Genomic DNA, 61,251 nt, shown 5'->3' on the forward strand with positions numbered 1-61,251 from the left:
TTGCCTCCTGAGAAGCTTGAAGCTTTCCGCAAAGCTTTGGCCTTACTCCCCTTTGTGGACTGATCATGTCCTCAAGGCATGGCACTTCCCTTTACTCATGTGCCAACTCCTTTTCACAAAGGCATTGTCTCCTGAGAAGCTTGAAGCTTTCCGCAAAGCTTTGGCCTTACTCCCCTTTGTGGACTGATCATGTCCTCAAGGCATGGCACTTCCCTTTACTCATGTGCCAACTCTCATTCACCGCATCACTCCAGGGGGGATTTGTTACCATATACATGTGGTAGTGATGTGTGTGAACACACTAGGACCGCCGGGGCATTTTTTCCCTCTTTAGGAGGTTTTTTCCTCCAAGCATTGTATATACGCCCATCACTCTAGGGCTATCTATCTTTCCATTGCACACTAAGTAACACACTCTCTATTGTGTGCCTTGAGCTTCCTTCGTCTTCTCCAAGCTGTGTACGTTTCTGTGCAACCCTAATTCCAACATGAAATCCGTTGTGATTTTGGTCATAAGCTTAATAAGAAGAAGCTGGATAGCATACTAGTGTATGGAATACTAGTGGAGGTTCCTAAACTTTCAAGCAGTCTCTAATAATCTTGTCAAATGACCTCTGTAATCTTAGAGTTATCTTTCAATTTCTTCTACAAAGTTTTAGAACTTGAAAAGATCTAACTTTTGTAAAAAGAAATTTTGCAATTCTACCTTGGATGAGCTAGTTCTACGTTTTTTTCCCTTTTCAGAAATACTTTGAATTTCTAGGAGGAGGTGAAATAGTTCAAAGTATGAGAGTATGAATGTGGGGATTTGGCCTTCTTTGGTACTTTTGAATAGGCAACTAAATTTTCTAAGCCCCTTTCCATTTACATCCCTTCCAATCACTTTGACTTTTGTTGCGAGTAAGCCGTATTTTTTTGTTTTGAGTATCGTAAAATTCTTGTAAGACTTAAGAAACTTTTCCATGCACTTATAAAGTAGTATCCATATTTTGGCACATCCTTATCCATGATTTCACTTCCTTCCATGCCTCATTGTCCTTTGACATGTGCTTTCTCTCTCCTGTGTAGTCTTTCTGGTCCCATGAAAACGTGTACAGACCCTTACATGATTTCCTGGGCACTTGTAGAGGTAGCATCAACCTTTTGGAACCATAAGGTCCTATGGTGCAACTTTATGCCATAATCTTAACCCTGGCTCTTTTTCTCTATCTGATTTTCTCTTACTAGAATTACAACGCTAGTGAAAGAAAATCATTTAAGTAGACCAAAAGTTAACTTTTGTGACATTTCTTTCCCTTGAAAATCAAAGTTATCCTCGACTATATTTCTTAGTAGTGGAGGATTTCTTAGGCAATTCTTAAGGTGGCATGATGGGTCTTGGCAACCTATAGTCTTGTGATACATGTTTTTTCCATCATTATAACTCTGCCCCTTCTTCTCTTTAAATTTTTCTCAAATAAAAATCATTTAAGTATACAAAGAGCTAAGCATTAACCTACTCAGACAATCATAGGTATCTTTGAGTTATCATAGGCACTTTTAAAGGTATCATGATCCTTGTTGACACCCAATGGTCCTAGAATGCATCCTTTTGCCATCATTATAACCTTGACTCTTTTAAATTTTTTATTTTTTCCATTTAAAATGGCCAATTCTAGAGAAATCATTTAAGTAGGCCAAAATTCATTACCTCACCCTTATAATCATATGAACCTCAAAGAAACTTAACCTTAAAGGTACCCACGTATTGGGGACAAGACACTCAATGACATCCCAACACAAGGCATTTGATCAAAAATTGGCTTTCAATAGAATTTCATGGAACATTCTATCTTGGACGATAAGCAGAAAACTTAAGCTTGTACCTTGAAACTTGGAAGGACTATATTACCTTTTTTCTATCTTCCATAGTACTTCTAATTTGAACCCATGAGTTATCTTAATCAACTTCTTTCCGTAGCATACCTTACATGAGCTTTGGGAATCTAGGATGAGCCCAATCTTTTTTTTTTGAACTAGACATTGCACCTATAACTTGCCATCAACAATATTTTGCTTTTGTTCTGCATCTTTATAGATTTCTTGGTCTTGGGATTTGTATCCATCATATATGACCTTTTGACATCCTATGCATTTCTCTACATAGTCTTGAATGCCATGTTGCATAGTGGGCCAATAGAAATAAGTTTTTATTGCTTGAATTGTGGCTTGCATTCCATGGTAACGTACGTAAGGAGGTGCATGCAATTTGTACATAACCTTCTCATGCAAATTCTTTGTTATACATAGTTGTAAACCATGCAATAGAAATCCATCCATTAGTGAGAAAGATTCACAAGGCTTGTTATTCTCTAGGTCATCCATAATAGCTACAAAGTCTTCTTAGCTCTTGTAAGTTCTTTGGTTGTGGCCACTCATTTATAACTCTAAGTTTTTCAGAATCCAAATGGATTTATTATTTAGAGATACTATGACCCAATTATCATATCTCATTGAGAAAGAATTCACTCTTCTTTTCATTTACCAAGAGTTTGTTAGCATGCAATCCTTCAAAAACCGCCTTTGAATGCTCATTATGCTCTTCCAAAGTCTTCAAGAGTATGTGATAGTATTGACAAAAAATACTCTTGTGTATGCTCTAAGCTTTTGAAAGACTCTTTTCATCAACATATTAGAAGTTTAACAGCTTTAGGTAGGCCAAAAGGCATTACCATGTATTCAGGCAACCCAAATGACACAATAAGGAGGTCCATAAGGAGGAGGAGTTACAAGCACTTCTCAATCATATGGTCCTTATCCCCTCTTGAGGGAGGTAAATTCCTAGGGATAGAGTCAAAGAAGCAATCATTATATGATTCAAGGAAAGACATGTGATTCATTTCATCATTGGAACATGAGTTGATATTGGATTCTATGGTGGTGGGAGAGGAATCAAGAAAAGAGAAGAATTTTTTTTACTTTTGTATAGATACATCTGACACAGTTGAAATTGTACTTCCCTTCCTCTTAGTTCTAAGAATCATAGTTCTACCTCTATGATGAAAATTGATGACTCTATCATGAAATATACGTTAAGTAGCCATGTGATGAAACCATGTTGCTCCTAGAAATACATCCTCCTAAAGCAAAGGAGATCATTAAAGTTCTTCGTGTAACATTAATCAGCTTTAGCTTTCTTTGTGAGCATTTAGGTAACTGAGTTTGGTGATGTAGGTATTTCTCACCCTTCTAGTCCATGCTTGTGTTTAAATATTCACAAGCTCTTTTGGACATGGAAAAAAACCATTAGCCAATATTTTTTCCTTGGTACCATGTAGTATGGTGTGAATTTATATTGAGAATAATATTCAAAAGATCATGCATAGACTCTTTTGCAAAGAGTTATGATCTTGAACTCAAGAGAGTTTCGGTGATTTAGTTGAGAGCTGGATCTTTTACTACAATGTTTTTATGTTAAACTTTATCCCTAGATAATGCCAAAAAATAGTATACAATCATAATCTTAAACTTTATTTTCCAATGTGCAAGCTTGTTACTTACTCTTTTGCTACCATATTGAGATGGTGTCTTTTATCTTTACTACATGAGTCAAAGATAGCACCCACACTTTTTTGCAAACCTTGTTGTACAATGTATCCTCATAAGATAACATTAAATGGAGATTAATGCCACAATTTCCTTTAGAAAGAGAGAAATGGCCTTTAAGCACAATCTTCTTTCTCATCAATTATGTGTGTAGATGGTGGGAATAGGCCTTTGTCGCATGCCAATACAATCATTAGTAATAGATTTACCATAATCTACACGATGTAAAGTCAGTCAGAGCCTAGTTCAGTTACCTATAAATAGAACCCATTACTTCATTTTGTGGGCTAGTCATTCTGACATCTAGAGTTACTCTATTGTATCACTAAGAATTTTCTTTGAGCATCAATTATCTTTTTTGTAACTCTATTTCGTGTCACTTGTATACTTTCCAGTATATGAATACATATCAGTTCCAGTCTCTTGTCTTTATGTTTCCATTTTAGTCTTTGTCTGGTTTGTCTGCTATCTAAAACCCGATTTGATCTAACTAACTCCAAATCTCTAACTTGGAATAGCTATTAGAAGTGACCAACTCATCATAGTGGTGAGATGACACTCTTGACATAGAACCTATCTCCTAGTTGGAGTTTGGGGTTAGCTATAGTTCAACAATGCCACCAAGAAGAGTCGACGTGGAAGGAGATCGACCAAAAAGAGTACAAATTTCATGGAGGAGAAAGATCATATTAGCACAATGGTTGACGAGTCAAAGCAAGTCTCTGTTACTAAACTTGACCTCAAAAATGATACGGATGTGCATCTCAACCATAGGGAAGCTAAGGAAGCTAAGGAACTTGAATCCATGAGACAACATTTAGAGTGAGCCGAGAGGTGCTCTTGATTGCATGAATCTTAGAGGATAGATAACGATAGATAAGTCATTATTGGTTACATGGATCTCAAAGGATAGATAAGGGAAAAGTTATGGATCATATTGAGGGAAGTGACGAGAGTAGATGGAGTCACAGATCAGCACACAAGAACTCGGACAAGAAGCATGAGATAGACACGGCTATTGAAACCAAAAATAAATATAACAATAAGTGGGATGCACACACGGACCATTATAGCAAGCATCAACCCAGAGAGTAGAAGCGTGGGGCTCCCCAAATGCCAAGCCTCGCTATCGTATTGTAGTGATAGTGACAACCATGAACATAAATTTCATATCGTAGGATAGATCGACTTGACTAGTGCATGGAGGCTATGAGAGGTTGTCAGTCTCTTGGAAAAAACACTCAATCCCTATCTACTCAAAGCTACACTCAACTACATGCCAGGCAACAAATGCTAACTACGACACCACAAGTAAATCTCATCGATTCACTAAGCAAGGATGGATAGGAAACATCTAACACATATGCCCATGCCCTCAAATCCCCCTTTTAATCACTTGCCAAAATCCCACTTATTATCTACTTGCAGATTTGACCTAGCCATTTTCAACCTCGAATGCACCCTAGAGCTTAGCAATGATGCCCCAATACCCCTCTAATGCATGAAATGCAGTTTTGTTATGTAAATCCTAAGTTATGAGAAGATTAAGGAGGAGGTTATTTGTAACAAAAACACAATTTTACTGTGAGAGAAGTACAATGTTGCAAAGAGCTCTCACAAGTGAATGCGATGAAGAAGACAACACTTCAAATGAACACTTCAGGAGGGAGTTATGAGCTTGAGAAAGAAGAAGGAGAGTACATAGTGCTCTGTAAAAAACGTCATAATACTTATTATCCAAAGAACTCCCTTAGGTTTTATAAAAATTGGCTTTTAAACCTTAGCCATAGGTTTTGGGTCAAAAATGGGAATAGTCTTTAATTCTATTACACCCAGGAATTTCACAGATACAATATAGAAGCATTTAGCCCCACTTTGTTTGGCTCATAATCACATGATTGCTTACAACTTAAATCCAAAAATCAATAAATTACAAAGGCTTAGGGCTAGAAACGTCCAAATTTCTCAAAAAATATAAGAAATTACATTTGGCTATGTATAGACTCTAATGTTAGCAATAGGGCTATCATTTCCCCCTCCTAGGCCTGGGGCGTTCGTGACATAACTTTATGGGATCTGGTAGTGCTCTGATTTTTGTGCTATTTGTTTCTTCTTCAAGTCTTCAAGAGCTTCATAGTACTTCATAGTACTTTATCCAGAGCTTTTTATGTGCTTCTGAGAGGAACTGTAAGTCTATGGGAGTGTTGAACTCCATAGCAATGTATCCCACAAATTTGGCACGAAGGTTTTCTACCACAGGGCCAAAGATTTTGGATTTGAAAGTGAAGAACCCCATGTAGAAAGCCTCTTCAAATGTCTGCATAAAGTATGAGGGCAAGAACACTACCCTAGAATATATACCATGAAGGACTTCATCACGGGCGGTTGATCTCACAAGCTATAGCAAAGACCTTGATTGCCTTCTAGAAATTCCATCCATGGGGCATGTGTTTGCTTTGCTTGGTATAAAGACTGTATACACATTAGAGAGCAGGAATGGGAAACACACCTAAAACACAACGAGAAAGCCTCTATATAACTCAGGGTATCCATAGCACCCCTATCCTCTCAAAAACACCTTCAAAACGACACACTTCCCAATAGAAAACCTCCGTTTACACACAAACCGACGCACCTACACACTGCAAGATCACCACTCAACACACATGCACCATTGTGGTTCATCTTGATGCTTCCAACACACGCAAAACCTTTATCTCACTCTCTTTACCAACCACCACGGGTTCGGACGGGCACACACGCCCGACATTGCAAAAACACAAGAGAAGGAGAAAGAAATGTGTGAAGGGGAGAGCTGACACAAAAAGTGCCTAGGTAGCACAATCTTCATTCCAAAAGAACATTTACAACACTTCAAAAACCAAATCCATGGCTAAATCCCAAAAAAACCACTCCTCTTGGCTCTGCATGCATACTGTTAGCAGCAAGCTTACTCAGATACCATTTTTTGGAGCTCTCATTGTAAAAACATTTATTATTTTGATGAATCGAGAATGTTGTAACTCCTATTTTCTGAATAAACCTTGTAATTGATGAGCCGGGGCTACAAGCTTCCAGATTGTATCAACTTGTCTTTACCTATCTTTAGTTAGAGCTCTTAGATTATTAGTTTTGACCACCAAAAACCTTGGCTAAGGTTGTAAGTTATTTATAAGTTTTGGATAATGAAAAACACAGCGTGAGCTAAAGGCGCTCACTTCTCTCCTTCTCGCGCTTCCTACTCCCTCCCCGGTTGTCATATTACAGTCGCATCTATTGCGTTGCAACCGCTGGTAAGAGCTCTACACATTGACGTAAGCATTTCACAGTATTTCGTAGCTTTTGGCATCGCCAACGGCCCATCATAAGTAGGAATTTACGCTTCTAAATCAAAAACTAAGCATAGGCGGGGTATTGGCGCATCATTGCTAAGCATTTAGATGCATTCTCGGTCAAAAACAACTAGGTCAAAAATCCACTGCTGTTAATAATCGTGATTTTTGCACTTGACCTAAAGTGGGATTTGAGACCTTAGGTCTTATAATCATGTCCTTAAAGTTTCGTTACGTGTGGATGTCATTTGATGTTGTAATGGGTGTGATTTGTTTGCCGATGAGCTATTGGCTTTTGGTGATTTCAGTCACTTGAATGTAGCTTGAGTTAGATGTGAGTTGTTTGTTGTTTTCCAAGAGATTAACAACCTCTTGTAGCCTCTATGCACTAGTCGAGTCAACTTCGTCCCATGGATTGACAATTTCATTGTGGTTCTCGCTACATCTACAATAAGATAGGAGTGAGGTTAGATACCCGTCCCACACATACACCTTTGCAAAAAGCCCCTAAAATAGGCTATTTAAAGAAGGTGGTCGTCCATTTTTAGTAAGTACTCTCTTAGCCAGACGCTTGTCATCTTTCTTTTATAAACTCTTGCATAGGAACTCGCTTTTGGAGGGCGGTGTCAACTTCTCTCTCACATGAGCTCAACCCTACCCCTAGCACTAGTGGCAGCGCTAGTGGGGGGGTCACTTTACCTTCAAGAACATGGGGAGCCGTGTGGCCCATGGGAACCGGGCCCTAAGGGCTCGGCAAGCCATTACTCAAAACCAGCGATGGCCAGCATGCAATGCCAAAGCCCGCCACCAACTCCACAAAAGTGCCCGACAGCGCCAGCGAGCACTCACACAAGGGGGTGAGGGGAGCACCATCGGAGCTCTCTCTCCCTCTCTTGTGTTACTAAATGCAATACCATACGCATGTGGGATCATGGAAAAGAAAGTTGGCATTTGAGGGTGTTTGAACGGTGGCTAAGGAAGAGCTTTTTCCAAAGTGGAGTTTGAGGTAAGCATGCAGGGAGAATAATAAGAAGGGCCGAAAGAGAGAAAGGAGGTAGCGCTAAGACTACATGAAAAGAAGGAGGCACAGCCATTAGAAGGGACTGGCCGGGAGAAGGTGATGCAAAAAAGAAAATTGGCAGGGGAAGGTTGCGCTACATAAAATTAGAGGAGCACATAAGATTGGGGGGCTGGCTTTGCAAATGCCAAAAAGAGGAGAAGAAGCATCGCTAGCAAATAAAGAAGGGACAACAAAGGCTATTGCAGGAGGGAAAAGCATCACTGCAACTAGAGAGTGCTGCTTTCAAAGGGAATCCAAGCTGCCAAGAATTGACAAGAAGGAGGTGGGCATGCACGTCAAGGCATGAGAGAGGATTGGAGATGGTGCAATATTCAACCTGGCGATAACTAGTTTGACGAGGGTAGCAAATAGAGCAGGAGAGAAGGAGGGCATGGGTTTGTGCACTTAGAGGTGAGGCTAAAGTGGATTGTTAGAGAAGTGGAAGAGGAGGGTCTTGCGATGCACGTGAGGGACTGCACATGACAAAGCATGAGAGAGCGTCTTTCCATGCTCATGAAGGAGCCAAGGTCTAGAGCATGGCTAGAAGGAAGGCTCTCATAGCATAAAGGAAGTGAAGGCATGAGAAGGTGGGAAGAGCAAGAAGGAAAAATTTCAAGGCTCATCATGTTTATAAAGGGCCACCAAGGAGGAGTGAAGCATTAGTACTCCAAGGCACATGTATTACCAACAACATCATTGTAATCGAGTTCTTTTTGTGATGCACATTTTATCTATAGTCTCTTGTCATTATTCAACTTTGATCTTCCTTCCCTTCTTGTCTTGTGTTGTTTGTCCATGGTAGCAGAGGCTACGAACTATGTGTATGTGTGGATGTTGTGTGTGCATAGAGGGTGTCAATTTGTGTGAGAATTTTTATGTATGCCAGAGATTGTGAAAGTACTCATGGATGTCAATTGATTTTGAATTTTCTATCTATGGTAGAGGGTGCTCTTAAGGGGTATAGATTGAAAACCATGATGACATGCTTTGTGTATGGGTGTGTGTAGTCTAGGGTGTTTAGGTATGAGCATATGCAATAGAGGTTGATAGATTGGATTAATTCCTGTGTATGTTGACTAGGGGATAGGTGTTCTGTGAATGCCTTGGGCTATAGAGAGGCATCTATGTGCATTTTGGGTGTGTTACTCACTACCCCTCTCCCAGGTCCATCGAAGTCATTGGCACCCTTACGAAGGACTCAATTCTACAATGGTTCTTGTGACCGTATATACTTTGTCCAAAAACCATCCCATTTTTTACTAGCAAAAAAGTGACAAAACAAGGTTTTGTCATCTGGTAAAGTCTACGAGTTGAGGATTGTTTGGAGCTATCATTTGGTAGCAAAAGAGTGTTGTGATTGAGTGAATTCAAGCATTTATATCATCAATTTTCTCATTGCTTTTAGAGTGTTGTGATTGAGTGAATTCAAGCATTTATATCATCAATTTTCTCATTGCTTTTAGAGTGTTGTGATTGAGTGAATTCAAGCATTTATATCATCAATTTTCTCATTGCTTTTAGAGTGTTGTACACACCACCACCATTAGCTTTTTTTCTCATTCTATTGCACTTTGTCATTTTATATTCATGGGAGTAGGTTAAGTAGTCAAAAAACCATCACTTTGGGCTCCAAAATTCAGAGAAATATGGATGAGACAATATGTGGGCAACGGCAACCATAATTCTCTAAAATTTGAAGAAGTTTTGGTAAACAAGGAAAACATAGATAAAATTGCAAAATATCAAAGGGTTAGTTTCCAAATACCTATAAGGAAAAACTAGAGTATTGCACTGCAAATTAAGAGGGAACACGGATATCATGATCCACATACTTCAAGCCATAACCCAAGATAATTGGTCACACATCGAACCCCTATTGCTTGTTGATATTAAAATCAATCCTTTGACTACAAAAAGACCTTGAAAGCCTCATCAAATTAAAAAATTATAAAGATATTATGAAAACCATCAAACTCTTACAATAGGGTCCAAAATCTAGATATCAAATCATGCAAACCATGAATCGTGATCCATGTAACTTGTGGTGAAGAGTGACCAAAGAGGTCTCATTTACATTGAGTTAGCACAGAGAGTTTAGTTAGGGGCTTGGACATCAAAATAAACCAAAAAGTTAAGAAAAAGTACCAAAATGAAAAAGAAGATCAAAGATCTCATTGCAGACCAAGAAAATTGGGTTTTGCCCAGTAAAAAAGATTCAAATTTGAGAACGCCAATGGGAATAGACTAAAGATAAAGAGAGTAAGCAGCTAACTAGATGCAAAGGTTTAGAAACATGGATTCCAATCCATGGTGCACAACAAATTGATAAACAAGCTACATCATCTGAGTTTACATATGAATTGTACCCACTGGATGAAACTTCAAGTACAATTGCCCAAACTTGGTCCATGCGATCCATCTATTCCATCAAAATGATTCAAGATTGATAACATAGATTGGCCTAGTGCTTTCAAATTTGATTTTCAATTGGTAAAAACGTGTCAACCACTCTCAGAAGTGTATCAAAAGTCTAGAATTGCAAAAAAAATCCATCTATGTTGATTGAATTCAAGGTTGAATACTCAAGAATTTCAACCGGGTTTGCATAACTATGAAGTAGGTAACAATCAAAACCGTTGCATTCAAGCAATAGGTTGGGATTCTACATTATTATTTGGTATATAATTTTCATGTTTCTAAGATCATGACGGTTTTATCAGTCTAGAAATACAATCCAAGAGGATAGGATAAGCACTATCTCCACATATGAGAGTGTAAATCAAGGCATTATAGAGCCATTAGAGAACACTTTGGAAGGAAGTTTGTTAGATATTTCTTCTAACAATCCTACCAAATTTTGTTTGAGATATTAGGCCATGTGAGCTTTAAGAGTAAGGATGAGGGAATTAGAACCTCTAATACCAAACCAAAGAAGAAGTTCATGCAGTTATAACATTTTTTTGACAATGAACAAGGAGCCAAGATCTATAAAGACTTGATGGAGCATTATTATGTCAAGGTGGACAAGAGACCCAGCAAGTGAACAAGGAATTATTGCATGTGGACTATAATGGATATATATTTTTTGATCAAAATGGAATTGAATATCAAGTTTTGTTTGAACAATACATAGTCAATAAGTCAATCATGATAGGTACCATGACCAAGGTAGATGATGAACCAAAAAAAAAAAAAACCTATAATCTGCAAACCAAAAGCTAAGCTCATCTAGACCAATGTGGCCACAAGGTTTAGCGAGATTATTTCTATACAAGCCTTTCTAGGTTTGCAAACAGGGATTAAACAACTTCAAATCAATGTTCCATTGCACAACAAAAAGTACATGATCTAGGATAGAAGGATTGTAATACAACATCACATGAGAGAAGTGAAGTAACCCAAAAACATCCTATGATAGACCTAAGAAAGCCAAGAAAATTAACTTAGCAGAGCCTATGAAGAACCTAACAAGCTTACATTGCAAATGACTTAACTCTTGAATAGGAAGAAATCTTGATTGTAACACTTAAAGATTATAGAGATGTGTTCTCTTGGTCTTGATATCAATCAACACACTATTTTTCTAAAGATCAATGTGAAACCTAGTAGACATCATCCATACACATAAAATGAAATTTTTGCTAGAAAAATCAAGAAAGAAATAGAAAAGTTAAACGAGCAAAATTTATTTACAAAATTGAACACATCAGAGATAATTCTCCTCTTTTTATTACAAATCATGTGGTAAAAAGATAGGTTTGCAATGAGGCTTACAATTTTTTTATGGATTTTCAGGCTGTAACCAATTGGAAATTAAACCTAAAGACCAACATAAGATAGCTTTTTCCATTGAAAAATAATTCTACGCTTGTCAAGTTATGCCATTTGGCCAGACAAATGCTCTAGCTACTTTCCAATGGTTGCTAAGTCGTGCATTCAGATAATATCTACAAATATTCTGATAAATATATAAAAATGACTTGTATGTATATTCATTACTAAGGGAATACCACATCAATCATTCAAAGACAGTACTTCAGAAGGGAAAACCCTACAAGATCCACCTAAACCCAAAAAAAATGTGTCTTCATGGCAGGACAAGGCCAAATTCTTGACCATGTCCATGTCAAATAATGGTATATTTATGGACTTAGAAAAGATTCATGTGATTAAATATTTTTCCATAGCTACTATTGTAAAGGAGTTACAAACCTTTATGGGACATTGTAGATACTATCGGTGATTTATATACATGTACATAATTGTTGTGAAACCTCTTATCAACCAATTACAAACTTTGATTAGATACAAGACTGTGAAATAGCTTCAAAAAGTTGAAAAATTACCTCATATCAGCTCCAATATTGAAAGATTTGGACTAGGGCCAAACTTTTTATGTCCACATTGATGCATCGGCCTATGTTATATGGGGCATACTGGCTCAACTAGGTGAGGATAGCAAGAACTTTTGCATTTATTACGTTAGTAGGCAGCTAAACAATGCTCAAAAAAACTATACAATCACAAAAAAAAGAGTGAGGGATGATCTACATGGCAAAGAAGCTCAAACACTACTCATAGGCATACTAATTTACTTTCTTTGTAGATCATCAAGCATTGTAGTGCTTGGTAAACAAACCGTGCAATACCAGACGTACTGTCAAATAGTTTATCATATTGCTGGAATTTACTTCACTCTCATAGTCAAAAAGGGCATAAACCACCAAAGGGCTAACCATCAATCTAGGATAATGCATGGCAAAGCACCTAAAGGAGTGGATGATGACTTGCTTGGTTCATTTCTTTTCAAAATAGAAATGATGCTTAGATGAAGCGAAAAGCTAATTCCTTGTCTCACACTAGGGAGGAGTGTTTGTATGGAGCAAGATCCAAACTTCACTCAGTGTTTGTATGGAGCAAGATCCAAAGTTCACTGAGAAATCCAAATCTCTCTTTCTATTGGTTGGACGTCTCTATAAGGAAGTAAATCAACCAAATATTGAGACTATGTGTTGAGCTAAGGAAAAAACAACCTACCTAGTTCAAGCATATATGAAAAATATTAGGTTCCACAATGTGAAAGAACAAACCTATGAGCGCTTGATGATACTAGGGGTCTGTTGGTCCACTATTCATGAGTATGTCAAGGAGTGTAAAACATGCAATGCAAAACCATCCCAGCTTCCTACATCCCTATTCCAAGTTATGGTAGCACCCCCGTATGGAGAAAATGTATCATTAACTACCTAAAAACTTGAAATTTTCCATAAAGATTGAGCAAAATTTGAATAAGGCACATTGAAGCAAAGGCTTATTATTATGAGATAATTTCCAATTATCTCTATAAAAGAGGTAGATATGGACATTCAAGAATGTGAGCAATAGAAAGTGATTATATACCCATCCTTGAGTAAACGCATGCAAGTCAGGCCAAAGGGCATTTCTTAGCTGAAAAAATGGACAAACCAATATTGGTTGCAGGAACTTGGTGGCCCACACAACTAATATATGTTGAAGCTTACATCAAATGATGTGATGAACGCCAACGTACTAAGGTATCTACTGCTAAAAGGGACAAAATGACTTTGAACAATGATGGGGGAAAGATCTTTTTCCAAGTGGAAAATTAACTTTGTAGGTTCCATACCTCCACCTATCTATAGGAGCATGTGCAAAGTACATTATTATGGCAACAGATTATCTTACTAAGGTGACATAGAAAACCGATACAATAATTACATTGTAGTTCTTATACAAGATGCTATAGTTCTTGTACAAGAATTCCTTTATGAGGTATGGCTTACCAATCAAGATAATGAGTGATCCAAAGATGCATTTTCTAAACAATGTAATTGAAAAACTCTTGGATGAATTTTTGGTTATTCACCAAAAATCAACACCTTACCATCCTCAAGCCAACGGAAAGGTAGAGAATACCAACAAAATCTTGTGCATAGTGCTCACCAAAATTGTAAATGAATCAAGATCAAAATCTACATTTAGGTCTATGGGGCTTATCATGTAGCATTTGATTGACTCAATGCAATGTTACCCCTGGAATTTTTAATTCCTACCCTACATATGACAAGAGGACCGGTCACAAGTTATCTAATAGATTAAGAGGAGTTGCAGGTATTTATGTGTAGAAATGATTCATAAAGGAATTTCATGACCACATCAAAAGCAAGCAATTTTTTGAGGGTGATTATGTCTTTGTATAAATCATGAAACAACATGCTAAGAGATTGAAAAGGAAAGGTACTAAATTGATGCCATCAAACTTACTACATTAGAGAGAGAAGGAATGTCTAGCTGGATTAGTGGCCAAAAGCTTAGAAAGTACAACCTTCCTCTCATGTCAAAGATGCATGAACAAGGTCGTTGTGCAAAAGGGAGAAATGAGGAACAACAATAGATAATTTGGAAAGAACAGGAAGAAGAAAAACTTTGAATCCTCAAGCACAAAGCTAGAACACAATCATGTGAAGAAGTACCAAAACAAACTATGTCACCACCAACATCCATTGATGCTATTCAATCATCACAAGAATGGATTGGAGTCACAAATATACAAAATAATATTCAATTCCCATATAATACTTTGAAAAGAGTGTTAGTGGATACATGGTAAATTTCATGAACTGCACACTGACAACATCACCACTTCCCTGTCACCAACTCAAGCTCAAAGTTACAATTAAATACATCGCGGCTAGTCTAATCTATGCCAATTTCAAGTTCAGTATTAAACAATAGTGCCCACATCAATTCCATACAATGGCTAACCATGACATCAACAAAGAAATTATTCTCGAAGTGCCATGGATGCCTACCTACCAACCTACACCATAGTGGTCAACAAATACTCTATAGGTTATAGCAATGGCCAAACCCTAGCAGCTTTATTAACCACGATGAATTATGAATGGCTTGTACATCAAGTTAGAGATCCAACAGACACAAACCAATTGATAATTCCAAAAACTTCAAGTACGTGGGAAACAAAGCAAGTTTGGCTACTCAAGTTGATGCTTCAGAAGTCCCTTACTTCTATTTGGGTTCCCAAACACCAACTTTTGTCTAACTCCATAGCTAGACCTAGGGAAACAATCAAATATAGCCATTTGACTTCAACCAAGGCAACAATCATCAAAATTACCCATCTCATGAAGTCCTCTAAAGTGTAACCATCAACCACCAAAAACAAGATGGGTTTGGCTACCAACAGAACCAAGCCCACCCTCAACCAATAACCATATGGTTTGTAAACTCAAAGAGGAATACAATGCAACCCCAAAAGCTATCAAACAGGTATGGTGGATTGAATGTCGTTGTCACACACCCAATCATCTTTCCATCAAGGAATGAGATTTCAAATGTTACAATATGCTCTTTAAAAGGTTACCACTATAGCAATCTTCACCCATGGATAGATCTGAGTATAATGCTCAAGACCCACTTCTTGCATAGCAAATTGTTCCCCAATGCATTGACCTCACTAGCATAATAGGGCCAAGTTACACAGTCATGCATAGGTACTTCTTTTTTACCCATGCATTGCACTTTGCTCTTGCAATCATATCGTCTAGGAGGACTCCACTTTAGAGGGGTGGGAGGCACACATACAAAGCAAAGCAACATTAAACTAAGTATTTGATGTGTATATATTGTTAAAAGAATGCTTCTATGAGTTTTTGCTAGTTTTCCTCTTATTTTTTGCATAATAGATGAGTCAAACAAGCTAAATCTCTAATATCAAAAGGTCTAATGAGATTTCTAGTTATTAGAGAGTGAGATTATAATTTTCGCTAAAATTTGGCCCTAAATAATACTTTTTAGCTTAATTTTCTCCCTAATAATAATAAATAGCAATCAAAATTCAATAAATCTCAGTAGGAAAGTCAAAATCAAAATCTAAAAGCAAATGTTGAATCCTCAAAGCAAATACTTTGGGCATATCCAATATGAGGATATCCAAAGCAAGTACTTTGGGCATATCCAATATGGGAAAACTATGAGGATGTCAAGTTTTGGGCTTATCCAAATCTGGCATGAATGGTCCATATTATAGTATGCAACCATCATTCATCGGAAGTGTGAGCCATTTGAGTCATAGGTAATGTGAACAGAATAATGAAGCCAATAGAACAGAGAACATGAGTCGACATCCAGGTCAGTGAGCTAGAGATAGGATAAAGAGAAATAGTTTACACTCATTTGTCACTTGCACTTTGTGTGTGTGTGTGTGTGTTTGTTGCTATATTAAACTATTACATATACACAAAAGAACATAATATTCAAAAGACAACTAGCTTTAGATAATTGGACAGAGATTTGTACCAAAACGACTCAGTCTTAGATTCATTTTTGCACAATATAAATAATAAGGGGGCATCATTCCAATGATCTTATACAAAAAACTATTGTGTTGTGGAGGTCCACCAGGCAGAGGAAGTCTGGTTCTTCAATGTCGGATAGCAGCTAAGCCAAAAAAATCCTAAGTAAAGATAGAATTATCACCTGCATTTATATCAACAAGACAATAGATTTGTTAGCCTTGAATATGTATTAAAGGTGTCAATGAAACTATCAGTTGTTATCCATGTCCTACTGAAATACTTTTTAACTTAAACCTACTATGCTTGTTAGAGTATCAAATAGTGCAAAGTACTTAGGAAATAAATAACCCATCAAAGAGTAAGCATATAAACCAAAAGAAGTGTATTTCCACATGTTTTTATTGTGATAAGAAGGCCACCACCCCTTCTGCTCCAAGTGTCAAAAAGATCCCTTAAAAAAATTTATGTATTCAAAACATTATGTAACTTTTTGAATTACAAACCAGATAAGTTATGCATCTTTCTTACAAAAAGAAATATTTTTTATTGTTATGTGGATCAAAATGCCATCACCCCCTTTTGTTTCAAGTGGCATAACCACTATCAATTAAATTAAGTCTACTAAAGTTTGTGTTGAGTAGTCATTCATTATGGGCTTAGACTATCCAGATTATCTACCACTTCTACTTAAATCCAATATTCTTACCAAAAAAAAAAAAAAATTGTTATGTGGATCAGAAGGCCATCACCCCCCTTTGTTTCAAGTGGCATAACCACTATCAATTAAATTAAGTCTACTAAAGTTTGTGTTGAGTAGTCATTCCATTATGGGCTTAGACTATCCAGATTATCTACCACCTCTACTGAAATCCAATATGTTACAATGTCCAAATGTCAATTTCTTCAAGGTAAATTCTTGACAACAGTATACAGAATCATAGCCAAGATCACTAAAGTCAAATTTGAGCTTCAGTCATAGAAATAATAGAGTTAAAACATGCCTTTTAGTAACTACAAGCCATGATAGTAAGAGGTAGTGTGTACAATTAGAAAAGCAACCATAATATAAGCAAGAGTAGCAACCATATTGAAAAATCAGAGTAGCAACCTTGATGGTGAACCCACAGTTCTTATGAAGTAACGAATTTCAAAACTAGTTTCAATCTTTGAAGATCAAAGTTATCAATATATACATCCGGGTTTTAGGTCAAAAAAACAAATCAAACACAAGCTATGAGCTTTAAGAAAGGCCAATAAAGCTTCTTCAAAATCAAAAAAGCTCCAACCACCAGTAATAACTAAAGGCCCTTGATTGAATCAAAGAAAGTGAGGTTGTCTTCCTTATCAAAACAAATAAGCCTATGTCACAGTAATGTAAGTATGTACATCATCAAAAACGTGTCTTTTAGAGTCTTAAATAGGTTTCAAATTCTACTGTTGACGTTGAAGGAGTCTAAAATCATCATCACATATCCTTGATATTAGTAGGTAATATATCCTTTAAACATCTGTTCTACCAAGATATCATAAAAGTTTAAGCTTCTATGACTCAATTCCTAGGCTAAGAATTCAGCAGATAGTGAAGCCCCATCATTAAGTGGGTTGTATCTTTATGTTACCACATCATTTATAACAATATATCATCCTAGTATCTTAAATCTTGAAAAAACCATCAATGCCTTAGCTACAGTTATAACAAAGATAAGCATAAATGTTGATGAGCATAAAACCATATCACCCAGTGGATATGCAAACCACTAATCCATTTACTGCATACGAGCAGAAAACCGTATCAACCAAACGGTATGCCAACCTCTACCCAAAAATTTAGGCAACTGTTTAGGCCAAGCAACAACACATTTGAGATAGAAATTTCCCATTAAAGTTAGTAAAACTATATGCTTACAACCAACAGGAATTCAACCATAAGTTATAGCCTAAGAGTTTAAAAATATGCCATTAGGTATACATTTCAAAAAAATTGAGAAGTAGAAAAAGAAGTTCAGACGTGGTTTTTGAGGCCATAAGGTTTTTGAGAAAAAAGTTAACAGGTTTCAGCCGCATTATCAAAATGAATAGATTACTCATACAATATAGGCAAAGCACCGGTAGTTTATCAGTTAGAGCACCTCAGAAAGAGCAAGTATTTCTACAACGACCATGGAAGCATAGTTTTTCATCCACACATCCCGCACTCCAACCCTCAATCAACATATCATCACACTCATTCACTCAAGCATATCAGATTCCATTCATAGTATTGTAGAGTGCAAGAAGTATTGCAAGGCCAAGTGAGCGTAAGAATCCTCACCTGTTTATGTAGGTTGCATGTTTGCAGGTGGATTTTGACCTCTACCATTGATTTTTGCATGAAAATAGCCATGCACAGCTACAAAATCTTGGCATGTATGCATTAAGGGTACACAGTCAACCCAGGTATGCACACAAGGCAAGGCATCACATCAATATATAGGTGCAAGATGTTCACTAGGCTCGGCCTCATGTTGGTACAGGAGAGAGAGAGAGAGAGAGAGAGAGAGAGAGAGAGAGAGAGAGAGATGACACGGTAGAGAGGGATCAATAAACAAAGGCAAGGGTGTAGAGGGAAATATCTTAGAGAGTCGGGGATGGCAGAATGAGGATGACCCCGCATGGGCTATGCCAAGAAACCAACCCAAAAGAATGAGAATGAGTGAGGACGGCCCATTGAAGTATGCAGGGAAGAACATAACAAATGAGAAAAAAAAATTTGGGGGGGAAAGGTAAATAAATATGGTAGGTAAGCAGCAAGGGCTAAGTCCCATAGCAACCAAACCTCAACACCCATCAATAGACTTAACCAAGGCTAGTTTCCTACCCAAGGATTATGAAATTAGCAAGGCACATTGTCATAAGAGAGTGTGTGTATGTGTATATATGATAGGAGTTCCAAAAATCATCCACCAGAGAATGTAACCATCAACCCCAATAGGCATAGCATGACCTTGAGGAAACCTCAATAGTATAACCCTCTAGTAGATACCCTAAAAGGGGGAGGTATCACGTGAATACTCAACAAAGTAACCCTCCAATACCACAAACCCTTCCAAGGTTGTGATATAAAGCCATATACTCATCCAGCTCCATCATGCCCTAAAAGATCCAAATTCTTCTATTGAGACCAAAGCAAGGAGAATATACCAGGTAATTATCACAGGACAATAGAACCATCAACCGCTACATTTCAAAACACTATCTATGAGTGTCACAAAAGTATCTAGAGCATTGGTAAACCAAGAGGCATAACCAAAATCTGATAATGTTCTAATCCTATTTGAAAATCAATTTTTGGTATATTGACAAGTCTAATTCTTACTTGATGACTCCCTTCACTCCAAATCTATTTTTGTAAAAATACGTGTATGGGTGAGTTTATTAATACAGTTCATCTACCCTTGGCAATGGTGGATACTTATTCTTAATAGTAATCGCTTAATGTCACATGCATATACACTAATGTCTTTTTTCTTCAACAACAAAATGGGAGAAGCCTATGGTGAAGAGCTAGGTTGAATAAACACACGATTGAGGTAGTCAGCAAGCTGACATTCCACCTCAATAGACTTAGAATGACTCAATTGTGAAGGCAATTCACTAATAGGATTACTTCTTGAAACCACATCTATGTCGTGTTGCATAGAACATGTTGATGGTATTCAGCCAATATCTATACATGTTGTTTACTCACAAAACCAAAGGATATCCATGCCATCCATCTACTCAAACACTATGTGTAGTTATATACAGGCAAGGCACTAGGTTAGACCGGCTAGGAAATGAGTCCAAGTTTACCAGACGTAAAACAAAATAGTGTGTATGTGTCTCAGGGATGAAGCAAGCATAGCCAAGTATGGTGACCAAGTGTGTGTGTGTGTGTGTGTGTGTGTGTGTGTGTGTGTGTGTGTGTGTGTGTGTGTGTGTGTGTGTGTGTGTGTGTGTGTGTGTGTGTGTCGGTGAGAGAGAGAGAGGTTGCTACATGCATTTCCACATTGTACAAGCTACTTGGCCGCCACCACTCATTGGATCAAACAGGTATAAACCTCTTATTGTACTTGAGGCTTATGTATAGTCAATCATCAACAAATGCATAGGCAATAGGAGGCACATCAAAGCTGTGTGTTGCATGGAGGGGCTAGAAATGCAAAATTGCAAAATGATTGCAAATGTAGATAGCCTTCATAATCTATTATAGGTCTATGTATTCCGATTCTACATGCAACTAGATGGATCACTATCCATGTACCTCACCTTAAGTGGGTGTCTACAGGAGGATGCTAGCAGCAAGAGTAAAGGATGTCCAAAGCAATGCTAGGAGTTGTCTACAAGAAAATCAACCAACCTAGCAAAAAACGTTACATCTAGAGAGGTGACCACCAAAAAATGGGCTAAGGTCCAACCCCAAAAACTAGCAACAATGACTATCAAAGGAGAAATCAAGAGCACCTAAGCAATGCAAGCTCCGGGAACATGGGCTGCAACCCATTTATCTTCAAGAGATGTAAATTGAAAGGTCGACAATGACCACATAGTGCTAAACCAGGCTTGAGGGTACTAAAGCACGAAAGTGATCTTACTAACACTAACTTATGCTAACAATTCCTAGAATATGGACTAAATTTTGATGCTCTATATGGAAAATAGGAGGTCAAAAGGTTATCAAATCACTAATAAAAGGAAGTCAAGTCACTACTAGAAGGAAGTCAAAAAAGGCGATAATGACAAAAACACAAAGTCATCGCCAAAAACACTAAAAAGTGACTAGCATGTGACTTTGAGTCCAAGTTTGCATTGAACTTCTATCTAGATGCAAGTGCATGAACCTCGTCTTCATAGTCTAAAAATGACGGATCACAATCTATGTTTCCTCATTTATGCTAACCTTGACCACACAGTTTTGACCCAGAGTGCAAAAGCATGCAAATTCCATCTTTTTATCTCATTTGGAACTCAAAAACTTGTCAAAATCCAAATATATGTTCATGTTACCATATATATAGTAGTGATGTGTGTGAACATACTTAGGAACACCGAGGAACTTTTCTCTCACTAGGAGGTTTTTTTCCTCTTGCTTTGTATATACACTCCATCACTCTAGGATTGTCTTATCATTTTACTTGTGCACTAAGCAATATACTCTTTGTTGTGTGCCTTGAACTTCTTCATCTTCTCCAAGTAGTGTGTGCATCCCTGCAACCCTAATTCCAAAAATTGGTATAAGAGCAAGCAATGTCCTCTTGGTACTATCACCAACACCCCTTCACTCACGTTCTCAAACTTTTGTGAGCTTTGGTAGAGCAATAGGTCACTAATACTACAGATCTTTCATTTGGGCTCAGTCTGGCCTCCATTTCCACTACCAATAGTTTTGTAGAGAAATTTTATCCTTTTGTGCAAAATTTCTATCATTGCACTTTTTTTGCAAAACATCTTCCTTACATCCCTCTTTGGGTTGTGTTATATAGCATGTATTAGACCTACTCCATTTTTCCTCTTTTGGGGCAGTCTTTAAATCAGGTTTAGTCACTCACCATGGCTGACAACAACACATATGTTTTCAAAATGTTTGGTATTTAGGATAAATTGGATGGGGATAACTAGTTAATGTGGGATTATATGATGACGCATGCTCTTGTTTCAAAGGGTTCCTAGAATGTGTTGTACGAGGCATTGATGTACATCCACCTTTTGTAAATATAGGATCCATTGAGGATGTTGTGAGTTCTAGGCAGATCTTCTACTGTTATAGTTGTTTTTCCCACATGTGAGCAATTTTGTAGAGAAGTTGGAGATGTGCAGGGTCATGCATTGATTTCATTATCTATGAAGTGAACCATTACTCCCCACATTCACTCAGCAAAATTAGTAAAATAGGCTTGGGATACTCTAAAAGGATTTTATGCAAGTTGCGATGAGGAAAAAATTGTAGGGGTGGTCACTCATCAAAGGGTCCGTGTATCACATGCATTCAAGACATTATTGATAATACCCCAATATACATGTTATATTTACATTGTAGAACTATTTGAAAAATTTCCAACCCCCTATAATGTATACATAAAAGTATACATTTTAGACTAATTATAATCCTCTTTATTAACTCACGTGATATGATACACATCCTGAAAAGTGACCGCCCCATGAAAAAATTGGATCGCTTTGTAAAGAGGTGGAGTCTAAGATCATAAGATGACATGGATATTCTTCTTTTTGGTATCAAGGATATCAATGAATAACTCATTTCTACAGGTGAAGTCATTCACTTGTACAAATTGTACTAGATGCATTGCAAGACTTTTGCTAGTACTTGGAGACTTATGACCCAATGAAACCCTCAATCTATCAAGTTTGATACATTATGTACATTGCCATTATAAAATTCACTTTCAACAAAGTACAGGGCTAAACAGTATGTAGTTGAATAGGTTTTTGTTGGTATTTAAAGAGGAGGTGGTAATAGCAATGCAGCCACTTCTCATGGTTCTTCTATGAGTAGAAAATCACCTATGTCTAGTGCTTTTGTTGGCAGCAACTCATCTAGGAATTATGGTGAAAAAGGCAAGAAAAAGATGCATTTCTAGTATTGCAAGGCTAATGATCACTTTATGAATCAATATCCTAAGTTCAAGAAAAAAGAATCCAAGAAGAAAGAGGCTAGATCTTATACCATTGCAGCCATTGTAGAATCTTCTATGAATTGGGGTTGTGATGATGATGTAGATGTAGAATGGGCACTCCATGTAGTGTGTACTTATGATCCTTTTGTCCATGATGCATGTACGTTAATTTGGTGCAAAGTCACATGCTTAGTCTTTGATAGCAGTGCTACAAAGCACATTACTACACATCATGACTTATTTACATCTCTTGAGGTTGTCCCTCATGGGAATAGAGTCACTTGTGCCAACAATTCCTCTAATCTAGTTAAGGGAATTGGAAAGATTGTGCTAATTCCTACAAATGGCAATTATTCACACTTGTTGATGCACTTTATGCACCAAGGATCAAAAAGAACCTTTTGTCTATATTTTCACTTGCAAGACTTGGTCTTGTTGTCAAATTTGTGAATAGATCATGAAACACTCAAGATGAATGAGTTGCGTAACATCAACATTGACACTTATTATTCCTAGATCATCAAGCTCAAGAAATATGCACCTCACATGACTATTGAGCAATCTATTAGCCACTTTGTATAAGGTTATATTCTCCCTTGAACCATTGGCTGGAATCATAAGACACTCAACTCTTTAGGATACAATGTTTAGGACCAGACCAATGGAAGATTAATTAAGGGGAAAACTTAATGCAAGGAGAATATGCCTTGATTCCTACCAAAACTAGCCTCAAGGTACTTCAAGAGAACCATCTCCACATCCACAGCAGCAGCAACCACCTCTGTTATCTAGACCTCAACTTAGCAATGCCATCCATGATTTAGCTTGTCAAAATGGGATATTCTATAATATCTTTCAACCAAGCCATAGGAGGGAAAAATCCCCCAAACCACTACGAACCTTGGCTCCTACTCAAGGACCACCCACGGGTCAACCTTGTAATGTTGGACCTCAAGGATGTGTAGACAATCGTCTCTCATCAAGGCTTTCCAAAAATCCAAGGTACAAGAGGAGAGGAATTTTTAAAGTTTATGGTCACGGAATAGTGGCAACGATTCATGGTGAAGAAGATACTCTTGAAGAATGGAGGAAGAATGAGCCAAAATTCATGCTACTTTCAGATACGAGGAGGAAACTGGTAATTCTTTGCATTATAGAAGCTTTAGCTAGTTACCAAGGTAAGCATTCTAGGTTACTCGTTGATTCTAGAAGCACTCGCTCATTCCTTTCCCCAAGGTGTCTACGATATCTAAGTTTAAGTTAGAAACCTTTTAGGAAAATGATAGTCCAACTAGCCAGTGGCAAGGAAATTGTAACCAAAGCAATAGTTAGTGAAATCAACTTTGAAATTGATGGTAACCCAGCAAAATGCATTTTTGTACCCTTGGGTATCCATGATGGAATCCTAGGCATGGATTGTCTTAGGGTCAATAAAACCATCATCCAATGTGGAATTGATACTATCACGTTCTCCCCTGAGCAAGGACAGTTGTTCACAATAGTGGGTAACACTAGGAAACCCAAGTTATAGCTTGTGAAAGATAAAATTCTTCTTAAGGATCTTAGAAGAAAAAAATGATATATGTAGAAAAGCTTAACAAGGTAGAACAAGAACCCAAGGATAATGACTCGGCGGGGTTTTTACAAGAATACCAAGACCTATTTGTAGAGGAATTGACCCAAATCCCCCCAAGAAGAGAAGTAGCCAACAAAAAAAGCTCATGCATGGGGCCAACCCGCCCCTACAAAATATCACTCCCAGAAACTGCAGTACTCAAAGAAAAACTTTGATTTTTTTTGGAACAAGGGTTCATCAAGCCCGGTGTTTCACCATGGGGTACCCAATGCTCTTCCAAAAGAAAAAAGATTTCACTCTTAGGTTGTGCATTGATTTTACTAAGGGTTGAATCAACTGACAATAAAGAACAAATACCCATCCCAAGGATAAACGACCTACTAGACCATCTACATGGCTCAAGAATCTTCACACAAAGATTGAAAATAAGGGTAAGGGAAGAATATATAACCAAAATAGCATTCAACTCTAGGTATGGACATTACAAGTTAACAATAATGTCTTTTGGCTCGATAAATGCTCATGTTGTCTTTAATCCATTAATGTATGATATTTTTAGAAAGTAGCATGATATTTTTAGAAAGTAGCTTGACAAATATGTTTTGGTGCATCCTTATCTATTGCAAGGATGAATTATAGCTTGAGCACCATGCCAAAGAAATCTTAGAGCTTCTACGTGCAAGAGCACCAGCTCTTGCAGAAGCTCTATGCCAGCTCTTTGCCAAGAGGAGAAAATGTACCTTCTTTGTTCAGAAAATCAACTATCTTGGAGTCATTGTGTCCAACGAGGGAATATATGTTGACCCAACTAAAGTCGAGAACATAGTGTAGTGGCCTCAACCAAAGAATGTCAGAGAGATTTATGAACTCCTTGGAATCATCGAGTCGTATAGGATATTTATCAAAGATTATGCTAAGCTTCTTTCACCCTTAACTAAGCTCCTTAAAAAAGAATAGCAAGGTGACTTGGGTAAAGAACAAATCCAAAGCTTTGAGAGGCTCAAATTAGCTCTAAATATTGCACCAAGTCTCGCATTACCTCACTTTGAGTCGAAATTTGAGGTAGTCATAGATGCAAGTGGGTTGGCCATTTGAGGAGTGCGAAAAATGTTGGAACTAGGGTTGCAAAGAAGCACACACAACTTCGAAGATGAAGAAGCTCAAGGCACACAATAGAGAGTATTGCTTAGAGCACAAATATAAAGATAAGTTAACCCTAGAGTGATGGGCGTATATACAATGCAATGGCGGAAAAACCCCCTAGAGTAAGGGGAAAAGTGCCCCAGTAGTCCTAAGTCTATGCACACACATCACTATCACATATATGGTAACAAATCCCCTTGAAAGTGATGCGGTGAACAAGAGCTAGCACATAGTGTATAGGGAAGTGCCATGCCTTGAAGACATGATCAATCCACAAAGGGAAACAAGCCCAAAGCTTTACGGAAAGCTTCAAACTTTTCACTAGACAATGCCTTTGTGAATAGATATGCAAGGTTGTCCTGTGTTGGCATAAAAGACGAGATGATCTCTCCTCCTAAAAGTCTCTCCCTGACATAGTGATAATGCATGTTGGGGTGTGAGACACATCCACACCACAAACTAGTGGAAACCCCCTTTAGTTTGGAAGCCTACACTTTGACATCACTGCTTATATATAATTAGATGCTCTCTCCCTTCTCTATAAAAGAAGTCCAAGCTACAATCAATCATTTGCCCCATCAATTTGAACATACTTTGTATCCACCATTTGCCTCTAGTTTATTATTAATCAAATCTATGTTTTACTACTTATATTAGCGTTAATCTCTCTCTCTAATCTTGTGTGATTAACTCACTAATACACCATGAATGGCTCACTTGTGTTTCCATCATAACCAATCCATTTCATGTGATATCAGAGCTGATGGATCACACCTAGGCCTATTAATCCCTATTGAATTAGCATCCTAAATAATCTCACTCCCTAATCACCACTTGGGCATGATCACGCTCCACTTCCCTTTGGTGATTAGAACATGAGAAGGTTGCATTCAGTGTTGATTTCTTGCATAATCTTCAATTTCAATTAGTCTTTGCATTTAGTGTCTTTTTTGCGTAGCTTGTCTTCAATAAATATTTCCAGTAGCATGATTTTGTAGCATCACTCGTGTGTGTGGGAGAAGGCTTTGTCTAGAGAAATTTGTTGATTGTCCACTTGCTTTAATCAAACTCCAAAAGTGCAATTAATTGATTGAATAATTTTGCAAGCTTGATGTCTTTGCTCTCTAGGATTCCTTCAGTGCATCAACTCAAGAAACTTGTGTGTGTATGTGCTTGAAGGCATTTAATGCCCACAGTATCTTTTTGGTGGAAAGGGATTCCAAATTAGTCTTCAAACTCGATTGGCTACTAGTGTTGACCCTATTAATTTTGGTGGGAACCCCCAAAGAATAGGAGCCAAAGACCAAATTGGGTGCTCACCTACTCATACAGGGAATTTATAATAGGCACTCAATCATATTGAAGGGTACTTTTGGTCCGTGAACGGTCAATGCTGATTGGTGGTTCCTCAACTCACCCCGTTCGGCGATTCTACAATCCATGTGACCATGACCGCTCAACATGCTCTTCTCTTCTTGGTCGACCAAAACCTTCACGCTTAGCTAGTTCTAAAAGCGGGTCTGCCCCAAAGGGGGTCCCCCCTTCCTATAGGCATGTTGCCCCACTTGGCGTTTTGCCTTGAGCCCTTGCCTTGAGCCCACCAACTGCTAGGGTAATTTCCATGACTCCAAAGCACACTTTTCCTCAAAGTCTCGGCTTGGGGATCATTTCCACCCACAATAGACTCTTTGGCCACCAACCTTGGCCATCAAGCACACACACACAAAAAAAACCCTTCTACATGCACACAGCATCAAGTGCACAACTTGATGTGTATGCCCTTTCCAATTTCAAGAGTATCACTAGCTTCACACCATGCAAAAAATTGTCTCTACATTTTAACACACCACTTGCATTCACATTTTCATTGGATCAAAGCATGAACATTTGGCTTTGCGAAGATCATATTTGTACAAGGATTAGACACTACCCTACAATGGGTAAGACCATCCTCATTTGCACACATTTGCACAAAATTTTGATGCCTCTATCGGGATTCAGTTACTTTGATGACTTTGGACACTTTGAGGGGAGGAGAAGGATCGACAACAACTACTTTGATAACACAAAAACTTTGCAGCAGCTGACATCGACAACAAAACAACAACAACAAAATGTTTGAAGATTTGCAGTAGGCATTCACCTTTGTCCTCCATCATTGGCTTCAAGCCCCATTTGTATTTGAACTACCACCTAGTTGCCTACCATTCTTTAGGGAAGGTGTATTAGGCCTATACCCTACTCTGAAACTCTCTAGGGAAAGGCGTTTGATCCTATAACTAGTTGCCTACCATTCTTTAGGGAAGGTGTATTAGGCCTATACCCTACTCTGAAACTCTCTAGGGAAAGGCGTTTGATCCTACACCCTACTACTGAATTCTCCAAGGGAGGATACCTTTGTACTATTTGGGTGCTACTATGACATGCATAGGGGTGTGTGACACATCCACATCACCAACTAGTGGAAACCCATTTAGTTTGGAAGCCTACACTTTGACATCACTACTAATATTATCAAATGCTCTCTCCCTACTCTACAAAAGAAGCCCAAGCAACAAACTTTGGATCAAGCATTTGCCCCATCATTTTGAGCCTACTTTGTATCCACCATTTGCATCTAGCTTACCATTAATCAAATCTATGTTTTACTACTTGTATTAGCATTAATCTCTCTCTCTAGTCTTGTATGGTTAACTCACTAATTATACCATGAATAGCTCCCTTGTGTTTCCACCATAACCGATCCCTTTCAATGCATCTCAATGCGCTTTGTGTGAGAATGGAAAATTGGGTTCCTCACGCAACTGCCAATGCGCTCTGATTGTCAGTGTAGATCATGTTGGCAGGGTCATGTCCAACACCCCAATCATCCATACGGTGTCTAATCCTTACACACTTGACCGTAGCTATGGAGACTACATTGTACTTAGCTTCACAATTAGAAGTGGCCATAGTAGGTTGCTTCTTGCTCAACCATGATATGAATGAGCTACCGATCATGAAACAAAAACCACTTGTTGACACTCGTGTGTCATAACAACCACCCAATCTAAGTCGACAAAAGCATGCAGATATGGAGGCAATGATCCCCCCTTGGCATAAAACAACCCAAGATGTGCAATGCAACTCAAGAAGCAAAAGATCCTTATAACATCCTACCAATGCCTAGATCGTGGGCTATACACATAAATGAGTGATTTAACATCAATATGATAAAGAGTGACATCAACGAGATCTCTAGAATCATGAAGACTCAATTTAAAACCTACTTCCATTGGAGTAGTAATAGGTTTGAAGTCCTCAAGTCCAAACTTACATAGTAATTTTTCTATGTATCTTGTTTGACACAAAGAAATCCCTCCATCACACTGCTTAAAATGTATGCCCAAGTAATGATGCAAATGCCCTAAGTCTTTCAGCTTAAAATTTGCATTCAATTTAGCCTTGAATTCAACAATGTGTATCTCATTCGGACCATTAAATCAAAAAATCATCTACATACAAAACAACAATGATAAATACATCACCCTCACGTTTGACATACAAAGTTTTCTCAGTTGGATTGTTACAAAAGCCTTGTTTAACCAAATGAGTTTCATCTTTCTCATACCAAGCACGAGGAGATTGCTTTAACCCATACAAATCTTTCTTACATTTGCACACTTTATTTTCTTGTCCTTTCTTGACAAAAGCATGAGGTTGTGCTACATATACTTCCTCGAATATATCATCGTTCAAGAAAAAAGTAACGATGTCTGACTGATGTACATTCAATCAAAATGAGCTACCAATGCACCTAAAAATTGAACAGTAATCATACAACAAGTGGGAGAAAAAATCTCTACATATTCAATGCCTTTCTGTTGTCCATGACCTTTTGTAACAAGTCAAGCCTTGTAGCGGTTAACTTCTATAGAGAAATAGGGTGGATTTGAACCAAGATCAGGGAGAAGTGAGCAAAGAGAAAGTTATTTTGAAATAATGAAGAAAAGGAATTATATATGTGTGTGTGTGTGTGTGTGTGTGTGTGTGTGTGTGTGTGTGTGTGTTTTAGTTATATACATATACTACCCACAGACGAACATACATATGTTCAAAGACCAAGGTACCCAGGTAAATACAAGGTTGATTATACAAAACAAACTTTAGATATAGCATGATTTTTTAGAAATGAATATGATCAGGTTGGTACAAGTCACAATCCAAAAAGTAGAGATTCCTTTACAAACTGCGAACCAATAGCTAATCCTCCAAATTGTAAAGCAATCAAAAAGCTGAACCAAAGAGAGTAGCCTCACCTGCACCCATAGAGCAACATAACATTCTGTTAGCATTGGCTCTGTATGCAGGTGATGTATGGGCATCGTGGTTGTTATCCATGTCACAAAGTTTCAACTTTTCTTTGCAAATAAACTTATCATTAAAAAATGAACTTTAACAAGACTTTGGTAGTCAGTTACAACTTTATAACGAGCTTCATCAGCCTACAAACTACCAATGATTTTCATCTAAGTATCTTTATAATTTATCTCCTTATTCTTGCAGGTCCGATTAAGATATGCTCTCTGACTTGACCATGCCCTGTTCTTTACCACAAATGAGGCTATATACTCAGCCCTAGCTGCCTTAAGCTTTTTTGAGATCTGTGCTCTCTTGATCGGATCAACTATAGTACTCATCCGAGCAGTCATCCTATATCTTGGTATAACCTGATACCAGTAGATAAATCATTTTTTGGCATTATTAGAATTACACTCTCTTCCAAATTTCTTTTATATATATGAAACCATACAAATCCAGAAAAAGCCAGTACCAGACAAATGTACAGCATCATGTAAACCGCATCAGCCAAGAACGTATTATCCTGAGCTAGATTAATTAGTTTATGAAGGAAGTTTTTCTCAAACTAAATTCATCCTTATATCAATATGTACCTTCTTATCATGCTTTAAGCAAGGGAAGGTTAGCATAGGTCGAGACCTAGGTATCAAATGAGTTTAGAGTAAATCAATGTCAGTGTGGTTGGAAAAGATCAGTTTCACTAGCATACCAGCAAAGGAGATTCATCAGAAGGAAATTTCCCGGCTAATCATCCTAGGGTCGAGATCCTATGCTTAGGTTGAGTACCTATAATGGCTCAAGCAAGGTCTATGTAAGAATTTGATAGTAAGCATTCAGCTAAGAGACCATCACCTTCCAGCAAGGAGCCAATAATACCATCTGGTTATTAATTCAACCCAAAATGTAGCCCCATATCAGCACTGTAACCATTTTTGGTCCAGAAATCTTAGGAAAAGTAAGCTTTTTAGATCTAGACTAAGGATTTGAATGACACCGGCCTTATTTAGTCAGAAGTAAACAAAGATATATCCATTATCGATGTCATATATTTGAAAAAGCCCAAGAGTTTTATACCTGAAGTCGAGCTTATGTAAAAACCCTTAGAACTTTAGCAAAAAGCCAGTACAAACCATATCCATCAACCATATCCTTAGCATACCAGTATTTGAAGAAAATTACCTGGCCAAACAACCCAAGGTCAAGATCTTATCCTAGGTCAAGACCCTTTATTGCCTCATGCAGGGTCACCAAGGTGTTTTAAGTCTTTGAAATCATAGCCATGCCAGATTAAAAAGTATCCGACACTATAAACCGAGTTTGGTTATCATGGTATCTTAAGAAACCAATTCATTAGACAAATGGTATGACCTGCATAGTGATAAGATTTTCCTTAAGTTATTTCCTTTACTAAGAATCCAACAAAATGTCAGTAAAAAACTATATCCAGCAAGTATACCGCATCAGCCAGACATGTTACTAAAAAACCAACATGCATACCTCATCAGCCACTAATGTATACTGTTGAGCTCTATATGTTATCTTTAGAAGGAAATTTAACTCATTCCCAATTCAAACTAAAACCCATCTCAATGTCAGTGCTCACAAGGTTATTCTGCTTTCAACAAGGTATGGTTAGTATTAAGTCAAGACATTATTAGCCAATGAGCTTAGTACACACTAATGTCGATAGAATGAAAATCATTGCTTCATTCCAGCAATGGAAGGAAATTACCCAACCAAACAACCCAAGGTCGAGACCTTATCCTAGGTCGAGACCCTTTACTGCCTCAAGCAGGGTCACCAAGGTGGTTTAAGGCTTTGAAAGCATAGACATGCCAGATTAAAAAGTATTCAACACTACAAACCGAGTCAGGTTATAATGGCAACTTAAGAAACTCAATTCAGTACACAAATGGTATGACCTGCATAGTGATCAGATTTTCCTTATGTTCCTTCCTTTACTAAGAATCCAGCCAAATGTCCGTAAAAAACTATATCCGGCAAGTATACCACATCATCCAGGCATGTTATAAAAAAACCAGCATGCATACCTCATCATCCACTAATGTATACTATTGAGCTCTATCTGTTATCTTCAAAAGGAAATTTATCGCATTCCCAATCCGAACTAAAACCCATCTCAATGTCAGTGCTCACAAGGTTATTCTGCTTTCAGCAAGGTAAGGTTAGTATTAAGTCGAGACATTATTTGCCAATGAGCTTAGTGCAAACTAATGTCAGTAGAATGAAAAGCATAGCTTCATTAGCATTCTAGCAATAGAAGGAAATTACCCAACCAATCAACACAAGGTCGAGCCCCTATACTTAGGTCTAGACCCTTTACCGCCTTAGGCAAGGTCCACAAAAGTATTCAAAGTTTTGAAAGCATAGCCATGCTAGCCGAAAGGGAATGTTCAGCTTCCGACATTGAACAGCCGAGTCAGTTTATCATGGTATCCCAAAAACCAAATTCAGTACACAAAATGGTAGGACCTGCATAATGACCAAGTTTTACCGAATATTCATGCCTATCCAACATGCCTTTTAGGATTTTTAAATATCATGTTGTCACCCATCCACTCCTTACTAAATAATACCAACTAGATACAGTCTCCAAACTTTAAAGCCGTCATTTCCATCATCATATTAGTTTATACCAGAATCGCCCATCAAAACCGCAAGCAGACCCATGCATATTACTACACATTGCAACATGAAATGTTTTCAAACTTCCAAGTACCATTTTCAATCTTAACTTATCAAGCAAAGGAACTTGACCTGAGAATAAGAAGAAGCCAAAGGGTGGACTTCCAGGACCTATTGTTTTTTTCCTTTCCTTTCACCATTGTATAACACACTCCAATTACATCACTCAGGCAACTAACCCTCATTTATCAACAAAGAATACACACGCATACCCGAGCTTGCTAAGTGAGGGAGACCCTCACCTTTATAGCCTTTTGTGGATCCAGCTGGGATTCTGAAGCCCTAAATAGAGTCCAGCGGTTTACCATTGGCCATGCATTCGGTGGAAGAAGCTTGCCATAAATGGCCATGTGCACCGCCAGCAGATTCCCTCCATAAACGTGATGATACCCGACTTCTCCACCCAAAGTTCGCGTGCTATAGAGAAATTACCATATCGATTGATACTTGTAATGAGTCATACCATATTCCCCAATTTTAGTGATGTCTACCAAGTGAAACAAAAACCTTTAAGGATTTTTTATGCATGGCTTCATACCAAGGAAGCAATATTTCCGGCCAAGGGAAATCATATCATGCCACTAAGTCAATATTCCTCGAGATTTGTGTGTGTGCGCTCGAGCGCCCACCCATACCCAGGTACATACCTAATAAGGTCGTAGACCCATTAGGTATGGGCCTACTTCCTTAGTAGATTGCAAAGAAAAACAGTATCTATTCTGGCACCCGGCCAACTATTCAAGCAGATTGCTTTTGTAATACTAGTAACCAGTTCATTCCGCAAAAACCCATTATTACAAAATTTATCTATCAGCTTGTTGATTTCTTCAAAGGCAAAAAAAAATTCTGAAGAAGAGTATATAATAAGTGACAGAATATCTAAGCAGGTGTTACGCGCATTTTTCATAGGTCTGTTACTTTTCCTTTTAAGGAATTCAGTGGGATTAAGTGACAGATTATCTCTATTCCAAACGAAGTGTGTAGTATAATGTCCTATGTAAGGAGAGTGAAGCAGTATTTCCATGTTTAAAAAAACATGTTCTCTTAACTATAGTTTTATTATCTACCACAATTCTTTCAGAGAGGTAAGCTCTATCATGAGGCAAGGTGGGTAAATTTCCACCAGGTAGTCTTTGAAGGTCTGATTGTTTATACTCAATAAATCATCCATGAATCTAAATGTGTTATTGAAGGCTAAAAGTTGTTTTGCCTCCTCATAATGTTTCATTTTTTAGCACAACCATTTGCATTCAAAAAATAATAAGTACAGATTGCACATTATCGGTGAGCAGGAGAACCCCATAGGTATTCCCATTTTTTGTCTATAACAGTTTGGCCCCAATTGGATAAAGCAATTCTACAGTATCCATTTGATTATCATAATAAGAGAAATTTTTCAAAGCACAGCGGTGGTTTTTTTACTGATTTTTTAACCCAACAAGGTGTTCTTACCAACGAGATTTTTTCAAACCCTTGTGTCTTTTTGTTGGAAAAAGCTAGGTTGATAATATCTTCGAGTACTCCAAGAAGGCCATAATTTCCTGAGAGGAATGTTTTCATAATATTGTGTAATACAGTTGTGAAGATACAATAGATATCTGTAGGTAAGTTGATAAACACCTCTGATGAATTCTTAGCAAGCCAGAAGGTACAGCATTCTATACCACTGAATCTTTTAAGATCTGATTTTCTTTTTGCACAAAGATTGCAGACCTCTGCCATGATAAGGTTTAGGCAGGAAGTAATATCTTTTGTAACATAGGAGAAAATACAGTTTGAAGCATCAGAAATCCATCTAAACTTCTGCTTGTGTTTTTTAAAATTTGGGAACAACACAAGAAGCTTACTTGAAGTTTCATTGTAACCCATATTGTCCAAATCCTTCAGCAAAGCTAAAGCTACATCCTTTAGTGTTTCATTTGTCTTTTCAAATTCAGTTCCACCCAACCTTACTAGGGCAGCTTCATAAACAAGCTTTTTACAGATAACCGATACAGTGTTAGCAGTTTTATCAAGTCCGACAATAAACCACTCACGAGTCAGTTCATGAAATTCTTGCATAATTGTTGAAGTGACCCAAGTAGTATCCAAACTAAGCCTTTTTTTTTGTAAAAGCTTAATTTTTTGAAAACAAGCCGTTTTCAGTGTTTTCAGCAAGATTTTGTAGGATCTGTTGCTCCAGTTGGAGCTTTAAGACTAAGTTAGCCAGGCAATCTAGTAGTGTATAAAATGCCATTATAGGGTTCAACGGTTCACCGGGTATGTGATTCAAACCCATTTCAAGTAGATCTCGAAGAGAAGAAACCTTAATAATGGCTAGGTTTGTCGTACAGACGTGTACACCAAGTAATTCAAATTCCTTACAAAAGGCGGTAAGATTTTTACAGTTATATCTTAAAATAGGTTCATGTCTCAAAAATTCATTTGAGTACACAAAGCACTTAATAGTGTCAAAGTATTTCCAGCCAAACACCATATTATCAATCAAAGAATGATCACCATATACTAAATCAAAACTTTCAACAAAAATCTATTTAGGTGAAAAGAACTCAAAAATTCTATTGGAATGACAATGAATGAAACTAGTAGTACAATCCTCAGCTTTGCTTGGTAAACAGTGCCTCCCGATCTCATTGACCGCTACCTGCACAGTCACATTTCCAAAAGATGTTTAACAGGCAGCCCTGAATCCCTTCCTCTTGTAAAGCTTCTAGATTTTCCTCTTTCAAAACTAGAGTCAGCAGATGAAGAGGGGGTAAGAAAGGTAATAAACATGAATTCGGAGTTAGTAATGTGTTGGGTATTTTTTGAGAGGGGGATTCATCATCTTCAAAGTTAGGCTTCAGCAGAATAAGAACTATAAGTAGTAAGAAGCATTCCTGGTTCATTTGCCCCGAGCTCTTTGAACATGTCAACCATCAAAGTACGAAATTGTAGGAAGGCAATTTGTGCCAGAACTAAGTCCTTGGCATATCCACCTAACCAAGAACAGATGAGAGTAAGATGAAAGGATGTAGGCTTTTCTGAGAATATAGATTCTAGATTGTTGATGGCATACCAAACTGCATGGTCGAACCATATGATGCTAGACTCACATGATGCTTTAGGGTCAAGAAATTTTCAAGCGCACTTGAGATAAGGTCTATAAATATTCCAGACTGATTCTGCATAATAATCAACATTGTTTTTATTGAATTCCATGAGTCCTTTGGTTCTCACATAAAGCCCTGCATTAGAACTACACTTCTTGGAATCCAAAAAATTCATGTTGAACAGAGCTTTAATAAGCTCTCCTTTGTCTAAACATTGTACTCCTTTGAGTATCTTCAGTCGATAGTCCTCCATTGTGGCAGCAGGTAGATTTTCCAATAAAACCAAGGTCTCTATTGAGATGGGAGCCAGAAAACCTTTATTATGGAGTAACCAAAGTTTGTGCTCCAACCCCAAGGATTCAACCTCCACTTGTCGTATCAGTAAAAAAGGAAAGATTTTGGATACCTTAGGAAAGATTGTTGATAGGTGGGAGAACCGGAATAGTCGGGGCCGTGACAAAACTTGGGCTGAGTCCACACTGCTTTCTGAGAAGGTTAGCAAGTTCAGCACCATCGGATGAGGACTTAGCCAAGTCCTCTTTATGTGCTTTAGAGGTAGTTGGGACAATTGCAATAATTTTGAAAATAGCAGAAACGCCCTCCTTACTGTTTTTTACCAAAACAGCCAAAGTTTGACCCATTTGTCAAATGAGACTGTGTGAATAAGGGAGGTAGTAAGATTACTAGAGGAGGCCACAATGAGAGCAGATGCTTCTGCATCTTGAATGCATCTTAGAACCAACAGTGAAGCCCTTGAGAGCGGCTCCATTGGAAAATCCAATCCCTGATACAAGGAAATAGCCTGAAGGAGGCGTAGTTAGAAATGTCTTAGAAATTTGTAATGAAATATACTAAAAGGAAGAATCTTAGAATAAGCCATAGTGCTAACTGTATAATATAGTATTCTAGTAGCCACCTTAACCTTCAACCAATCAAAAACATTCATAATGACCATGTGAGGCTAACCCCTCTAGAGCAGATTGATTGTATCATCAGAACAACAAGTCCTAGCCCAATTCTGGGAGCTTAGTCCTGACCCAGTGGTAAGACTGGATCTAAGTGCCAAAGGTGTGTGTTTTAGTTATCTACATATACTACCCATAGACGAACATACATATGTTCAAAGACGAAGGTACCCAGGTAAATACAACGTTTATTGTACAAAAAAAACTTTAGATAGCATGATTTTGTATAAATGAATATGATCAGGTTGGTACAAGTCATTATCCAAAAAGTAGAGATTCCTTTACAAACTACGAACCAGTAGCTAATCCTCCAAACCATAAAGCAATCAAAAACCTAAACCAAAGAGAGTAGCCCTCACATGCACCCATAGAACAACATAACATTCTGTTAGCATTAGCTCTGTATGCAGGTGATGTATGGGCATCCTAGTTGTTATCCATGTCACAAAGTTTCAACTTTTCTTTGAAAATAAACTTATCATTAAAAAATGAACTTTAACAAGACTTCAGTAGTCAGTTACAACTTCATAACGAGCTTCATCAGCGTACAAACTGCCAATGATTTTCATTCAAGTATCTTTATAATTTATCTCCTTATTCTTGCAAGTTCGATTAAGATATGCTCTCTGCCTCGACCATGCCCTGTTCTTTGCCGCAAATGAGGCTATATATTCAGCCCTAGCTGCCTTAAGCTTTTTTGTGATCTGTGCTCTCTTGATCAGATCAACTATAGTACTCATCCGAGCAGTCGTCCTATATCTTGGTATAACCTAATACCAGTAGACAACTCATTTTTTGGCATTATTAGAATTACACTCTCTTCTAAATTTCCTTTATATATATGAAACCATACGAACCCAGAAAAAGCGAGTACCAACAAATGTCCAACATGTAAACCGCATCAGCCAAGAATGTATTATCCTGAGCTAGATTAGTTAGTTTACGAAGGAAGTTTTCCTCAAACTAAATTCATCCTTATATCAATATGTACCTTGTTATCATGCTTTAAGCAAGGTAAGGTTAGCATAGGTCGAGACCTAGGTATCAAATGAGTTTAGAGTAAAGCAATGTCAGTGGTTGGAAAAGATCAGTTTCCCTAGCATACGAGCAAAGGAGATTCATCAGAAGGAAATTTCCTAGCTAATCATCCCAAGGTCGAGATCCTATACTTAGGTCGAGTCCCTATAATGGCTCAGGCAAGGTCTATTTGAGAATTTGATAGTAAGCATTCAGCTAAGAGACCATCACCTTCCAGCAAGGAGCCAATAATACCATCTGGTTATTAATTCAACCCAAAACGTAGCCCCATATCAGCACCATAACCACTTTCAATCCAGAAAGCCAGGTAAAGTAAGCTTTTTAGATCTAGACTAAGGAGTCGAATGAAACCAGCCTGTTTAGTAAGAAGTAAACAAAGATATATCCATTATCGATGTCATATATTTGAAAAAGCCCAGGAGTTTTATACCTGAAGTCGAGCTTATGTAAAAACCCTTAGAACTTTAGCAAAAAGCCAGTACAAACCATATCCAACAACCATATCCTTAGCATACCTAATATTTTGAAGAAAATTACCCGGCCAAACAACCCAAGGTCGAGACCTTATCCTAGGTTGAAACCCTTTACTGCCTCATGCAGGGTCACCAAGGTGTTTTAAGGCTTTGAAAGCATAACCATGCCAGATTAAAAGGTATCTGACACTACAAACCGAGTATGGTTATCATGGTATCTTAAGAAACCCAATTCAATGCACAAATGGTATGACCTACATAGTGATCAGATTTTCCTTAAGTTCTTTCCTTTACTAAGAATCCAACAAAATGTCAGTAAAAAACTATATCCAACAAGTATACCTCATCAACCAGGCATATTACTAAAAAACCAGCATGCATACCTCATCAGCCACTAATGTATACTACTGAGCTCTATCAATTATCTTCAGAAGGAAATTTACCTCATTCTCAATCCAAACTAAAACCCATCTCAATGTCAGTGCTCACAAGGTTATTCTGCTTTCAGCAAGGTATGGTTAGTATTAAGTCAAGACATTATTAGCCAATGAGTTTAGTGCACACTAATGTCAGTAGAATGAAGAGCATAGCTTCATTATCATTCTAGCAATGGAAGGAAATTACCCAACCAAACAACCCAAGGTCGAGACCTTATCCTAGGTCGAGACCCTTTACTGCCTCAAGCAGGGTCACCCACGTGGTTTAAGGCTTTGAAAGCATAGCCATGCCAGTTAAAAAAGTATCCGACACTATAAACCGAGTCAGGTTATCATGGCAACTTAAGAAACTCAATTCAGTACACAAATGGTATGACTTGCATAGTGATCAGATTTTCCTTACATTCCTTCCTTTACTAAGAATCCAGCAAAATGTTAGTAAAATTCTATATCCAGCAAGTATACAGCATCAGCCAGGCATGTTACTAAAAAACTAGCATGCATACCTCATCAACCACTAATGTATACTAATGAGCTCTATCTATTATCTTCAGATAATAGATAGAAGGAAATTTACCGCATTCCCAATCCGAACTAAAGCCCATCTCAATGTCAGTGTTCACAAGGTTATTCTGCTTTCAGCAAGATAAGGTTAGTATTAAGTCAAGACATTATTTGCCAATGATATTAGTGCAAACTAATGTCAATAGAATGAAAAGCATAGCTTCATTAGCATTCCAGCAATAGAAGGAAATTACCCAACCAATCAACATAAGGTCGAGCCCCTATACTTAGGTCTAGACCCTTTACCGCCTCAGGCAAGGTCTACAAAAGTATTCAAAGTTTTGAAAGCATAACCATGCCAGCCCAAAGGGAATGTTCAGCTTCCGACACTGAACAGCCGAGTCAGTTTATCATGGTATCCCAAAAACCAAATTTAGGTAGGACCTGCATAATGACCAAGTTTTACCGAATATTCATGCCTATCCAACATGCCTTTTAGGATTATTTAATATCATGTTGTCACCCATCCAATCCTTACTGAATAATAACAACTAGATATAGTCTCCAGCCTTTAAAGCCGTCATTTCCATCATCATATCAATTTATACCAGAATCGCCCATCAAAACCGCAAGCAGACCCATGCATATTACTACACATTGCAACATGAAATGTTTTCAAACTTCCAAGTACCATTTTCAATGTTAACTTATCAAGCAAAGGAACTCGACCTGAGAAGAAGAAGAAGCCAAAGGGTGGACTTCCAGGACGTGTTGTTTTTCCTTCCCTTTCGCCATTGTATAACACACTCCAATTACAATCACTCAGGCAACTAACCCTCAGTTATCAACAAAGAATACACACGCATACCCGAGCTTGCTAAGTGAGGGAGACCCTCACCTTTATAGCCTTTTGCAGATCTGGCTGAGATTCTGAAGCCCTAAATACAGTCCAGCGGCTCACGATCGGCCATGCATTCGGTGGAAGAAGCTTGCCATAAATGGCCATGTGCACCGCCAATAGATTCCCTCCATAAACGTGATGATACTCGACTTCTTTGCCCAAAGTTCGCATGCTACAGAGAAATTACCATATCAACTGATACTCGTATAATGAGTCCTACCATATTCTCCCCAATTTTAGTGATGTCTACCAAGTGAAACAAAAACCTTTAAGGATTTTTTATGCATGGATTTATACCAAGGAAGCAATATTTCCGGCCAAGGAAAATCGTATCATGCCACTAAGTCAATATTCCTCGAGATTTGTGTGTGTGTGTGTGTGTGTGTGTGTGTGTGTGTGTGTGTGTGTGTGTGTGTGTGTGTGTGTGTGTGTGTGTGTGTGTGTGTGTAGCTGTTTTACCATAAATAATAAGACATAATTGAACTTTTTACATTCAAAAGACAGCTGGTTTGAGAGAGAAGGAATGATAAGTACAAAAATAACTCAGTCTTAGAATCATACAATATTTATATGAATGAAGTTTCATTCCAGTATATAGATATCAGAAGTACTTCCCTTGTCATAAGTGTATGTGTAATCATGTAAGGACAACTGCTTAAAGCCAAAAAAAAACCTCCAAAGATAAGATAGAGTCCTTACCTACATCCATCCAAACAAAACAACAGATATGTTAGCCTTGAATGTGTTTTACAAGTATCAAGTGGACTATACCAGTTGTTATCCATGTCCATCTTTAACAAGTTTTCAAAAAAAAGCTTCAAGCCTTAGTCCAAAGTATTTATTTTTTCACCCAAAGTGTAAGGTTTTTTAAAAGGTCATACTACCTGTAGAACTAGCTCCATTGATGAAGCTTCATATTCACTATGCTATAAAGCAAAAGCAGTATAAATGACATTTCCTTTAAGAATAATCGACAAGTTTTTTGAAATTTACAGATAAAGTTTAACCCTAATTAGCGTTTATGCCCTTTTCCTTCCTCAAATGTTACTTACCTTCAATCTCTGATGGGCAAAATTAGCAGAGATCTTTAGATATAAACACGATATCTAGCTAGATCAAGCGCAAAAAATTAAGTGTGTGTGTTTTCTATGTGCTTTTTATAAAAATTTTGCCTTATTTATAGGACTGCTGAAACAATATAGCATCAAAAAACCACCAAGTCTAGCGATAGTACGCATTCAGTGAGGATCACACCCAGAAAAATCCCTTGATTGAACTTTTATCAGAAAGTCAGTTACATAATTGGGAAACACCCCCGCTGTTAACAGTAATTCATGCGCTAAGTGAAAGAGAGCAACTGGTATATTTGCCAAGTCCAAAAAAGACGAGTAAACAATAAGGTATAGCTAGTATGCCACAAGCCAATTGGCTAACCCCCAATCCATGTACAATGTAGCACCACCGTAATAAGCAGTAGTGGTATCATTACCTTATGCTTGCTTAGGCCATCCAGCCCTTACCATATAGACTTAGCCAACCCATATGATGGATTTTACCTGTTTTAAGTAGCAAGGAACATTAATCCTCAGAAGTGCCATATTTTGTCAAGGCCAACCACACGGTGGTTTTATTTCATCAGGCTACGTGGCCGATTATGCCGCAAAAAAAATGAGATTTTTGCTTAAGTGTCATTATCAACAATAAAAAAACAGTGAATACCGGGTACAAAAAAAACCCCTTTTCTTACAATAATTCATGTACCTGTAGTTGAATAATGACCAACTTCGAAAAAAACCCGTAATAGTACCATAGTAATGCTCCCCAAAAAACCACCTTTACCATGTAATGCCAGTCAAAGCCGACCACTATAGTGGTCCTTACCAGGCTGAAGAACAAGGAACAACCCTTAGTAATGCTTTTCACTATCAAATTGAGCCACTCAAACAGAGGTCCAACCACTTATATCATGCCATGCTAAGTATAGCCATCCCAACTATTTAAGTACATCATTTGCTAAGTACAGGCATTTTTATGAAGCAGCGCTTTACCATTTAATTAAAAAAAATGACAGTAACGAGATTATTGATGCTAATTTTAGTGACCAACCTGAGTTGGCTGAGTTGTAAGCTCCATGCTTACTGCAATAGAGGTGAAAAAACACACAGTCCTCACTCTTAACGCAAGTAAAACACACGCAGAGCTAAGTGAGGGGCAGAATGCGCCCTCACCTCTTTAAATAGAAGAAGGACGGCCGACCTCACTCATGGCTAATTGCCTGCAGCGTATACCCGTGATGTCATCTGGCACAGTAGGTTAACCCAAGCGCCTCACGACTTGGTAAATGACAGTAGTAGTAAGTAATTATATTACTCACGCCTTGTAACCATCATACCCTTCTAAGGGTCCTATCCAATGTCTAGCAACAAAAAGTTGTGGGTCCCCTTAAATAGAACTTAGAGTGTCAACAAGCAATGGTATAATACACCTCAATATGATACTTAAAAAGGCTACCAGCAAGTGGTGGAATGTGTGTGTGTGTGTGTGTGTGTGTGTGTACCGGTAAGTGTGAACTAAGCTTGGAAAGTTTAATTTGATACTTAAAAAAACTACCAACATGTGGTAAAATGTGTGTGTGTGTGTGTGTGTGTGTGTGTGTCTGTTTTACCATAAATAATAAGACATGATTGAACTTTTACGTTCAAAAGACAGCTGGCTCCAGCGAAAGGGAAATGATAAGTACAAAAGCAACTCAGTCTTCGAATTATCTTTGTACAATGTTTATATGAATGAAGCCTCATTCGAGTATATAGATATCAAAAGTACTTCCCTTGCAGTAGGCATATGTGTAATCTTGTATTGGACAATTGCTAAAAGCCAAAAAAAACTTCCAAGATAAGATAGAGTCCTTACCTGCATCCATCTAAACAAGACAACAGATATGTTAGCCTTGGATGTGTTTTACAAGAATCAATGGACTATACCAATTGTCATCCATGTCCATCTTTCTTTTTTTAATTAAAACTTTTAAGCCTAGTCCAAAGTATTCATAAAAAATGTTTTATTTTTCCAAAGTTTGAAATATTATCCTGTTTAGAAGGCCATAACTCCTTCTAATTCAAGTGAACATTCCCCCCCTTTTTTCAATGCTCCATTTCCAATTACCATAAAGTAAAGGAGCCTAAGGAAGATTTCTATTTAGTAGTTCAAGAATATCAAACTAGTTTTTTGTTTATTTAAGATAGATAAAGTATTCCCCTCAATCAGGGTTTATGGAGCCCTCCTTTCGAAATTTGTATATCACTTAGCTTCATTATACATCACCTGAGTAAACCAAGTGGCAGAGATCCCTTAGTGTAGACGCAGTATCTAGCCAGACCAAATGCTCAACCATGAATTAAAAGAAATAGATGCCTTTATGGGCCTCTTTTTTTAAACCAACTAAGTCTCGATCATGTGAATGCTAAAAATTTATAGAATCTCCTCATTAAAAAGCAACTAGTAATCAACCGAGTCTCGCAACAGTACGCAGCCGGGGATCCCCCCAAAAAAACACATCCCCGAACAACTATTATCCAAAAAGACAGTAAGCAATTGGGCCCCACATTTTCAATTAGCCAGTAATTTTATGCGCCATGTATCAAGTTAAGGAAAAGCAACTAGTACCATTAACGATTCCAAAACCAGTAAGCACTGGGGTGAATCCCCCCATTTTTTTAGTTCATCAAAGAAATACTGGAGTATACACTGATAAGCCAAGCGGCAATAAATTCTTATAATGCATCCCCAACTACCTCAAACACACCAATGTTCAGTTATATGCAGCGCAACAGTAGCCGGATCATATCTTAGCATAAGTCAACCATACAGTGGTTCTTACCAGGCTAAGCGGCAGGTTATGCCACCCAATTAGTTTGCCAACTGCGTGTTATGTACTGTCATTATTTAGCAAAACCAGTAAACACCAGGGTAGACCCCCCCTTTTTCACCAGATTTCCTTGAACAGTATCTCTATCACATCAATATTGGAGAGAGAAGACTAGCTATCACATCAATATGAAAAAAATCCAATACTTACCCAAGCCATCTACTAACCCCATACAAGGGGGAAGGTCCATGATGGGGGTTAATCAAGATTGAGAATAGCTAGAGAAGATACAATGAAAGAATTTGGGCAACAATCCAGTTAGCTCCATCCAAGTGAACAATCATTAACCCTTGTAGGTATCTCTTCCTTTTAGCATGCAAGGAGGACACCGAAAAAGGAGATTTTGGAATGACGCATGCATGCCACATTATCACATCCTTTTACTTGGTTATTGTTTAATTTCACTTACTTTTGTTTTGGATGATTGGCACAATGCTTGCATGGACAAGATGGAGCGAAAATCAATGGATTATTTGGTATAAGATTTTAATAGATGTAATAACTCGGGATTGCTTGGTTAACTTTTTTGACTTGAGGGCCAAGAAAAGGTAACTAATATCGGGTAGCGCATTGTTGAGGTAACTATGGGCTTATCCTTGTCCCACAATGTAACCAATGTCGATTTGGGGATCGATTGAGGTAACTACTTAGGATTGGACTCAAATCCTAAGTAGGGAATGGGGTTCCTGTCTAAGGGTGTACGACGGAGCTAAGGGTTCACTAGCAATTCATGATAGTGTGAGAGGACGAGCCCCCAAATACTTGTAGCGAAGATGGTGTACCTCTCCTTAGGGAAATCACTCGGTGCGCTGAGGGAAACTTAATTGAGCCGGCCAATTGAGGGATTGTGATTTATAATTATATTTTTCTGATGATGGTTATGGTTTGCTTTGTATACAGGTTTATGGTGCAAAATAAACTCTTTCAAATGTATGCACTGCATAAAGGATATAAGGGCCCAAAAAAACTAAGCAACCTAAGTAATTTATTGTCGTATCTTACACATGTGCAAACTTGCGGTAGTTTAGAAAAGTCACAAGTACCTTTTTCTCATTGGAAAGCAAATGGTAAGATGAACCCAAGTATGTGGATGCTTTCCTTGAGCAGCTTAAACAAATGGTCCAAGGGAGAATCCTCATACCGGAGGACTAACTCGTATTCCCTCAAGTTCAGGATAGACTAAGGGATAGACAACCCCTTCATTGTATGGGGATGGACTACCAAGTGAGAGGTCTCTTACATATTAGAAGAAATGATCTCATTATTGCGAAAATCCTAGCAAAATCATGAAGATTTTAATTCGAATAAGGAGAATGTGGGAGAGGCCCCTTAGCTAGTATAGCAATGGACCTCCAATTTGCAAACGGCTTGCTCATGGGATGAGTCCATGAACTTTAGGGCCGGTTGAAGCAAACGATGGGTTCTAGTCCCATTTGTGTCAATGGAGAATTAAGAGAAGAGACCAGAGTTTTCTTGTAGGCAAAGTGGAGCTGCAACTATCCCATTGCAAACGAGGCTACCAGAAAGGGTAAAAGAGATCAAAGTTTTGGGAGGTTTTTAGAGTTGTGTTTGTTGGCTTAAAAAATGGTGTTTTTTGTGTGTGTTTCGGATGGCTTGGTTGACGTGTGCTCGAATTCCAAGCCCAGGCTCGACAATTTGCCTCTCAACGTCACAAGAAGTTTTGAAAAAATTCTCACAATAATACCTCAACATCATGAGTTTCTGTGAGGGAAGCACCGCATACCTAGCTAGGTACGATTGGGGGCAAGGGACCGCCGGCCTGGTGGGGGGGGACCGGGATCCCTTGCCCCGGCCCGGGGGCTGGGGTCCCCTGCCCCAAATCGTACCTAGCCAGGTACGTGGTGCCTCCCAAGCAGAAGCGGCAGTCCGATGGGGGCGGCCGGGGTCCTCTGCCCCCAATCGTACCTAGCTAGGTACGTGGTGCCTCCCGGGCAAAAGCTCGTGATGTTATGCATTGTATGAAAAACACTGAAAAAGATTGTTTTCCTACATGGGAATATTTATAATTCTTCTTGTGGGTGTTTTTGGGTTGGCAGGTACTTGTAATTTTCAAAACACGAAGCTTGAACTGGTTGTTTGGTTGAGATTCTTGATTTAGAGTTTATTTTCCAAATGCCAAAGGAAGCTTAGCTATAGAGATGCCTCACATTTTGCTTCCCTTGTCGATGAGAATATATATTAGACACCCGTGCCAACGTGAATTGAACTTTTCCATAGTTGTCCATTCTTTACATGCCCTCAAGAGGAGTTCCATGTCATGTTCTACCACTAGGTTATTTATCCAAGGGAATGGGGTTATGAAGCTCCTATTTTCAGTTCAGACAAAAGGAAAAGTGTGAAGCACAGAAACAAATAATGACTCCGAGAATGCTCAGTTGCTATTCCTACCTATTTACACAAAAAACATGAAAAGATGAATCCTTTCTTGAATTTTCACACTTACAAAGTGAACAAAAATTATGATTTCCACTTCTTTCAATGACTTCATCTTCTGAATTACAAAGTATTTCAACATCTGAGCTTGGCTCCTTGTGATGCGCTAGTTCGTCATCCTCCCATAAAGAATGACCAGTTTCCTGCAACAATCTACAGGATGTGGTAAGCATCGGTTGAGCTTTTGAGGAGCTAAATTCAAATTGGACTTTCATTCCTGCAACCTCTAGCTTCTGTTGTGATCGTGTCCTTTGTTGTAAAACTTGCAGCTTACGAACATCGTCCCACATATTGGCATCAGCATACACATCTGACAGGAGCACATAAGCTGCAGCCCCATTGGGATCGAGTCGCATTGCCTCATTGAAGCAAACTCTACCAAACTCCACATTTTTGTAGGACTTGCAAGCTGTAAGTAGAGATAACCAAGTGGTCACATCAGGGGGGATTGACATTGTCTCGATGAGATTTCTTGCCTCATCAAAGTGAGCTGCTCGCCCGAGAAGATCGACCATGCAGTTGAGATGCTCGACTGTTGGTGTGATTCCATAATCCCTAATCATAGTTTCAAAATGTTGTCGTGCGTCAGATACCCGGCCAGCTTGGCAGCATGACGCAAGAACACTAGTAAACGTACTTTCAGCAGGTCTAAAGCCTTCTCCTTTCATGTCCTGGAAAGCTTGAATAACTCTATCGTAATTTTCATTCTGTGTGTCCGCTGCAATTAAAGCATTCCAAGAAATCCCATCCCGATTGGGCAAACACTCAAACACCTTGTATGCCTCCTTGACCCTTCCACATTTGGCATACATATCTATGAGTGTATTATAAACCATCACATCCAAATTCATCATATTTCTTATAACATGGTCGTGCACTGCCATGCCAGGCCCTACTGCTCCAACACTACCAGCGGCTTTCAAAATACCCAAGAGAGTAACCTTATCCAATGTAAGTTCTTCCTTCAGCAGTTGTTGAAACAAATCCAGAGCAGGCAAATTCTGCTCGTGCTGAAGGTACCCACCAATCATCACACTCCAAGAAACTTCATTACGGACTGGCAATTTGTCAAACACTTGTCGAGCTTCCTCCAAGTCGCTGCACTTGACATACATGTCAACAAGGGTGCTACCAACCGCCACATCTAATTTACATTGATTTCTGATTATTGCTTGATGAATCTGCTTGCCTTGCCCAAGAGCCTTAAGTTTTCCTGATGCCCTTAAGAGACATAAATAGGTAACTCTATCAGGCTTGACATCTTCTTGCTGCATCTTGACAAACAAATCAAAAGCTAATAACTCATTCCCTTGCTCAACATGCCCTGCAATCATCACACTCCAGGAAACAACATCTCTGCTGGGGAGCGTATCAAAGACATGCCTTGCTTCATCCAAACTGTTGCACTTTGCATACATGTCAATAAGTGTGCTACCGATTGTGCTATCATTTTCGAGCTCATGGTCAATAATTTGATAATGTACAAGGTGGCCATCTTCTAAGGCTTCCTTGTCCCCACAAGTTCTCATTAAGCAAAGAAAAATAACCTTCTCTGGCTTGATACCTCTAGATAGCATACTGCTGACTAGATTAAAAGCAGGTAAATGACATCCATGCTGCACGTAACCAGAAATCATGGTACCCCAAGATATCATGTCAGAAGTAGAAAGAGAATCGAAGACCTTGCGGGCCAATTCTAGGTTCCCTCCTTTTGAATACATATGTATCAGAGCATTATTGACAGCTAAATCACCTCCAAATCCTTGTCTCTGTGCCTCATCATGTATCAATTGGCCTGTCCATAGGGATTTTGGATTTGTACACGCTTTGATAGCAGCTAGAAAGGTAACCTTGTCTGGCTTTAGACCTTGTTGTTGCAATTTCTTGAAAAGATCAAGTGCAGCATCCTCACGCCCAAGCTGAACATATCCTGAGATTTTGGTGTTCCAAGACACAAGATTTTGGCATGACATGCAAAACATTCGGTCAGAATCCTCTACTTTCTTGCATTTTGCATAAATATCAACAAGGATGTTTCGCACAATCACATTTGAATCAAATCCTCTCCTGATAATCCTATCATGTATGTACCAACCCTCCATCAGAAGCCCTACTTTGGCGCAGGCTTTCAAAAGAGAGACACAGGTAACCTCAGTGGGTTCAATGAGCTTCTGTTCCATCTTTTCAAAGAGCTTAAGAGAGCTAAGGCTATGTCCATGCGCGGTGTAAGCTGCAATCATAGTGTTCCACATGACAACATCATCAGCAGCCCACTGATCGAACACTTTCAAGGCATCCTCAAGCTCCCCACATTGCGCATACATATTAAGTAAGCTGCTTTCAACCACCAGGTCGGAGTCCAGGCAAGCCTTCACAACTTCTGCATGAATGAGCCTGCCCTTGTCTATGTCCTCTTTGGTACCGCATGCTCTTAAGGTGGCCAGGTAAATGCACTTGCTTGGGCTCGTAGGCATCACATCATACAATGCAAGTGCTGTTAGGTATTCCCCCTGGTTGACATGTGCTGATATGAGAGCCTCCCATGAGTAAGAGCTTTTCTGCACAGCTTTGAAGAAAACAAGACTAGCTTCCAGCAAGTGACCATGTGAGCCAAAGAATCTGATGAGATGGTCGCCATGACTGGCTATGGAATCAAGCTCATGAAATAGAATGAAACAATGTAGAATTCTGCAAGAGGTAACGTCCTTATCTCTGATGCAACCTTGCAGAATGCAGTAGGCGGAGTTTCTGAAAAGTTTCTTACCTTGATGATGGTAGAGAAAAAGCTTGTGCAGCGAAAGAGGTTCCATTAACGAAGGATAGCTCCTGCTGCAGGCAAGACATCAGCCTGTGCAGCGAAGCAGGTTCCATTAACGAATGCTACAGACATCTCTCTCTCTCTCTCTCTTCCATGAGGCTCACATAACCACCATGGATGCCCTTATTTTTGAGGGTGATGAGTAAATATACATTCCAAAGCAAAATGCCTCTCAGCCAAAAGACACGTTTTTGATGAACAACACTTGCCATGGCAAATGCACAAGTTTGAATTGATGGCATGTTGGAGATGGCATTCATTGCCAGATGGATGATCGGTTTGCCATCTTGGCTATGTGCTTTGTGCCCCCACACACACAAGTATTGAGATCTTTGGAGCGATGGGCACAATACTCTCTTGCTCTCTCATGTCCTGAAGGCTTCAATTCATCGAAGTACAACATGGGAGCTAGTTTTGATTGAAAAAGGTGATATGTGCTATGAAGGGGGAGGGTCAAAATCCAAGAGGGTATAGATCAATTACAATAGAGTTGGCAGGGAAAGAAACAGAGAGATTAACTTCTTACAAGATAAGGTAGACATAGCAGAGGAGGATAAGAGGATAGCAAGAAGCTCATATGCATAGTAGAAGACATATGAAAGCTATCTTGAAGCAGATTCAAGCATAATGTAACGCTCAATATGCGGAAAGCCGCTACTTTATTCATATTAATGGATGCTCATGATTTTATGTGATTAGTGCTTAAAGTTGTAATATGGAAAAGTTAAATGGTGCATTTAAGTGCAAGAAAGAAGTCCAAAGATAAAATATGATTTGATAGAATCTAAAATACCAACATCTTTTAATTTCCGATTCTACCTCTATTGATCTCACTCCTCTACTTTTGGAAACCCCAAGAACAAAGCATGTCAAAAAGCAGCTAAAAGTGATGAAGATTATGTGGATGGAGTGCTTTCCAAAACCTCAATCGCATGAGGGGAAAAAAGTTCTAGCAGCACGAAACCAAACAAAGGAAACAAAAGCTCGTGTCTTCCTAATAGGTGGACAAGGAATAAAGCAATCGTCTTTGAAGAAACTCATGCCAAATCAAAGTTGTTGACATCGCAAACTCCCTACCAATGCAAGCCCTCTGATCATAGTCTACCAATGAAACACCTTTTCGTATAAGGAAGTTGAGTATGTCTACCTGAAGATAATACATCTCTCCACCAAAGCAATAGAATTTTTGACCCGACAAGCCACCGTTGCCCTTGTCAAATAACCGATGCTTTCATCCAACAAGAGAGTGCTAGACATAATTTTTTGGATGAACAGCAATGAGATTTTTGCCTTTGTCTTTCCAAGCTTTCCAAGAATAACCAATGACCAAGACAAGGAGCACATGAAAAGAGAAAAGACAACAACAAAGTTACTACTAAGAGCTCGACACCCACGAGGAAAATGATATCAAGGAAGCACTTTACGAAAGGGCGTGGGAAAGATAGAAGCTAACTATGTTGTGGTAACATAGGGGGATGGGAATGGAGGAAGCTTTTTCCAGATTTTTATTGAAATAAGCATTAAAAAAAAAGCTCCCTCTAAACCTCAATTTTTGGAGCGAGCTTTTCAAAGGGAGCTTTTTATCTTAATTGCTCTGTGTGTGTGTGTGTGTGTGTGTGTGTGTGTGTGTGTGTGTGTGTGTGTGTGTGTGTGTGTGTGTGTGCGCGCGCGTGTGTGTGTGTGTAGCTGTTTTATTTTAATAAATAAACACAAATGAACATGAAATTTCAAAATATAGCTGGCTTTAGACGAGTGACCAGGGGTAGCACAAAAACAAGTCAGCCTTAGAATCAAGTCTTATTCTAGTGTTTAAGTACAAAGGTTCATTTGTGTTGTTTGTTCCATAAAGTGGTAAGAGTCTAGTACATCAAGGAAGGACAACAGCTAAGCCAAAAAAATTCCAAGAAAAGATAGAGTCATCACTCGCATCCATTCAAACAACACAATAGATATGTTAGCCTTGAATACGTTTTACAGTTGTCAATGGACTTTATCACTTGGTATCATTGTCCATGTTACATCCTTTTTAACTTAAAACCATTGTCCTATCATTTACTTCTGTGTTTGAAAAAAGTCTCAAGGTGTGAGTTTTTTTCTGTTCTTTTTAAACTTGTAATCAAAAAGGTCATCACTCCTTTAAGATACAAGTGCATTAATATATAAGGTTATTACATACCCCAATTTTTAAATTTAACTTTAAAACAGCTTATTTAATATAGCTAAAATTTTGATCCGAAGGCCACCACCCCTTTCGATCCAAGTGCCTTATTCCCTATTTTTTGCTCATAAAACATTTTGTGTCTTTTATACCCAAAGTTTTTTTGCATGTATAGGTCTTTTGAAAGAGTAAAACGGTACCAAAAATTATCCAAAATGAACTATGTACAATCCATTCCCAAAAAAACTCATAATCTGCACAATTAACACCAGTAAGACATCGCGAGCGACAGAGTGTAGTTTACCCAAGAGCAAAAATAAACCAAGTTAAGCCTCGAAACCTACATGCTATTGTACCCACAGAAAGATAGCAATGACGAATCCTCCAATTAACAACCAGCTCAAGTCGATAAACAAAATAGTATTACAATTTTAAGCTACATCAATTTTTTGCACAACAGAACAGACAGTTCGACAGTTTACTACACACCGAAGCAAGTGCTGAGAAAATTGCCTTATAAATACCTCATGGTAATATGGGAAAAGAACCCAGTACTCCCATAAGATAACCATATTCACCAATTCCAACAACTTTTTAATGTAAGTAGAACAAAACCAGTGAATTGATCAATATGGTGTAGAAAACAAACAGGTGTTTAAAAGCCTTATTGTGCTAAGTTAACATTGGTACATTACTCAAAAAATGAGACCCCATGTTTTTGGCCAATGCAGAGTAAAAAGACGTAATTTTGCAGAACAGAGCTAGTTCGACAGTTTACTCACCTGAGATAGCGCACCATGTTCAACCAACTCCATAGCACCACTGTAAGCAGGTAGACAAAAAGCCCTCTCTCACTATTTTTGCATAGACACACAAAAATGCGAATCCAAGGCTAAGTGAGGGGCCAAAGCAACCCTCACCTCCTTATATAGAAGGCCCCGCAGGTGAATGCACCGTCTGGAAGATCCACTCGATCAGCACAATCAGCCTGACTCTCAAGGCCTAGGAGCACTAGAGGCAGCCACCATGATCCTCTCTTGTTAAGGTAGGCGAGAGGTGGAATAATAGTAAGCACGTAGGAGGTTAGAGAGAGAGAGAGAGAGAGAGAGAGCCAGTAGTGGCAGAGTACCTAGTGTGATACGCCATAATACATGTGCATTACAGACATGTCATAAAGCCCTACACAAATCGAGAGCTAATAAGTGGCAAGGCAGGCGTCCTGCAAGGGAAAGGGTCCCACGTAATCGGCCGCAGTTCCACTAAAAGACCGTAGTCCCACAAGGGGTTTAAGTTCCAAGTAAAGAAAGGGGGATTGGGGGGGGGGGGGGGGGGGGGGGGGGGGGGGGGGGGGTTAATCCTAGCTATTTAACGTGGTGTCAAAAATACCAAAGGAATCCAATCAAGGGGGTATTCCCAGGGGCAATTTAAGAGGCAACCACGTATGAGGCCAAAAACTAGCCATCCGAGGGGGGGGGGGAGTAAAAAAGCCCCTTTATTTTAAAGAAATGGTGCAGTGTTCCTAGTTGTAAATGACTAGAATGAAGGTAAGAGAGACTAAGAGCGCAGGGGAACCATAAGCTGATTAGGGGTAGTTTTTTGGGGGAAAGAAGGGTAAGGTTTAATTAAACAAAGTCGGTAGCAGTACCTATGTGTGTGTGTGTGTGTGTGTGTGTGTGTGTGTGTGTGTGTATATATATATATATATATATATATATATATATATATATATAGATATAGATATATCACATATGCAAGTGGGCGCGCACGAGAGAGAGAGAGAGAGAGAGAGAGAGAGAGAGAGAGGGCCACTTCTTGAATCTTGATTTGTTTCCTCTCTTGTCTCTCCTCCATCTCCTCCTCCCAACCCTCTGTCTCTTCCTGGTGGTCTACCGCCTCCTCCTACACCAACCTCTCCCACACCCATGCCACCTCCTCCTTCTCTCTAACCTCCCTCCCCTCCCCTTCCCCTCCCACCCAACTCAAGAAAACATTCCTTCTTGCTCTCCTTCTCTCTTCGCTCTCTTACAAGTTCTCCCTATTGGCAGCAAGGGTTTCTACTTCATCTCACTGTTGATGATATCTCGTGGAGGGATTCTGCATGAACTCGCATGATTTCCATAGCTCAACCCCTCCGTCCGCCACAATGCAAACCAAAAGCTCACATATGCTTGGGTGGGCAACCCTGGCACTCAATGCCCGGGCTATTGTGCTTGGCCGTATGTGCTACCGCAATTTGGCCTGCAAACAACCCCGTTTGGTATCTCCCTACAAGGATGTGGGCATGGAGGGCATAGTGATCAACATGGCGACGGTGCTTGCAGGAGCGACGACGCATCTAATCAACAGAGGGTTCTATCAGGGTGGGGCAAGGGTGTCGTTAGAGGCGGCATCGGAGTGCACATGAGCATTTGGGAAGGGGCCATATCCTAGGTATCCTGGGTCTTTGTTTACAGACAAGAAAAGTGGAGCAAGCTACAATGCACATGGGGTGAATGGGTGCCTGTTTTTGTTGCCAACCCTCTGGACTGCAGCCACTCAAGTGTGTACTCCCCTCTCTTGTGTTGCCAACTGACCCTTTGCAATCAGACAATGTTGCATTCCAGCGTGCCGAGACAGACTTTTCGATGTCAGCTTGGTGAACAGTTTCTCATGCTACCAATGAGGATGCCCCTTCAATCCCCCTCTTCCTGCTTTCACGTATAGAGAGGTATGTGTTGCATAGTCAATAGTATCCCACTCGATAGAAGGAATCTCTGGAATCTACTCACCTGATTTTGAAAAAGCACTCGCTATGAAATGCTCGCCAAAAAAACGCATCCGTCTTTGTCTGTCTTTGAATTTCTTGTGTAGTGATTGTGAATGTTTTAACATCTTTTCCTTTAGCTTGATGTGTAGCTTGGAGCTCCTATTATGGGCTCAATCACCCCACCTTCTATTGGAGGGCTTCCACTTGAGCCTTGAGGTTTTATTTTCCTCTAGTATAGCTATTTGTTTACGATCTCAAAAATTTTCATTAAAAATCCCCCCCAAATGGTAGTGCCCATCATTAGGCATTGTTGGAAGTGTGAAAAGAGTTTGGAAGGATGTTGAGAGTCTCCCTCTAATTCATTTATAGCTTGAAATTCCTTAAAGTGTTTTGTATTCATGCTTCATCTAATATTGTTATCTATTTAGGGTCTTGGGAAATTTCATTAGCAATCCTCCCCCAATGGTATTGCCCATCATTGGCATTGCTTGAAAGTGTGGATGAGTTTGGAAGATCATAGAGGCCCTATAGCTTAGAATTCCTTGAAGTATGAAGTGGAACATCAGTGTTTTGAAGTATGAAGTGTGTCCGAGTTGAATGTCTTCTTTGAATGAATTGTGAGGAGCAACATGGAGTGTTTTGAAGTATGAAGTATCAGTGTGTTGAATTTCTTCAAATGAAGAGGTGGCTTTGAAGCATACTCCACTCCAGTAGTATAAATGGTTAGACAATATTTACTACTTTTATGGAGTATGCACAATACAACCTCAAGGAAGGAATTTATCCTATGTTGGGGATAAAGGACCATTGTGCTGGGCAAAATAGCATCCCATATTCACTAATTCTAATTTTATTCATTCTTATCACTAAGCAATAAGGGATCCACATTTTAAGTTGTTGTAGGAAGTTGCACCCCCATACCGTAGGAAGCTCCACCCCCATACCGTTCTCTCTCTCTCTCTCTCTCTCTCTCTCTCTCTCTCTCTCTCTCTCTCTCTGTGTGTGTGTGTGTGTGTGTGTGTGTGTGTGTGTGTGTGTGTGTGTGTGTGTGTGTGTGCGCCTACAAAAAAGTGGTACCAAAGTGGTACGGTTTTAGGCTTGGGTGCAGAGAAGGTCTTTGGAAGTTCACAGAGATGGTTTTCAAGCTTATAGAGCTTGGAGCTTTGGGGCTCCTTGTTCCTTTGAGAGATTTTTATAGAGTTGTATGCATAATTGTGGTTTTATGATGCCACAAGTATGCTTGTTGTGGTAGCTGTGGAGCTTAAAGCTTAGCACATAATTGAAAACTATGTGTGTCAATACATAGTGACAGCAACATGTCACAAGGCAGTCTCTAATTCGCTAAACAAAATTGAAGGCAACATTGGTTAAGTAAAAATGCATAACGTTGTAATAATCCAAAGTTTGCATTTTAAAGCAATAGTAGTGTGTCTAGAAGAATGAAATGCTAGGTAAAAGCAACGTGGAAAAATCCTTAACGAGGATGTGACTGGAGAAATTTGTAGTGCTAGAACGTTAAAAAAAGCAATAATTAGTGCTAAGTTTCTTTTAAAACTTTAAACTGTGTGAGCATTGTATCTATGGAAAACATGCTAGGTCAACCCATTCTAGTCTATCAAACAAGAAGAAGCTTGAAAAGTTAGTACTAATGTGTTCAGATGTGTGTGTGCCTATTCTTATCAAATCACTAGGTGATGCTACATATTTTTATCACTTTTATAGATTGTGAAACTTGCAAGGTTTTGGCATATTTATTAAAGCATAAGAACGGTGTACTTTATATCATGTAGGGATGGAACTGTTCATCTAAAATTATGCAGACAAGAAACTTAAGTGCTGAAAGATTGATAATTGTGAAGAGTATGTTTCTAGTGCTTCCGAAGTTGGTGAGAGAATGAATTGCATGATTCAAGAGAAAGTTTGAAGCATGTTATCTCACACTAAGGTGATAGATGATTTTTGACAGAATCTCATAAGACTGCACTCCATTTGATCAATTGATCATCGAATAAGTCACTTGTTGGTGGCATCCTAAAAGAAGCTTGGAGTGATCAATAGCAAGTACATTTTTTTCATGTATCCAAGAAGCTAGAGCAAAAGTCCAAAAATTGCATTTTAATTAGCTATGGAGAAAGTGGCAAAATGGGTCATTGCTTGTGGGATCTAATTTCTCATAAAAATATCCATAATAGTGATGTTATATTCAAAGAGAAGAAAATGCAAAAGAATCCTCCCAGTGGTCTAAGTTTCTTTCCACTTTTCAACCGTATAAAAAATAATTGTTAATGCACCATAAATAAATACCATTACATCTACTTGTAGCTCATGAGCTGAATCCACCTAAAAGGACATGTAACCTACAAAATTTACTTGATTAATTCATGGGCAGCTAAGTCACTGAGTAGGCAAGCTTTAAAAAAAGTCTCACCTCTATATACAAAGGTGTATCATGTTCACTTTTTAAGTATTGTTAATCAATCTAGTGTTTAAAATCATTTTCAACTTGTGTCTCCTTTTTGAATTTGTTTCGATTAACCATGAACAGTTTTCACGTCTACCCCTCATAAATTGCAACCACTAGTATGAGAGCCATGCCGTAACGTCTATAGATCCAAAGCCTAGCTCTAACCTATAATCAGCATTAGATCAATCTCACTAGGTAATTTACTTTATTTAGATTAGTCTCCATATTCCATTAATAAACTACATGTACATGAGTATCCAATAAGCATGTTAGTCCTCAAGTCAAAAGGAGGTAAAAAGTGCCCTACAATTACTCCTCAGAGTGCTACTCTACCTCCCACATTTCATGATACTCTTTTTTGTAGAGCTTAAGGCAGCTAATACAAGAAAAGTTATAGCTTTTCTTATAGTGTTTTCCCTTGAACCATTAATGTGGGAATAAGCCACGATGTAATCTAATTTTAGGCCTACAATGGAAAACAACAAATTATGTAGTCCACGCAACCAATTCTCGACCTTTTGTTACCATCTACTCCAAAGGGCATGGTTCCTTTAAGAAAGATACTCAAACCTATAAACAAACATTGCAATTATCAAAGCTATAATATCTCTAGTTGGAAAGAGCCCAACATTTTACTATTTGCCTACATGTTCAAAGATAGTTTTGAAAGAGCAAGCATTTTATCATAGCACAACCTCCAAAGGGAATTAATTTAAGAACTTTTACACCAATACTCTACCTTATTATTTATTTCTTTGATTGAAATCTCAAGCCTATTGGAGTCTTCAAATTGGGTCCTTCAACATCCTCAAGTTCTAGACATACATAATCTATAGCTTCTTGGCAAATTTGGGTATAACTCCACAAAACCCTTTGGTAAGAGAGAGAGAGAGAGAGAGAGAGAGAGAGAGAGAGAGAGAGAGATATTATCATCCATGGAGGTCAGATATGACCCATGGGACCATACAAAAACATTACAACGATAGTGTTCAGTTAAGGAATGAGAGTCCGTTGGGAGGGTAACAAAAGGGGAAACCTAGGGGAATTCGGATGAGGGGGGAGCCTCTTTGGGAGTTTGAAACTCTTGAATGATGGCTTTACCTCCCCGATAGACTGCCCATTTACCTTGCTTGCGATCTTCAAACATCTTTTTGAGCTCACTTTGTTTATTCTTAAGGTGGTTCATGGTCAACTCCTCGGTAATCCAGAGCTTAGTTCTCTTGAGTAGGTGAGATTGGCGAGAGAGAGAGAGAGAAAGAGAGAGACGTTTGTTAATTTTGCATTCATACTTTCCAACTCACAGCCGTTTTCACGAGCTAATGGTGCTATTTTTTAAGGTGTTCACGAGCTTTAAATTAAATCATATCACCTATTGGAACATACTAGCGAAATTGAATCCCATTGGAGTTCAAATCAAAGGGATTCATCCAAACCTACAAGAGATTATTTTCTACAAAATTTGGGCAATTTTCACTTGGTAATTTTCTCTTGTGAAATCAGACTCACTCATTCATTGTGCTTATCAAAATCCCCTAAGCCGACTCCTCCCCTTGTATCCCTCAAATTATCATCCCATTCAATAGTGACCACAAAAATTCGGGTTATGCCCTAATCACTCCATTCTATGGTAATGAAGGGATCTTCCTTCCAAACCACTATAACCTATTCTACAAACATTTCACACAAGGAGTTTTGTCTTTGTCCCAAAATACATACTTCCTTGTATTTGGGGAAATGTGCCCATGATCTATTCGGTCATTAAAGAGAAAGGTAATATCTTTTGTGCATTCGTTAATGTCATTTATAAGGTATAATTATGTGTTTAGCTGGAAGGTAAAACATAATTTTCATGTCATTTATAAGGACATGTCCATATTTTGGATTGATACATTCTTTGTATTGATTGCTTATGTCACATATTAGTTTGCGTGCCATCCAAAACACACACCTCGCACTCTTCAAATTGATATCTAATGATCAAGAGTTCCGAAAATTGGGCTGTGCCCTAAAATTTGTGGAGAGCTTGTCCACAAAACACACACACAAATACACGCACACAAAGAAAGAGAGAGAGAGAGAGAGAGAGAGAGAGAGAGAGAGAGGGAGAGAGAGGTGATTCATCTTTAAGGGATGATGCTCTAAGATTCACGAAGAGCATGTGATTTATCTATACTCTACCATTTATATATGCAAAGAGATTTGGGGGGGGGGGGGGGGGGGGGGGGGGGTTTGGTTGCTACTTTTGACATTCATGATAAGTTTGGGATTTATTCATTCAACGCCATGTAAACGAGGTTAAGAACTTGTGAGAAACTCACAAGAGACTACTCTTGTGTGCATGCATGTGTGACTGTCAGAGAGAGAAGTTGTAACAAAAAGAAAGGAAGAGAGAGAAATACTTGCCTTCAAGTCACATCGCATAGGCCTTGGCTATCGTAGGCCAATATGCACGCACGCCCATACACACACAGTTCTCAAAGTGCCTTTTGTTTATTTCCCAAAACTACTAGAAAGCATAGTCAAGATCAATATGCGAAGCAATGGAGGCCTCCATTTTTATGAAAGCATCTATATCATATCCATTCTGAGGGTGTTAACAAAAAACATGACTTACCTAACATGAGGTAATAAAACGACCCCTTTTTCTTAGAAACGTATTGAAAATTTTAAAATTCTCTCAAAGGGTCTGCACCAACGCAAACCTTGTGAGGGAAATTTTTTTTAACAACACATTGAAGAGCTTTAAAAAAAAGCGTGTTCACTTTTTCATCTACGACAAAGAGAGAGAGATAGTAAAAAAAAATCTCAATTCACTTTGTATTCACTACAAAAAGAGAGAGTTTTCTTTTTTTAAAAGGCCTCCCTAAAGGATTGGCATCTTTTGGGGAGGCCTTTTTTTTACTCTCTCTTTTTTTTAATCCTTTAGGGAGGCCGTTTTTTAACTCTCTCTTTTTGTAATGAATACAAAAAGTGAATAGAGATTTGAGGATAGCTTTAAGGGAAGAGACATTTTTTTTAACTCGAAAACGTATCATACTCTTGGCAGCACATTACCTAGAGTAACGGGATACCATTCGGAAACTACTTGTAGATAGGATGTGAGATCAATGTATAGAGGACGGGGGTCAGGAGGTGTGGTAGTCCTATTCAAGGAGGAGCTTCAACCCCTCATTCATATTGTTCGAAGAGATGAGCATGCAAGATATATGTGGGTGAAAGTGAGAGCGGAGACAAGGAGGCCACTCTACATTGCAATATAATATTTTGCCCCCATCACATCTCATTATGCATCACCCAAGGGGCAATCACCCTACATGATATTGGATAAGGACATATGGGAGTTCTTTAGGGATGGAGATGTCATTCTTCTAGGAGACTTTAATGCTAGGATGGGTCGGTCTTAGACAACTTTCTATGATACCTTAGAGGAAATGTTGAGAGAATTGGATGTCAATGATATGGGATTGGCAAAGTGTTCGTAGGATGAAGAGCACACTGGATATGGGGGATATCTAATAGATTTGGGGATTGCACATGGGCTGGCCATCTTGAATAGCCTCCAAAATTTTCCAACATCAATTGGGTTCACTTGTTTTCCTCATAAACATGGGGTTAGCACAATGGATCCTGCAAGTACTGATGGGTACTGTGAGTACTGATGGGTTATATGTCAATAATGATGACGACCACGACAAGGTACTGATGGGTTCTATGTTGACGACGATGACGAGGTACTAAGGGGTTCTATGGCAACAATGGCAATGTACTAAAGGGTTCTGTGTTTACTAGTCTTCGTTGTCGTTGTTGTCGACATCATCGTTGTCGTCAACATTGTCATCATCCTTGACATCATCGTTGTCAAGTACCACAACATCTAGAAGTATTGTACTTGACCTTTGTGCAATCTAAAGCAAATACCTCTCTAGCAATAGAGAGGGGAGCAATAGAGAGGGGGGCCCTTGGAGGGGGGTTTGGGATCCCATCTGGTGTCATCTCTTCTCTCTCTCTCTCTCTCTCTCTCTCTCTCTCTAGCACTCTCTTGCACTCTCACTTAGAGTTTGCATTCCACGCTCTTGTTTGGTCATTGCACATTCTCTCTCTAAGCTAGGAAGGCTCTCCCTTCCTCTAAAGTAAAAAATACCTTGTTTTTGAAAGGGAAGTATACTTCACGATCTAGTAGGACTAACGGGGGGTTTGAAAGAAAATGATTCGGGAAGCCTTTTGTTGTTTGTGTCACTAGGAAACACAAGGGATCAAGTGTGTTTTTTTTGCAAAACTCACAATTGTAAGTGGATAGTATTAAGAACATCAGAAATATACACCAACCTTGAGCTCAGACCGAGCCTTGAGGGTCAAAGGATTACAAGTTTTCTGCTTGACAGAGAAACCACTCCTAGGCGTTACTTATTACAAGATGTCATCATGACATGTATTGTTCTAGACCAGTTCTCTGGGGCTTGTTTGCCTCCGATCTTGTGGATCATCACTCTACTCTCTTGTATGATTTCACAAAAGCTTGCCACAGCCAGATCCCCCTCAAA

At 38.7% G+C, this 61,251-nt stretch overlaps 1 protein-coding gene and 1 pseudogene across 1 annotated transcript; one reads left to right on the forward strand and one right to left on the reverse strand.

The window, feature by feature from the left end:
- Nucleotides 1-46,436: 46,436 nt before the first annotated feature.
- LOC147465607 (pentatricopeptide repeat-containing protein At1g06140, mitochondrial-like) lies at nucleotides 46,437-49,564 on the reverse strand. The gene has a single exon (XM_086520856.1). It carries the CDS (start codon nucleotides 49,332-49,334, stop codon nucleotides 46,476-46,478), a length of 2,859 nt encoding a protein of 952 aa, XP_086376982.1. The 5' UTR covers nucleotides 49,335-49,564; the 3' UTR covers nucleotides 46,437-46,475.
- A 3,776-nt stretch (nucleotides 49,565-53,340) lies between these two features.
- Nucleotides 53,341-54,072, forward strand: LOC147465608 (protein PHOSPHATE-INDUCED 1-like; annotated as a pseudogene).
- The last annotated feature ends 7,179 nt before the right edge of the window (nucleotides 54,073-61,251 follow it).

Source organism: Adiantum capillus-veneris, chromosome 1 (assembly GCF_014529385.1).
Source record: "Adiantum capillus-veneris isolate H3 chromosome 1, ASM1452938v2, whole genome shotgun sequence".
NCBI classification, from domain to species: Eukaryota; Viridiplantae; Streptophyta; class Polypodiopsida; order Polypodiales; family Pteridaceae; genus Adiantum; species Adiantum capillus-veneris.

Bases quoted from the DNA above. Each gene is read 5' to 3' on its own strand.
- LOC147465607 (XM_086520856.1), bottom strand. From the start codon at position 49,334: ATGGAACCTCTTTCGCTGCACAAGCTTTTTCTCTACCATCATCAAGGT.